Genomic DNA, 57,022 nt, shown 5'->3' with positions numbered 1-57,022 from the left:
CTGAACTTAAATAGTGCTTAAATGATGTGCAATTTCATTAAACTGACAACATGACAAACATCGAAGTGACGACAGATGAGCAACATGATGTCAGTTCATAACATCCCATAATATCAGTAGAAAACATCACGTGATGTCAGTACAAAACATCACGTGCTGTGAGTACAAACATCACCTTATGACTTAATTAGCCAGAAGCTACGACATCTGTGCTGAAAAATTGGTTCTCGTATTCAAACAAAACAGAAAAGCCTTAAGATTACTTCATATTGAGGCCAAAGTGTAGAGGTCACTTCATATTGAGGCCACAAGGTAGAAATTACGTAAAATATTTCAATTGAAAACAATTAACGTGTAGATTTCAGTTCGACTCGACTGAATTCTAAAAAAAAAAAAAATACCCAAGTCTACTAGTTTCACTCAAAACTTAGCCACAGAAATATTCTAGTAGCCATGACGACAAGCACTCCGATGCCTTTCACACACTTGTGGATGACTTCAAGACTTCCAGAACTTTCTCTTCCTCTGGCTGCTGTGCCATCTCCACCACCGGCTCCTCTGGTTTCTTTTCGTTTTTCTTGTTGTAAAACACGTTGACCACGACAATGAAGATGACAACGATGGAAATTCCCGTGATTGAGCCGATAGTTATGAATCCAAGGACCTCTAAAGATTTTAAAACATTAGCTGTTCAATCTAAAAATAACATTAACTGTTGAGTCAGTTGCTGGAGTATTAGGTGTCTTACTGGATATTAAGTGTCACTGGAGTATTAGGTGTCAGTTACTGGAGTATTAGGTGTCAGTTACTGGAGTATTAGGTGTCAGTTACTGGAGTATTAGGTGTCAGTTACTGGAGTATTAGGTGTCAGTTACTGGAGTATTAGGTGTCAGTTACTGGAGTATTAGGTGTCAGTTACTGGAGTATTAGGTGTCAGTTACTGGAGTATAAGGTACCAGTTACTGGAGTATAAGGTACCAGTTACTGGAGTATTAGGTGTCAGTTACTGGAGTATAAGGTACCAGTTACTGGAGTATTAGGTGTCAGTTACTGGAGTATTAGGTGTCAGTTACTGGAGTATAAGGTACCAGTTACTGGAGTATTAGGTGTCAGTTACTGGAGTATAAGGTACCAGTTACTGGAGTATTAGGTGTCAGTTACTGGAGTATAAGGTACCAGTTACTGGAGTATTAGGTGTCAGTTACTGGAGTATTAGGTGTCAGTTACTGGAGTATTAGGTGTCAGTTACTGGAGTATAAGGTGCTAGATACTGGAGTTAGACAACAAACAAGGCTATTGACCTAAATACCATTATGTATGTCACATAAATTATCATGTGTCAATCATTAAGACATCGACACTATTATAGCTTGACACAATTAGACTGGGCTTAAGACACACTACATGTGGTTGCTAGAGACACAACACATTTAAGACACCAAAATAGTAGCACCAAGACGATAGAGGTAACCACCTTACCTCTAGATTTTGTATCTCCGGGCTCGGATTTCGAATACAATGCTGAAAAATATAAACAATGTTTAATTGTAAAACTATATACACGTTAAGCTTCGTCAACAGATTTTAGACCTTGCTCTCAGCACATTTGTGAAAACATTCGATTTCAAAGTTCAAGTGTATAGCGCTACTAGTTGACAAGGATAACGTTCATTTGATTTTCAGAAAGCTAAAGTGATAATTTAAAATTGTCCAAAACTAAGCCTATTGTCAGCAAGCAGAACACAAAGCTTTAAGTTTTGATGTTTTGAGGTTTTGATGTTTTGAGGTTTTCATGTTTTGATGTTTTCATGTTTTCATGTTTTGATGATTTCATGTTTTGAGGTTTACATGTTTTGATGTTTTGAGGTTTTTATGTTTTCATGTTTTCATGTTTTGAGGTTTTTATGTTTTCATGATTTGATGTTTCCCTCAAAGTTAAACATATAAAATAAAAACGTGTGCGCACATAGTCAAAACATTTTTAACTTTTTTCAACGACTAGTGTAAAACTTTAAGTGCATGGTTCAGAAAACACACGTAGGACGTTCATGTTTGAGATTACAAATGTAAGACGTTCATCATTGAGACAACACATGTAGGACGTGCATGCTTGAGACAACAAATGTAAGACGCTCATGTTTGAGACAACATATGTAGGACTTTCATGTTTGGGATTACAAATGTAAGACGTTCATCATTGAGACAACAAATGTAGGACGTTCATGTTTGAGAGAACAAATGTAAGACGTTCATGTTTGAGAGAACAAATGTAAGACGCTCATGTTTGAGAGAACAAATGTAAGACGCTCATATTTGAGACAACAAATGTAAGACGCTCTTGTTTGAGACAACAAATGTAAGACGCTCTTGTTTGAGACAACCTATGTAGGACTTTCATGTTTGGGATTACAAATGTAAGACGTTCATCATTGAGACAACAAATGTAAGACGTTCATGTTTGAGACAACAAATGTAAGACGTTCATGTTTGAGACAACAAATGTAAGACGTTCATGTTTGAGAAAAAAATTTCGCGGTATGAGATAACTTACGTGTGGTTATTAGAAATTCCGGACGAGAAAAACTGAACACATCTTCACTCGATAGTTGCTCTGAAACAAACAATGTTTCAACTGACAAAAAGCAGCAAGCTCGAGAAAAACAAAATGCAAGGAAATTTTAGATGCTTTTAACTTAAGCCGCAAAAATATAGATTGAATTATACAGATAATAAAAATATAGATTGAATTATATAGACAATAAAAATATAGATTGAATTATACAGATAATAAAAATATAGATTGAATTATACAGATAATAAAAATATAGATTGAATTATATAGATAATAAAAATATAGATTGGATTATACAGATAATAAAAATATAGATTGAATTATATAGATAATAAAAATATAGATTGAATTATACAGATAATAAAAATATAGATTGAATTATATAGATAATAAAAATATAGATTGAATTATATAGATAATAAAAGAATGCATCCGAATTCTAAACTCCAACGAAACAATAAAACACAGGCAACATCAGAATGGACATCAAGTGGTTATCTGATCTACACATCAAACAGCTGGATATCCAAAAATATTATGAAGAAAACACACACATCAAACAGCTGGATATCAAAAAATATTATGAAGAAAACACACACATCAAACAGCTGGATATAAAAAAATATTATGAAGAAAACACACACATCAAACAGCTGGATATCAAAAAATATTATGAAGAAAACACACACATCAAACAGCTGGATATCAAAAAATATTATGAAGAAAACACACACATCAAGTGCCATAAAGTGTTAAAAAAAGACAGACATTGATTAAATAAATTATTTGTAATCAAATTACCGCTGATTGGTGTCTGACTCCCAGTGGTACCCGTTGTGCTCACTAGAAATGAAATGACGAAATCAGTACAACAAGCACGCATTTAAAAGCAAATATGTTATTCAAACAATAATCTCGAAAAAAAAATGAGACAATTTAGCTAATAGGAAAAAAAATTATCCTGTAGTTAATTGGAGAACATTGGTACTAAAATAAATTATCTTATGGTGAATTTAAGAATTATGCAATTAAACGAATGATGATGCTGTCGATATTTGTGTTATTAAAACAATAATTATGTAGTCAGTCATGCCACTGAAGCAGGAAGAAAACTTCGCTTCCGTAAACTCCACACTTGTGTGGCTCAAGAATGTCCCGTGTCCCATCAGAGATAGGTGTTTAGGGCCAATCGCCTCTAAGACTATCAGGAGCGTATACGGAAGTGTCACTTTCACGCGACTATTCAAAAAGAGGAAAGGGGGGGGGGGGGGTAGCAGTTCACTTCAAGGAAAGTCTACCGCCCTCACCCCCCTCCCCCCACTATACTTTAGATAGAAAATATATTCTTTAACCAGTGTGCCCCTACTCCTCCCGAAAGTTTCAAGTGCCCCCCCCCCCTTTCGGAGAACATTGTCTGAAAGAAACACTGATAGTATTGCAGAGAAAAAACAAATCAACAAGGGTGACAATTATGAAAAAGATGACGAAATTAAACTTTTAAATTAAAATTTTGACAATTTATATTGTCGGTTTTTAGGTCGCATCCCCCCCCCCACTCTCCTCCTTCCCCTCCCCCCCCCCCTCTTCCAAGATTTAATTTTACTGTCAGGAATAAAACGATGCATTTTGCCCTAGGTTTATATATTACGAATTGTATCGTCATACTACTTACAATCTTCTTTCACCATACCGACTGGAAAGAAAACAAGAAATATACACAAGTTCATAATTTGTAAAAAGTTTTCTTCTAAAGCTTTTGAATAGGAATAACTTAAGGAAAACATTCATTTAAGTCTGATCAGCAATAAAAGAATGTAAACCGATCAAAAATAAAGTATTTATATATGTGGAATATTCCGTACAACAAATTACTAACATGACTTTACTAAAGAATAAGAAATGACGAATAAATAATTACATGATTTTACTAAAGAATAAGACATGAATTACCTGTGGTTTTAAGTTCATATGCGTCGGCTTCCTCTGTAAAAGTAAAAAAAAAAAAACAATGACGTCATCAAAAGTATTATTAAAAAATGTGTTACAAATCGAATGCTGAAAATGATATACAATTCCTGACATTATTGATAATGGAGACACTTAAGTAAACTCAAAGTTTATTTGTCTAATATTAAAGTAGATGTATATTTTTAAAAAAACACGGAAAAAGTAAAGTATATAGAAATAATATTATGCATTAGGGTTATGGTTTTTGTTACATTACGATCGTTTTCCGCATAAATTCCGTTTAAATTCCGATTCCATTTTATGTTACCGCTTTGGTTAAATTTTTGTTTCCGAGTAAATTTAAGTTTCCATTTAAATTTCGCTTTCAGTAAAATCTAATTTTCGGAACAAATAAAAATGCCGGATCAGAATGAAGTTCCTTTTTTTTAGTTAAAGTTCGTGTCTGTCAAGGTTCAAATTTTGATTATATTTCTATTTCTTGATATAGTTTTCTTTCCAGTTTACTTTGCATTCAGTTTAAACTTTTAGGTTTCATTTTTAATTTAGCTTCAAATTCCCAGTTAAATGCCGTCTCCTTAAGAAGTTCAATTTTCAGTTAGGTAGCGTTTTCTGTTAAATATACGTTTCTTTTACCTTTCTGTTTCCGGTTACATTTCTAAATCCGGTAATGGCGATTTTCCAGATAAAGTACGTTTTTACTCTAATCACGTTTCTAGTTCAATTTCCAGGACCGTTTGAATTAAATTTTTGCTTCTGGTTGAATCTCCAGATTCGGTTAAATTTCCGGTTTCTAGTAGTTTTGTTACCAGTTAAATTTCGTCAATGCTAACTTTGCCGCCCCGTTTGGATTTCGTTTCGATTTTTATTTCCCGTTCAGGCTAAATTATCGTTTTTTGTTAAATTTCCAAATGCTGTTAAAATGCCGTTTAAGGTTGAAGTTCCGGTTTGGGTTAAGGACCATGTTCCGGAGAAAATAGCAATGCCAATTAAATTTCATGTTTCCGATTATTCTTACTAATAAAGTTCCGGTTACGATTAACGTTAAAGTTCACATAACTTTTAGGTTGCATGTGTAAGAACCGATTCCGATGAAAGTTAAGTTCCGGTCAAAGCTCAGATTCTGGTTAAGTGCCATTCCCGGTTAAATTTAAGTTTCACATTCCTGCAAAATTTCTGTTTGGCTCAAACTTTCGATTCCGTTTTCGGGTATTTTCCGGTGCCGGTTATAGTTCAGGATCCGGTTAACTGTTTACTATTAAATTTCAAGTATTTGTTAAAGTTAAATCAGCACTTCAGTTTAAAATTGTTAACTGTTTACTATTAAATTTCAAGTACTTGTTAAAGTTAAATCAGCACTTCAGTTTAAAATTGTTAACTGTTTACTATTAAATTTCAAGTACTTGTTAAAGTTAAATCAGCACTTCAGTTTAAAATTGTTAACTGTTTACTATTAAATTTCAAGTACTTGTTAAAGTTAAATCAGCACTTCAGTTTAAAATTGTTAACTGTTTACTATTAAATTTCAAGTACTTGTTAAAGTTAAATCAGCACTTCAGTTTAAAATTGTTAACTGTTTACTATTAAATTTCAAGTACTTGTTAAAGTTAAATCAGCACTTCAGTTTAAAATTATTGCCATTTTCGGTAAAAAAAAAACAAAAAAAAAACAATTTCTTGCTAAATTCTGATTTAATTTCAGATCCCGGATAAAGTATCTGTTCTTTTTTACTTAATTTACCGTTTTCGGTTTAATTTTGTTTCAAGATAAATATTCGGTACTGGTTCAAATGTTCATATTTAGAATTAGGTTGAGTTGGAGGTTGTATGGTTAGCTCATAATAAAGGCAGTTACAGAACCGTATAATTTATGTGTTTAATATTAGAAGTGAATGTACAAATACTAAAACGCCAGATAAAATAAAATCTAATATATAAAGCTCAATTCTGTATGTAAAAATACATTTGTTTGTCGTTGACATACTTCCATGGATTAAAGTGTTAGACTAATATCGTGCGCATTTGTCTAAATTTATGAGTTAAAAAATTACTATTGAAAGTGTTGGGAAATAATTTTTATTTTTCAAACTCATAGTAATAATTGTCGGCATGTTCTTTAAACACAAGTTTTAAAAAAATATCATCTTTTACAAAAATTCTAATTATGTCTTTATTTAGTCCTATAGCACTTACTTCCCTTTGATAAATTAGGAAAACACAATTACTTCCCTTTATAAAACCATTGCATTAGTGGAAAAGAATTTACTTTTTATTACTTTGTTTTGGTGTTGGGAAAAAAATAATTACATAATTAGCGGGGATTGATCAAGTGCAAATGTTGCAGGTATTTTACGGATAAGTTTGGAGTATTAAAATTGTTCATTAAATTGAAACAGGCGCGTTTGTTTAAGTGAGTGCAAAAGACTATGAATAAGTTGGGGTACTATAGTCGTTTATTAAGCTAAAACAGGCGATTCCGTTGGGTTTGCGTTAGTGGTTGCGGTTTGATTTGGTTCGTTTTTGTTCTTTGTTTTTTCGTTTTTGTTTTTGTTTTTTTCTTTGGGTTTGTATTTGTGTTTTTGGTTGGTTTTGCGTTTGGATTTGGTTTGTTTTCGTTTGCTTTTTCGTTTTTTTTTGTGTTGTTATTGGTTGGTATTGGTGTTTGTGGTTGTGGTTGGGTTTGTTGTTAGGTTTTTGTTTTCGTTTGCTTTTTTGTTTGTTTTTTCTTTGTGTTTGTATTGGTGTTTGTGGTTGGGTTTGTTGTTAGGTTTTTGTTTTTGTTTGCTTTTTTGTTTGTTTTTTCTTTGTGTTTGTATTGGTGTTTGTGGTTGTGGTTGGGTTTGTTGTTAGGTTTTTGTTTTCGTTTGTATTTGTAATTGTGTTAGCGTTATGTTTGCGTTTTGTTGTTTTGGTTTTGGTTGGTTGTGGTTTGGGTGGGCAATGCCGGGTTTACGATGATTACTAAACACACAGGTGATGGTCTTTAACAGAAAGGTTTTTCACATAAGCCAGAGCAGGGCCTGGCCGGGACGGCTAGTAACACAATATCGAAAAGCAAAATAAAATGTGTGCGAAAACAAAGTTGCTAAACCGATGACGGAAGGAAGGAATGACACACTACCAGGCGGCTTATATTATAGAATAAGTAGGTCTATATTATTATTCTAGGCAAATACCATTACATTGATGAAAAAAATAAAATATAAACGTTTATGAAAATTAACTATAAGGTTCCGATTTCGATTGAGTTAGTCTAATTCAATCTTCTAGATTCTTAAGAAATATCGAACAGTGAAGCAAATTAGAAAGGGGTTTAGCTGTCAGTCAATAATTCTAGATTTGCCAAAGTGGTAGAGATATTATAAATATGGGAGTAGGCTATATCTAGAGGTAAATTCATGAAAGGTCAAAAATGCCGCCGTTTGAGATCTTGAACATATATAACATCCTAATATATAATAGACCCTGTGCGCACTTCTCTCTCTCTCTCTCTCTCTCTCTCTCTCTCTCTCTCTCTCTCTCTCTGTCTGTCCGCAAAATATTTTCGCCGGATATCACGTCAGAACCGGCAGCGATATATGGATACCTTTATACGGACTTTTGTTGAAAATAATATGTTAGATGTTTTAAATGTATAACCACAATTTTATTTAAAGAAGAGAAATAAAAAGTAAAGGCGTATTCGAATGTAGAGAAACAGTTTTAATTATGCAACAGGAAAAGCGTTTATAGTTGTGAAAAAGAATGCATAAATCAGTGACGTCACTAATGTTTATGCATTAACTAATGACGTCATCTGCCGTGTTTAGAATAAAAAGAAATGAACTATTTCATTCAAATTTGATTTAGATCTACGTACGCTATAAAATTTATACAATACAATTTTGCTCGGGCTAAACTTAAAACAAATTCTATTAGGATTCTAGATCTAGAGATTCTAGATCTAGATCTAGATTATCTAGATCTACGGAAAAACTAGACTTACACAGATGTAGACCCTACTTAGATCTAGAATCTATTCAAATAATACATTTCTATACTAAAGTATTTCAGGCCTTAATTACTTTATTGAAATCTATGCAATTTGCTATTCTCTATAATATATAAAGCAAAGTTGTCGGGTGCCCGATAGGGCACTTCCCGGCGGCGCAGGCGCTTCAAATTTGGCAGGATCTTGCCTTGGGGTGACAGAACACGGGGGCCGGTTGGCCGAAAAGTCTACGATGAGGGGGTCAAAACTGACTTCGACTGACCGGCGCCTTATATGAGCTATAAATCGAACAAAAATGTCCACGTAGGAAACTCTTCATAACTCCTGAGGTCGTAGACCGACCCTCGGGCGAATTAATTAAGCATTAAAACTCTCAATGTTTTCGAAAGCCTAAGCGAAGCTGGGCAGCATGCCTAGTTTATAACATGAACTGGTTACATAGTTTGTCTATTTCTATTTTAAAGTCACTTTTCACTATTTACCTCTGATATTTTCCCTATCTTACTTTAGAAAATGTCGTAGTTGATCATTATGAATCAGTTCTACAGAAACGTGTCTTTAAAAATTACTTATTTTTACAGACGTAATTTAGCACATAATTAATGTTTAAGTAGCAGGCAGTGGTGCTTACATTTCTCTTACATTTCCTGTTAAAAGTTGAAAGAAAAGCACACATTTGATACCATCAGCAACTTCGTCAACCTTACTGAAACGGTTGTCAACAGAGAGCTAAAGACACCAATGCAAAACTATGTGTTCCTAACTCCGTGGAATGCGCCTCCACACGTAAGGCTGGTGGATGTATTTCATCATTCACAAGCACTTAGATTGGAAAGAGTCGAGTGATCTGCTTCTGGTGACAATCAAATACTTCCTCTCCACTTCGTGAGGTTAGAGTAACCTTTAACTAAGACGACAGAGGACAAAAGACAACTAGACATATTAAGTTACAAAAGAAAGTTCTTACCATTGTTACAGGTTAGGCCTGTGTACGGTGGCGTACAACCATATGAACAAGCTGCTGTGGTCTGGTCACAGCTTGTGTCTCCTCCACAACCAGAACTGCATGCTGAGGACATAATACACCTTCGTTCATCCTAATCGTATATATATATATATATATATATATATATATATATATATATATATATATATATATATATATATATATATATATATATATATATACTAGGCGCATCCCGTGCTCCGCCACGGTAAATCTATTTTAAATGTACCAACTTGGGAACAGAACAAAGCTAAACACAACACAAACGAACGCAAAAAAATCCGAAAAAAACAAACATAACACTCATAACATAAACACAATTTCAATACAATCATGAAGGCATATTGCTCACAGTCTAGCCCGTAGCGCCAAATCGCGCCCTTTCCGAGCACCGCCGGACGCGTCTGACACAGTGAATGACTATGAAACCCCCTCTCCTCAAAATTTCAATTTCCACCCTACCCCCTTAAACTTTCGATTTGAAATTCCCCCCGCTCAAACTGTTGATTTGCACCCCCCTCAAACTTTCGATTTGCACCCTCCCACCGCCCTCAAACTTTTGATTTCCACCAACCCCATCCCCCGCAATTTTTTTCCAACCCACTTTGGCGCCCCCTTAGGTCGGCAACCGGGGACATATGTCCCCCCCCTCTCTACGCCTCTCCTATAAAACCCCCAGCAGTATTTAAAATATCCGTGTTTTACCTACCATATTATATCACTTTATTAATTCACGCATTTTTTTCCCCAGTACTTTAAATTTTAAAAAATTACAATAGAGTTTTATAACTAAAACCATTGCGCACCCAATGAACGTGATGACGCGTCTATAATAGTGCTTAATAGTTGATTAAAAATTATAAACATTACATTCAGTGAATAAAATAAATAAAAGATAGCCTTTTATCAATCAATGCTAATTATAATATTCCAACATTAATGTACTCTTACACGTCTGCATAATTTTCATTCACATTTTGCTAATTATATTATTCCAACAATTATTCCGTCTTGCAGAATCTGCATTTTTAGCGTGAGTTCAATTTATTTTTAAAATACCCCCTTGGCAAAATTACTAAACAGTTTAATTAGAATTTTCTAACCTATAGTTATTATTTTATTAAAATGTATTCACTTTTTCTAGGAATATTAACGAAAACGATATTTGACATTGATCCTTTTAATATGTTTTAGCAATGTGCGTGTATTTAATATTCTCTTGACATTATGCAAAATTGTACAAACAGTGGAAATTATAAAATAGCTCTATGTCGTTATATAAACAAACCCTACTCTAATACTTATAATAAGACAATGCGATGCACTGCAAAGCACTACCTGGTGCGATGTTTGCTTTTATGGTTCCAAAATCTATAGCGATGACGGAAGGAAGGACTGACACACTACTTGCCCGCTTATATTATAGATATATATATATATATATATAGAGAGAGAGAGAGAGAGAGAGACCTTAGACAAAAAATATCTTACACTTTGAAGTTCTAAAAGATTATTTTTTTTTATAAGTCCGAAAACTTAGCTTAGACAATATCGTGGTTAGTATATGAAGAAAAAACTCTGTAAACTTTCCCTAGTTAAATGAAGAGCTAATATAATGTTTACCTTTAAATAAGAAATGAAGTGAATACCCACCGTTAAGGAGCGAATGGGATGAATCCCTACCTTTAAATAAGGAGCGAATAAAATGACTACCTTAAATAAAGGAGCTAATAGAATGCCTACCTTTAAATAAGGAGAGAATGGAATGAATCCTTGCCTTTAAATAATGAGCGAATAACAAGCCTACATTTAAATAAGGCACGAATAGAATGCCTACCTTTAAATAAGGAGCGAATAAAATGCCTACCTTAAATAAAGGAGCTAATAGAATGCCTACCTTTAAATAAGGAGAGAATGGAATGAATCCTTACCTTTAAATAATGAGCGAATAACAAAGCCTACATTTAAATAAGGCACGAATAGAATGCCTACCTTTAAATAAGGAGTGAATAGAATGCCTACCTTTAAACAAAGCAAATAGAATGCCTTTTTTTAAATAAGGAGCGAATAGAATGCCTACATTTAAATAAGGCACGAATAGAATGCCTAACTTTAAATAAGGAGGAAATAGAATGCCTACCTTTAAATAAGGAGCGAATAGAATGCCTAACTTTAAATAAGGAGTGAATAGAATGCCTACCTTTAAATAAGGAGGAAATAGAAAGCCTACCTCTAAATAAGGAGTGAATAGAATGCCTACCTTTAAACAAAGCAAATAGAATGCCTACCTTTAAATAAGGAGCGAATAGAATGCCTACCTCTAAATAAGGAATGAATAGAATGCCTACATTTAAATAAGGCACGAATAGAATGCCTAACTTTAAATAAGGAGCGAATAGAATGCCTACCTTTAAATAAGGAGTGAATAGAATGCCTACCTTTAAATATGGAGGAAATAGAATGCCTAACTTTAAACAAAGCAAACAAAATGCCTACCTTTAAATAAGGAGCGAATAGAATGCCTACCTCTAAATAAGGAATGAATAGAATGCCTACATTTAAATAAGGCACGAATAGAATGCCTAACTTTAAATAAGGAGCGAATAGAATGCCTAACTTTAAATAAGGAGCAAATAGAATGCCTAACTTTAAATAAGGAGTGAATAGAATGCCTACCTTTAAATAAGGAGGAAATAGAAAGCCTACCTCTAAATAAGGAGTGAATAGAATGCCTACCTTTAAACAAAGCAAACAGAATGCCTACCTTTAAATAAGGAGCGAATAGAATGCCTTACTCTAAATAAGGAGTGAATAGAATGCCTACATTTAAATAAGGCACGAATAGAATGCCTAACTTTAAATAAGGAGCGAATAGAATGCCTACATTTAAATAAGGCACGAATAGAATGCCTAACTTTAAATAAGGAGCGAATAGAATGCCTGCCTTTAAATAAGGAGTGAATAGAATGCCTACCTTTAAATAAGGAGGAAATAGAAAGCCTACCTCTAAATAAGGAGTGAATAGAATGCCTACATTTAAATAAGGCACGAATAGAATGCCTAACTTTAAATAAGGAGCGAATAGAATGCCTACCTTTAAATAAGGAGTGAATAGAATGCCTACATTTAAATAAGGCACGAATAGAATGCCTAACTTAAAATAAGGCACGAATAGAATGCCTAACTTTAAATAAGGAGTGAATAGAATAAATAAGGAGCGAATAGAATGCCTACCTTTAAATAAGGAGTGAATAGAATGCCTACCTTTAAATAAGGAGGAAATAGAAAGCCTACCTTTCTCACAGGCAACTCCGTAAAAGCCGGCATAACAACCTGCAGCGCATATGTTCATCACTGGACAAGTGTCGGACTGGTTTCTTGGGTTAGAACACCTACACGCTAAAAATGGAAATAAATAAGTTTTCATGCTGGAACGAATTATAAAATGTTCATGCATGATTCAAGTGCTAGCAGTAAGTAAAACAAAGGTATTTTTAATACTAACTATATTTATTTTATATTTAAAATGTAGTGTTTACTAATTGTTTTAATCCATACGAGCCTACCCGCGGCGTATAATATGCCGCTATTTAGTTGTTTCATTTTCTACTTTTCAGTAATTCATAATTTGTGAATTCGACAGTACCAGTGCTGCCACTGAAGATAGTTGCTTTAAAACACTATCAGTAGGTCGTTAAGGACGATACTACCCCCCCTCCCTCCCCCTCCCCTCCCCCTTCCGTTTCAAATTAAATTGTATTCCCCTAATAGCCGTTACTAAACCCGGCTCTACGATTGTAAACATTTAGCGTGAACCACAGCCCACCAGACCATGTAGGGTGGGAGTGGTAGGGATATGCCTAGAGAGGAAGAGAGGGGGCTGCTAGGCGCGCTTACAGCTTGGTGTTTTCTAGGGTATCCAAGAAGAGAATTATATATATAGATAGATAGTTTATTTGCCGTTTCTAAATGTCCTTATTAGTTTTTCGTTATTGTTTGCGTTAGCATTATTGTTTGCTTTTATATTTGCAATCATGTTTGCGTGCATGAAAATGTTGTGTTTGCGTTTGGGTTTATGTTTAAATTTCCATTAAAGTTTGCGATTAGATTTACGTTTACATTTTCTCAAACATCCATATTTACATAAAGCCCTTGTGGTCGATGTGTGTGTGTGTGGGGAGGGGGGGGGGTTTGTTCAGAGTAGACCAGTGTGTGAGAGGTGGGGTGATATAAAACTCTTTACCCATAATAAAATTGGTATTCTGAACACTTTATGAACCCCATGTACATGATATAACATTATAAAACTACCATTCGTTGTTTGTTTTATATATTATGTGCACAATCTTGGTTCTAAGATATAAATTACAGCAGGTCAACAGTTATTTATCGACCCAAATTTGAAGGTCTCACAAAATGTTAAACCCATCCATTCCCTGATCTTGTCTTCTCATCTTAAAAGTTCCACATCCAGTGCCACGTATAAGTTAAACAATTGACTGTGGATCAAGTCACTCAGTACATCCAGTGCCACGTATAAGCTAAACAAGCCTTAACTTGGGGCCCCCATTTAGTGGCGGTTTTAAAAATAAAATTGCCTTAATGAGCACTTTACTTATAAACATAAAGATTATGTAGCACCTAGTGTGCACTTGACTTATAAACATAAAGATTATGTAGCACCTAGTGTGCACTTGACTTATAAACATAAAGATTATGTAGCACCTAGTGTGCACTTGACTTATAAACAAAGATTATGTAGCACCTAGTGTGCACTTGACTTATAAACATAAAGATTATGTAGCACTTAGTGTGCACTTGACTTATAAACATACAGATTATGTAGCACCTAGTGTGCACTTGACTTAAAAACATAAAGATTATGTAGCACTTAGTGTGCACTTGACTTATAAACATACAGATTATGTAGCACCTAGTGTGCACTTGACTTATAAACATAAAGATTATGTAGCACCTAGTGTGCACTTGACTTATAAACATAAAGATTATGTAGCACCTAGTGTGCACTTGACTTATAAACATAAAGATTATGTAGCACCTAGTGTGCACTTGACTTATAAACATAAAGATTATGTAGCACCTAGTGTGCACTTGACTTATAAACATAAAGATTATGTAGCACCTAGTGTGCACTTGACTTATAAACATAAAGATTATGTAGCACCTAGTGTGCACTTGACTTATAAACATAAAGATTATGTAGCACATAGTGTGCACTTGACTTATAAACATAAAGATTATGTAGCACCTAGTGTGCACTTGACTTATAAACAAAGATTATGTAGCACCTAGTGTGCACTTGACTTATAAACATACAGATTATGTAGCACCTAGTGTGCACTTGACTTAAAAACATAAAGATTATGTAGCACTTAGTGTGCACTTGACTTATAAACATACAGATTATGTAGCACCTAGTGTGCACTTGACTTATAAACATAAAGATTATGTAGCACCTAGTGTGCACTTGACTTACAAACATAAAGATTATGTAGCACCTAGTGTGCACTTGACTTATAAACATAAAGATTATGTAGCACCTAGTGTGCACTTGACTTATAAACATAAAGATTATGTAGCACCTAGTGTGCACTTGACTTATAAACATAAAGATTATGTAGCACCTAGTGTGCACTTGACTTATAAACATAAAGATTATGTAGCACCTAGTGTGCACTTGACTTATAAACATAAAGATTATGTAGCACCTAGTGTGCACTTGACTTATAAACATACAGATTATGTAGCACATAGTGTGCACTTGACTTATAAACATAAAGATTATGTAGCACCTAGTGTGCACTTGACTTATAAACAAAGATTATGTAGCACCTAGTGTGCACTTGACTTATAAACATAAAGATTATGTAGCACTTAGTGTGCACTTGACTTATAAACATAAAGATTATGTAGCACCTAGTGTGCACTTGACTTATAAACATAAAGATTATGTAGCACCTAGTGCGCACTTGACTTATAAAGATTATGTAGCATTATTTGACTCAATGTCGAACGTCCAGAACGTCTCTCAATTATAATCATCTTAAGCTCGCATTCATAAATAACATCATGCTTTGAATTTGGCCTCTGCTACCTATTGCGACAAACTACAAGCGCCCACCCCTGAAAGAACGTCACACCCCCTAAAAATATAATATTGGTCACTATAGGTCAGCATTGAGAATGTTGATAAACTCTTACTAATATTACAAAATTGTCTTTTAAATTGTTATTACTGTTTACAAAAACGTCTTTTAAAAATGCAAACATACACCTAAAACTCACTTTCTAGTAATACCATGTAAGTTTGCATTACCGATTTTAAGAATTAGTTAATTAACTAAATTCTTCTTAGTTGTATTTTTGATTGAACACCTAGGTATCCAAAAATCATATTAGGCACAAATGTATAATTTGTGTACTTAAAATCCAGCGCACACCCAGAGGGTGAAAGTCGGAAGTATCAATCCAAAATTTACCTAATTCGCAATCGACTCCAGTATATCCCTTTCTACAACCACCGTCACAGGTTAGGCCGTCTGAACAGTTCTTGCAATTGGGTGAACACTTTGGTCTGGATATTACTGAAATGGTAAAGCGTTTGTCAATAAAGCTAGATCATACACGGCTTGATAAACTTGATTTTATAAGTTGAGTTACATTTTCCCTTGGTTCTAGCTTTAGGGTAAGATCCCTCCCAAGTTGAGTTACATTTTCCCTTGGTTCTTGCTTTAGGGTAAGATCCCTCCCAAGGTGAGTTACATTTTCCCTTGGTTCTTGCTTTAGGGTAAGATCCCTCCCAAGTTGAGTTACATTTTCCCTTGGTTCTAGCTTTAGGGTAAGATCCCTCCCAAGGTGAGTTACATTTTCCCTTGGTTCTTGCTTTAGGGTAAGATCCCTCCCAAGGTGAGTTACATTTTCCCTTGGTTCTTGCTTTAGGGTAAGATCCCTCCCAAGGTGAGTTACATTTTCCCTTGGTTCTTGCTTTAGGGTAAGATCCCTCCCAAGGTGAGTTACATTTTCCCTTGGTTCTTGCTTTAGGGTAAGATCCCTCCCAAGGTGAGTTACATTTTCCCTTGGTTCTAGCTTTAGGGTAAGATCCCTCCCAAGGTGAGTTACATTTTCCCTTCGTTCTAGCTTTAGGGTAAGATCCCTCCCAAGGTGAGTAACATTTTCCCTTGGTTCTTGATTTAGGGTAAGATCCCTCCCAAGGTGAGCTACATTTTCCCTTGGTTCTAGCTTTAGGGTAAGATCCCTCCCAAGTTGAGTTACATTTTCCCTTGGTTCTTGCTTTAGGGTAAGATCCCTCCCAAGTTGAGTTACATTTTTCCTTGGTTCTAGCTTTAGGGTAAGATCCCTCCCAAGGTGAGTTACATTTTCCCTTGGTTCTAGCTTTAGGGTAAGATCCCTCCCAAGGTGAGTTACATTTTCCCTTGGTTCTTGCTTTAGGGTAAGATCCCTCCCAAGGTGAGTTACATTTTCCCTTGGTTCTAGCTTTAGGGTAAGATCCCTCCCAAGGTGAGTTACATTTTCCCTTGGTTCTTGCTTTAGGGTAGGATCCCTCCCAAGGTGAGTTACATTTTCCCTTGGTTTATGCTTTAGGGTAAGATCCCTCCCAAGGTGAGTTACATTTTCCCTTGGTTCTAGCTTTAGGGTAAGATCCCTCCCAAGTTGAGTTACATTTTCCCTTGGTTCTTGCTTTAGGGTAAGATCCCTCCCAAGGTGAGTTACATTTTCCCCTTGGTTCTAGCTTTAGGGTAAAATCCCTCCCGAAGTTGAGTTACATTTTCCCTTGGTTCTAGCTTTAGGGTAAGATCCCTCCCAAGTTGAGTTACATTTTCCCTTGGTTCTTGATTTAGGGTAAGATCCCTCCCAAGGTGAGCTACATTTTCCCTTGGTTCTAGCTTTAAGGTAAGATCCCTCCCAAGTTGAGTTACATTTTTCCTTGGTTCTTGCTTTAGGGTAAGATCCCTCCCAAGGTGAGTTACATTTTCCCTTGGTTCTAGCTTTAGGGTAAGATCCCTCCCAAGGTGAGTTACATTTTCCCTTGGTTCTTGCTTTAGGGTAGGATCCCTCCCAAGGTGAGTTACATTTTCCCTTGGTTTATGCTTTAGGGTAAGATCCCTCCCAAGGTGAGTTACATTTTCCCTTGGTTCTAGCTTTAGGGTAAGATCCCTCCCAAGTTGAGTTACATTTTCCCTTGGTTCTTGCTTTAGGGTAAGATCCCTCCCAAGGTGAGTTACATTTTCCCCTTGGTTCTAGCTTTAGGGTAAAATCCCTCCCGAAGTTGAGTTACATTTTCCCTTGGTTCTAGCTTTAGGGTAAGATCCCTCCCAAGTTGAGCTAGGTTCTAATACTGTGCTGATGAGCCTGGAAAGTACTATGGCCTCAAAGTACTAAAGCTACAGAGCACTCCATCTAAACATTGCTAAAGCTTAAAGGTACTATAGATAAAAAATATTTACTTTAACAATACATTAGGGTAGCTACTGGTAACACATTCTTCCAAAATGACAGTAATACCCCAATTATTTGCGTTTTCATTTGACCTCTTAAATATAGGCTTTTGGGCCTCTTAATTATTCGCGATTTCAGTTTGAGCTTGTCAAGTATTCGCGTTTTGATTTGGGTGGTCTCAGTTAATCAATTTTTAATTTTAACTCTCTCAACCTTTCGCTTGATCAACTTAAACAAATCTAAGAATAAAGGTATTTCCGAATACACCTGACATAGACAATGCTAACAAAATTTCGGATACAACTGCAGGAATCCGAATTAAATTCCACAATGCTAATACCTACACTACCGAAAACTGGTGCTTGCAAGTTGACTGGGTAAGGGTTAGAATATTAGCTCGTACATACAAACCTAGTGTAAGGGTTAGAACATTAGCTCGTACATAGAAACCTAGGTTAAGGGTTAAAATATTATCTAGTACATACAAACATACTTCTCATCTTCCTGCCATTGTATAAGTCCTAGCTCGTACTTACAAAAACATTCGTCGCCCATGTACCCTTCTTGGCATCCATCAATGCACTTCATGGTTTGTCCTATTATATCACACGTAGGCGTCTCCACCAATTCTCCACCCCCAGTAGGAGCATTGGGTTTTGTTGCGTTTGCATCAGGTGGGTCTGCCCGTTTAGTTTTACTTCCGCCAGCATTTGTCGCATTTTGTTTTGGCTCTTTGCACCCTGGGCTGCAAACTAAACCCAACAGGTAGAACGTCACTGTTACTTGAGCAATAGTGACTCTATGTGTGGCTGTATGTGTATGTGTGGTTGTTGTGTATGTACATGTGGTTGTTGTGTGTGTTATTGTGGTTGTTGTGTGTGTACGTGTGGTTGTTGTGTACGTGTGGTTGTTGTGTGTATGTGTGTACGCGTGTTTGTTGGGTGTGTACGTGTGGTTGTTGTTGTGTACGTGTGGTTGTTGTGTGTATGTGTGTACGTGTGTTTGTTGGGTGTGTACGTGTGGTTGTTGGGTGTGAACGTGTGGTTGTTGTTGTGTACGTGTGGTTGTTGTGTGTATGTGTGTACGTGTGTTTGTTGGGTGTGTACGTGTGGTTGTTGGGTGTGTACGTGTGGTTGTTGTTGTGTACGTGTGGTTGTTGTGTACGTGTGGTTGTTGTGTACGTGTGGTTGTTGTGTGTACGTGTGTACGTGTGTTTGTTGGGTGTGTACGTGTGTTTGTTGTGTGTACGTGTGGTTGTTGTGTACGTGTGTACGTGTGGTTGTTGTGTGTACGTGTGGTTGTTGTGTACGTGTGTACGTGTGGTTGTTGTGTGTACGTGTGGTTGTTGTTGTGTACGTGTGGTTGTTGTTGTGTACGTGTGGGTTCTTTATGTGATGACTTATATATAAATAAAAAAGGTCAATAAAAAGGAAGACAATCTTTAAGTTAAGAAATATCAATTGGCCATACACAACTAATGGGGTAAGAACCAATTCAATATCCCGACCAGTTTAAAACAAAATGACCGGTTAGATGTGAAGGTCAACGGCTCAGAGCTTGCCTGGATTGGCATATCGTGAGCAGGATTGTTGTACAAAGATCGGAAATTAATTAGAATCTAATTTAGGGTGAGTCGTTGTGTTCACAGAAATTGAATAGGCAGAAAGTACGGCTAGTGTATGATAATAGATGACTGTAGGGTTTGGAGACATACAATTATACTAAATAAAATAAATCAAAGTTTAATATGAGTTGGATTTGAAACGTTCTCGGTAGATGAACAGTTTTCTGTGCATTTTTGGTTTACATTCAGGCTAAGCATATTTTCCTTAGATTGGGAAACATCGAGACACAATTTATGAAGTGTCTACTCACACCAACACTGAACCCTAATCTACTCACACCCACACTGAACCCCAATCTACTCACACCCACACTGAACCCCAATCTACTCACACCCACACTGAACCTCAATCTACTCACACCCACACTCAACCCTAATCTACTCACACCCACACTGAACCCTAATCTACTCACACCCACACTCAACCCTAATCTACTCACACCCACACTCAACCCTAATCTACTCACACCCACACTCAACCCTAATCTACTCACACCCACACTGAACCCTAATCTACTCACACCCACACTCAACCCTAATCTACTCACACCCACACTCAACCCTAATCTACTCACACCCACACTCAACCCTAATCTACTCACACCCACACTGAACCCTAATCTACTCACACCCACACCAAATGTACCGCAAGCACCCACCAATTACCAATAGAGATACCCCCCACACACACATACATACATAATTAAAGCAAAATAAACTATTTTCACATACTCAACGTCTCATATCGAAACAATTTTAGTCTATATATTATTAATATTAATTATAATGGACTTAGTTCCACATTAAGTAGAATTTTAAAGTTACATTATAAGAGTAAGGTAATTCATTCGCTTAAATGGTATTACATAAAGCAAACATATATTTCTATAAATGTCTAAATGAAAATACGTGAGAAATTTAGTGCTTTGTTAATGTGAGTTAGTCTGCTTTGTTAATGTAGGTTCGGTTTTACCTTATTAAAGTTTTATACTTTTAGGACTAAAAATAAAATCTTGGGCGCTCATGAAAAATATAAGACGTTCATTGATAGGTGTACTTTCTATAACTTTGGTCAATGTTTCATTAATGACTATGCATACTTACAACAGAATCAATAGGATATGTATGCCGATACAATAATGATTGAAATGGCTGTCAACTACTCACTAGGATATTCGCACAAGAAATGCTTTTTGTCTGTGCAGGTTGCGCTTGCAATTTCTGAATCGGCGTTGAGTACCAGACATAAACCATCCGCGATCCCAACCGGAGGGTTGGTGTTGTTGCCACTAGAAGGTGCAGCAGTGATAGGTAATCCAGATGTTGATACCAAACCATCAGCCACCGCAGCTTTTGCCATGTCTTCAATTTCCCACTCCCACTTTCCACCTTTAGAACGGCCTCCTATCCAAACTGGTGACAAAATATATTGGTGTATAGGTCCATTGGGGTGGGGTGGGGGTGTATAGGTCCATTGGGGTGGGGTGGGGGTGTATAGGTCCATTGGGGTGGGGTGGGGGTGTATAGGTCCATTGGGGTGGGGTGGGGGTGTATAGGTCCATTGGGGTGGGGTGGGGGTGTATAGGTCCATTGGGGTGGGGTGGGGGTGTATAGGTCCATTGGGGTGGGGTGGGGGTGTATAGGTCCATTGGGGTGGGGTGGGGGTGTATAGGTCCATTGGGGTGGGGTGGGGGTGTATAGGTCCATTGGGGTGGGGTGGGGGTGTATAGGTCCATTGGGGTGGGGTGGGGGTGTATAGGTCCATTGGGGTGGGGTGGGGGTGTATAGGTCCATTGGGGTGGGGTGGGGGTGTATAGGTCCATTGGGGTGGGGTGGGGGTGTATAGGTCCATTGGGGTGGGGTGGGGGTGTATAGGTCCATTGGGGTGGGGTGGGGGTGTATAGGTCCATTGGGGTGGGGTGGGGGTGTATAGGTCCATTGGGCTGAGTTGGCGGGTGGGAGGGGATGATTTAGATGCAATCAAATTTAAGCCATCTTACAGCAATTAAACAGGCAATCAAGCAAACAATAGGCAATCAAATCAAACAGGCCATCTTACATGTAAACAAACAGGCCATCTTACATGTAATCATACATGCCATCTTACATGCAATCAAACAGGCCATCTTACATGTAATCAAACAGGCAATTTTACATGTAATCAAACAGGTCATCTTACATGTAAATCATACAGGCCATCTTACATGCAATCTAACAGGCCATCTTACATGTAATCAAATAGGCAATTTTACATGTAATCAAACAGGCCATCTTACAAGCAATCAAACAGGTCATCTTACATGTAATCAAACAGACCATCTTACATGTAATCAAAGAGGCCATCTAACATGTAATCATACAGGCCATCTTACATGTAATCAAACAGGTCATCTTACATGTAATCACACAGGCCATCGTACATGTAAATCATACAGGCCATCTTACATGTAATCAAATAGGCCATCTTACGTGTAATCAAATAGGCAATTCTACATGTAATCAAACAGGCCATCTTACATGTAATCAAACAGGCCATCTTACATGAAATCAAACAGGCCATCTTACATGTAATCAAACAGTGCATCTTACATGTAATCAAACAAGCCATCTTACATGTAATCAAACCTGCCATGTTACAGGAAGAGAGGCCATCTTCAAGTCAATCAGAGAGGCCATCTTTAAGTCAATCAGAGAGGCCATATTAATTCAAACCGGATAGACTAATAGTCCTGCCAATCAAACAGGCCATGCGATGACTAAATTAATTACTTATGTTTAATAAGTTTCAAATATAAATCTCTTTAAAATTAACTGGCCTACACTGGTCAAGATGTGTCTTTGAATAAACTACCTTCCTGATAGTCTTTGTAGCTTGCCTTGACGCCGAGCATAATGTTCTTCTTCGTGCGCAAAATGGCTAGTGTGGCTTTTGAGTCCAAACAATATCTCTGGAAAAAATTAGTGGTTACATTTAGGGGTGCACTGGCCAGCCGGTCTACATGGAAATACTTCTGTAGGTCCACAGGACAAATTCTCGGTGGGCCACAGGACAAAATCTCGGTGGGCCACAGGACAAAATCTAGGTGGGCCACATGACAAAATCTCGGTGGGCCACAGGAACGGTGCTATTAGAGTCCTATTAGTGGTTTGATAGTTTATATGAAATGTTATGGCGTTGCCTCATTGTACCAGTTCTATTCCTTGATACCAAAGGGTAAAATTCAATCAATTTGATGGAGGAGAAAAAAAACACAATGAAAATTTGAAGTTGGGGCCGCTTTTGAAAATGTCTCGGGCCTCTTGGATATCGCCCAGCTCACCCCTTTTTTACGTCCCTGACGTCACTATACTTTTAACACTTCTAACAGACCATCAAGAATCTCCTCATCCCAGCCTTTTGTTGTGGAGAGGTTCCTCTCAAACAATTCACTCCTTTCTCGAGTGTTCTTCCCAGTATTCATCATTTAAAAAAAAATTTAATAAAGTAAACCCCCCTGCACATAACCCCCCCCCCCCCCCCCTTCCACGAACACTAGGAATGCAACTTTCACTTGTAATGAGGTCCGTAACTATCGTCAAAAAATTGCTCACTAGAAAAATAAGGATAAACGGAGCTGATGTACACAAAATATCATCAGGCAAACTTTACGCATGGCATGTCTAGCGCAACGCCAAGTACAAGCAGCTTAAAATAAAGCTATTAACTTCAATGCTAACACTTTCCTTACTTTGGCGTCTTCCCAGTTTTCGGGGGTCAGCGGAATAAAATAACAAGGGAAGCCTGGTTCAAGCGGACTGGGGGGACAAAGTGTCGAGCCTGTGATGGAAAAATAAAGATTAAAACAGCGTAGATACGATATGTGTATTTTTGAAGATTTAGGGCGGAGACAATGTGAAGGTTTAGCGAGGATACAATGTGAAGTTTTAGAGAGGATACAATGTGAAGGTTTAGCGAGGATACAATGTGAACGTTTAGCGAGGATACAATGTGAAGGTTTAGCGAGGATACAATGTGAAGGTTTAGCGAGAATACAATGTGAAGGTTTAGCGAGAATACAATGTGAAGGTTTAGCGAGGATACAATGTGAAGGTTTAGCGAGGATACAATGTGAAGGTTAGAGGGGATACAATGTGAAAGTTTAGCGAGGATATAATGTGAAGGTTTATAGAGGATACAATGTGACGTTTTAGATAGGATACAATGAACGAATGATTGGCTGAGTGAAGGATTGAGACTAAATCTGTAACCCTGACACTACTGTTCGGGTTAATGTAGGATTTAATTCACGTAGTGTTTGGGTAAGTTTAACTGAGAAGATTAGCTTTAAATTGCAAAGTTAGGGTTGGAGATTTGGGTTAAAGGTAATCTCACGGGAAAGGTAAAAGGTAATCGACAATCCATATTATTAATATTATTTCAAGAAAAAAAGTGTTCGTTCTTTCAAACTAGATGAAAAAGTCTTCGCATCAAATACGTCATGCAGCTTGTTATTTGTTTTGAGCCGTTAGACTTAATATATGTGCAATATTTTGTTATTGAAATAAATGCATGCGACAGGTGTTGAAGTTTAAAATGTCTAACCCTAACTCTAACCCTAACCCTAAGCTAGGATGACGATTACAGAAATATGTAAAATGATAATTGTAACAAATACTGTGATTGCTGGGATGGAATCAATAAATAGTTGAGGATTTTAAAATTTGAACAATATCTACACACAGCAACCAATCAATGAGTTTAAATGTTTCAAACAATATCTACACACAGAAACCAATCAATACGTTCAAATGTCTCAAACAATATCTACACACAGCAACCAATCAATAAGTTCAAATGTTTCAAACAATATCTACACACAGCAAACAATCAATAAGTTCAAATGTTTCAAACAATATCTACACACAGCAACCAATCAATAAGTTCAAATGTTTCAAACAATATCTACACACAGCAACCAATCAATGAGTTTAAATGTTTCAAAAGCATCTTGCTTTGTTTACTCAGTTTTCGCGTTACATACACTATTCAGTGTTTGGAAGAATAAGTTCAAGGTTAGGGTTCTTTCGAACTATTCTTGCAGCATCTGTCAAGGTTAGGGCTCGGTTGAACTATTCTAGCAGGATCTGAGGTCTAACTTATTCATCTTTAAATATTTACTTTTGCCTGCCGAGTAAAATTATGTACATCAACAAAACTAAGCTATTTATTTCAATCTATACCTTGATGAATGCAAACATAGAGCAAAACAGCCAGGAGGTAGAAGTGGCCGCGGACCCTCATTGCCGTTTGCGGTAATTTGTTAACAAAAAATTTGAACTTCTGCATCTTTCAATCGCGAATCAGTGTGAGCTTCATTCTAGAAACAAAACAAAACATTAGCGAAATTTAGACGAGAAAACTACGTTGGGCTTATCTGACGGACGATGCTAATTATCATTTAGTCTGTATGGAACTTCGCTGTACTTGGAGGCTTATACAACCTCAAGAGTTGCTTTGGAATTTTGGCTATGTCAAGCAAATGAGCACGGAGTTCAAAAAATTAAACATTATGTGGTAATAGCAAACAGACAGAAACAATTGAAGTATAGATATTACGTGATTATATTAACAGACAGAACCAATTAAACCATATATATTAAGATGTTATATCTAACAGACAAAACCAGTTAAAATATAGATAATAAGTGGTTATATCAAGCAGACACAACAAGTTAAATGATATTTGTTAAAGACTAGGATTTGTATCAAGCCTGGCGTGGGGCTAATTTAGTAAACTCAAGTAACTTGTTGCAGGGAATATTGTAGCTGGACCTAAGTCCCAAGTCAACTCATTCGATTCTCTTATAGTCTGTAGAAAACCGCTAAGTTGGTAGCTAAAATTAGTTTGGCCTAGATCTTGGTCCAGCTGGCATATTAAGCAAATAGGCCCATATTTTGCGAATATATTACCTTGACCTAAAGTGCCCTAAAGTTTAGCCTCTATCACACATAGATCTATCTAAAAGGCTAAAACAGTATACATTTTAGATCTATTGTAAAAATACATACATTAAAAAGTAGCCTACCTTAATGAAATCCTTCAAAGTTTTGAAAATAATGATTAAGTCACGTGAGTTGAATCATACCTTCACACACAACCATAAGAACATATTTCCTTTTCTGTTCTGTTACACTGTAAATACAATTGCCTAGACTGGGTCTAGATCTAGACACTAGAGTTTAGACTAATCTTAGCTCTAATGTTATTGTTCGTTAAACCTGAAACCTAATCAAGGACGAATAAAAGAACACCAAAACTTAAATAAAAGCCTTACCTAGATCTTTAAGTCAATATGCATATTTAGAAACGAACATTTTGCAAAAAAAAATAAAAACAGAACAGTTTATTTCTTCTAAAACTAGATTAAAACGGTTTTACCTTAATATTATGTGTTGTTTCTCAAAATTTAGTGTCTCGCTGTATTGAATCTGTATCGTCCTTGGTTGCTATTGGCGCGTGTCGTCATATTAGGACGATACACTTTGGTGCGTTCATGATGCACAAGAAAGTGCGCAACTCCTGCTTGTAGGACTCCTGTTTACAAACACGGTTTGGTCTGGAAAACAATATGGTCTGGTCTGGAAAGCATAATGGTTTGAAATAGAGAACGATATGATTTGATCTGGAAAACATAATGGTTTTGTCGGGAAAACATAATAGTTTGAAATGGAAAACGATATGGTTTGATCTGGAAAACAATATGGTTTGATCTAAAAAAAAAAATGGAATTCTAAAAATGCTGACATTTTCAACACAATACATTAAAGCCGATAAAGTTTGCTCCTTGTCTAAGACTAGGCAGAGAAAACGGTAGGAACATTTTGATTAAGTCTGTTTTAGAAACATATAATGCAAGTTTAAGACTAGATCTAGGTATGGGGCGAGGACTGTGATGCTAGCAAACAGATATAAAATGCAACATGTATGTACTGAATATGAGAAGTAATCACAAGAAAAATAGTTTTGTTCCAACAGAGAAAATGGTAGATTGTAATACCAGCAAATAGTCGCGAGAAAAAGCTATCAACAATTCTTCAACCTTGTATTTACATTGATTCTTGATTCAATCCTTTGTTGTCATGATTAGGAACTTGTGAGCGAAACCTCTTCTAGCAAACCAATCTTATTCAAACTTGACACGTAATGTCAATGCCCGACTGCAGAGATTGTGACATCAAATGCATTTAGTTAGATTTTTAATTAATTATGTGTCTCGTAAAGTATAAACTCAAAATAAAAAAGAAAGATTTTCTATAAATTTATAATAATGTATCACTATTAAAACTGCTATAAAAGAAAGCTCGGGTCGTCTACCCTTAAAATTATTTAAATATTTTTAAATTATTATATATTTTAATCAAATCTTTTTCATATATGTCGAGTGCGCATATATATTTATAATCTTGCTATTTTAAACCTTTTTAATACTTTTGGACATGTCATGCCCAGTGTTTCTTTCAGATTTGTTTCTCCTGGGGGACAGACTAAATTTTCCGGAGGGGTGGACACTGGTAAAGTATCTATTTTCTATATCAATTCTATTTCATTCGTGAAAGGCGGGAGAATTTTTTCGGGAAGGGGGGGGGGGGGGGGGGGTAAAAAAAGGTGCTTGGAAGAAACTCCTCTGGTTATGCCAACATCTCAGAATTGTGTACTTAATTTGCTCGCCCACTTTACTTATGGACAATTTTAAATATTTGACTTCAAATACAAAAAAACTCAATTTTTCATTTGACTTTTTTATCTAGAAAATGGTACAAAAAATGACATTAGAGAATTGTTATATATATATATATATATATATATATATATATATATATATATATATATATATATATATATATATATATATATGTATATATATGTATATATATATATATATATGTATATATATGTGTATATATATATATATATATATATATATATATATATATATATATATATATATATATATATATATATATATATATATATATATATATATATATATAGACAGTTACAGTTACTTTGAATGCAGGGAAATACAGCTAAAATAAGAGGAGACTCCTACAATGTTAAGTTAATTAATAGTTAATTAATGGTTCTCGTCTTTCAGGCACATTAGAGCAAAAGGACTACGACATTTGCCGAGTCGGTATGCTGATGCTTCGTAGTGCAGCTATTAACCTATATGGTGGTGCATTTATTTATTTGTTTACTTCTTAAAGACCAAGTTTGTACATCGAATTAAATGTTTAGCCCTTAACTTAAATACCTTGTTCGTACATTGAATGCTGTTTTCAGTCCTCTACTTAACTATCATGTTCGTACATTGAATGAAATGATCAGCCTTTGACGTTGCGGTTGTGAAGTTCTACCTATTGGGTGCTGTTAAGCTATTATCTAGTGTCTGTCTAGTAAAGGATTTTTGCCAAGCTTGGCCATGATTTCAACCCCGTTTTCTTCAAAACCTACTCGACAGAACCTACTCGACAGAACCTACTCCTGAAATCGTTCTTATTAATATATCTCTGTCAAACCTACAACTTGGTATCACTCTGCCTTTAAACCTAAAGGTTGGTATCAAACTTTGACTTTAAACCTATAAGTTCAGGTTCAATTTCTGCTTCTAGGTGAATTTCCGTGTCTAATGCCACTCAATCCTTCTCTACCCACCCCCCCCTCACCACAAATGATAAAAAACCACTCATTCGGGTTTATGTTTAGATACAGATTGAAATTTATGTTTATGTTTAGGTTTAGATAAAGATTGAGATTTAGGTTTAGATAAAGATTGAGATTTAGGTTTAGGTTTAGATAAAGATTGAGATCTAGGTTTAGGTTCAGATACTGATTGAGATTAAGGGATTGGTTCGGATACAGATATAGATTTAGGTTTAGGTTTAGATACAGATATTTTTTTCGGTTTCGGCTTTGAGAAAAAAAAGAAACACCACCCGCCACATATGTCTTGTAAATTAAAACTTAGACGAAGCACTATTTACACATTTTTCGCCTTCATGTCATCCTATGTCCCCCATCCCCGTTGAGAAAGGCAAACAGCTAAACGACCGAGTCAGCAGAAAGGATTCAAATAAAAAACCGCAAGACAATTGTTGTTCAAACGTCTTGCGACATTTTCATTTATTTATTTACACCAGTTCAATTCGCGAAAAATGTTTTTAGATACAGTAGTTCAATTCGTGAAAAATTATTGTTATATACAATAGTTTTATTAGTTAAAAAATATGATTTTATAAAATAGTTCAATTCGTGAAAAATGTTTTTATATACAATAGTTCAATTCGTGAATAATGATTGTTATATACAATAGTTCAATTCGTGAATAATTATTGTTATATAATATAGTTGAACGTTCAGAACAACAACAGGCCTAAGTCTTTTATATAGGATGTAGGACATAACTGGATGTACGACATAAATATATGTAGGACATAAACAGATGTAGGACATTACTGAATGCAGGACATAACTGGACGTAGGACATAAATAGATGTAGGACATTACTGAATGTAGGACATAAATAGATGTAGGACATAACTGAATGTAGGACATAAATAGATGTAGGACATTACTGAATGAAGGACATAACTGAATGTAGGACATAAACAGATGTAGGACATTACTGAATGAAGGACATAACTGAATGTAGGACATAAATAGATGTAGGACATAACTGAATGTAGGACATAAATAGATGTAGGACATAACTGAATGTAGGACATAAACAGATGTAGGACATTACTGAATGTAGGACATAACTGAATGTAGGACATAACTGGATGAAGGACATACCTGGGTGTAGAACATAATTGGATGTAGGACATAACTGGATGTAGGAAATAAATACATGTAGGATGTAAATTGATGTAGGACATGAATAGATGTAGGACATAACTGGAAGTAGGATATAAATAGATGTAGTACATCACAGGTATAGATCAAATGATAAACAGGACATATGGGACATTCAAAAGCAACTTTCTGCCACTGACAATTAAGTTTTCATGTCTTGCTAGGCCGGCGTTGACTTACGACTTAGGTGACTTTTATTGAGCAGTTGGTTGACTTACGACTTAGGTGACTTTTATTGAGCAGTTGGTTGACGTACGACTTAGGTGACTTTTATTGAGCCATTGACTTAAGACTCGGGTGACTTTTATTGAGCCGTTGACTTACGACTTAGGTGACTTTTATTGAGCAGTTGGTTGACTTACGACTTATGTGACTTTTATTGAGCCGTTGACTTACGACTTAGGTGACTTTTATTGAGCCGTTGACTTACGACTTAGGTGACTTTTATTGAGCCGTTGACTTACGACTTAGGTTGTTTTTTTTTTACCCGCGCCATACACAGGTTGAAGAAGGCAACAACTACACAAAAGATGACAAATCCGCTTGCTGCACCAATGACGCCGTAGATGTAGGACACTGAAACATTGAGTCCTAGATGTAGGACACTGAAACATTGAGTCCTAGATGTAGGACACTGAAACATTGAGTCCTAGATGTAGGACACTGAAACATTGAGTCCTAGATGTAGGACACTGAAACATTGAGTCCTAGATGTAGTTTGGAGACGCCTGTACTAGACGACCCGAATTCCCATTGGAAAACGGTCTGTCGGCTGCACTGTACAACACAAACCACTTCGATAACCCCACCACTAAAAAAATATTACTAGCCCAAAATAATCCCAGTTAGGGTTAGGGTTAACCCTAAGTTCTTAACACCCAGGGTTAGGGTTAAGGTTAACCCTAAGGGTTAAGGTTAGGGTTAACCCTAAGTTCTTAACACCCACACTCCAGCCACGTCCATGCACGACATCCTTGTATGACGCACAAGAGAGGGGTCATAAGGAAGGCAAATTTGCTTGGCGGTTGGATTTGTCTGTGTGTGTGTGTGCGTGCGTGCGTGCTTGCGTGCGTACGGGCGTGCGTGCGTGTGTGTGTGTGTGTATGTAAAAACAGAGTGGGCTTACTGGAAATGTCTGGTTTGCGTGGTGCAGTCATTTGGTGCAGTCATTTGGTGCAGTCATTTGGTGCAGTCATTTTGTGCAGTCATTTGGTGCAGTCATTTGGTGCAGTCATTTGGAGCAGTCATTTGGTGCAGTCATTTGGTGCAGTCATTTGGCTGTTCTCAAGCGGAAATATGTATCTTCAAAACCTGCTCTTTACTAAAAGTAAGCAGCAATCATCAATTCTAGTGGTCTAGAAAAGCGAGATTGACGCATACAAAAGTTGAGGGTTATACTAGCCACATCCATGCCATACCTCCTGCCTGAATGTCTAATATCCTGTACTCTGTTGAAAATAGAGCTGTTGGAAATAGCATTAAAGATTAGGGGTGTCATTATAAGTGTCATTGTATGTGATATAATGATTGTGGTTAATAATTATCATCATATTTTTTGGATGACATATTAATTAGTATTAGGATTGTTATTACAAGAAGTGGCTTCTAATAAACCTCCAACAAATAACAACAAATCAGCTTATGACAAGAAGTGGCTTCTAATAAACCTCCAACAAATAACAACAAGTCAGCTAATGACAAAACAGCCCAAGAAAAAAAAACCTGCCACAGTTAATTAAAAAAACCAGACAGAGCTAAAAGCCAACCTAGCACAGCCACATGTACCAACAAACATCTCCACACACCAACAAACATCTCCACACACCAACAAACATCTCCACACACCAACAAACATTTCAACACCTCCAAAATACATCTCCACACACCAACAAACATCTCCACACACCGACAAACATCTCCACACACCAACAAACATCTCCACACACCAACAAACATTTCCACACACCAACAAACATCTCCACACACCAACAAACATTTCCACACACCAACAAACATCTCCACACACCAACAAACATCTCCACACACCAACAAACATCTCCACACACCAACAAACATCTCCACACACCAACAAACATCTCCACACACCAACAAACATCTCCACACACCAACAAACATTTCCACACACCAACAAACATTTCCACACACCAACAAACATCTCCACACACCAACAAACATCTCCACACACCAACAAACATCTCCACACACCAACAAACATTTCCACACACCAACAAACATCTCCACACACCAACAAACATCTCCACACACCAACAAACATTTCCACACACCAACAAACATCTCCACACACCAACAAACATCTCCACACACCAAAAAACATCTCCACACACCAACAAACATTTCCACACACCAACAAACATCTCCACACACCAACAAACATCTCCACACACCAACAAACATTTCCACACACCAACAAACATCTCCACACACCAACAAACATTTCCACACACCAACAAACATCTCCACACACCAACAAACATCTCCACACACCAACAAACATTTCCACACACCAACAAACATCTCCACACACCAACAAACATCTCCACACACCAACAAACATCTTCACACACCAACAAACATTTCAACAGCTCCAAGAAACATTTCAACAGCTCCAAGAAACATTTTCACACCAACAAACATTTCAACACCTCCAAAATACATCTCCACACACCAACAAACATCTCCACACACCAACAAACATCTCCACACACCAACAAACATCTCCACACACCAACAAACATCTCCGCACACCAACAAACATTTCCACACACCAACAAACATTTCCACACACCAACAAACATCTCCACACACCAACAAACATCTCCACACACCAACAAACATCTCCACACACCAACAAACATTTCCACACACCAACAAACATCTCCACACACCAACAAACATCTCCACACACCAACAAACATTTCCACACACCAACAAACATCTCCACACACCAACAAACATCTCCACACACCAACAAACATCTCCACACACCAACAAACATTTCCACACACCAACAAACATCTCCACACACCAACAAACATCTCCACACACCAACAAACATTTCCACACACCAACAAACATCTCCACACACCAACAAACATTTCCACACACCAACAAACATCTCCACACACCAACAAACATCTCCACACACCAACAAACATTTCCACACACCAACAAACATCTCCACACACCAACAAACATCTCCACACACCAACAAACATCTTCAAACACCAACAAACATTTCAACAGCTCCAAGAAACATTTCAACAGCTCCAAGAAACATTTTAACACCAACAAACATTTCAACACCTCCAAAATACATCTCCACACACCAACAAACATCTCCACACACCAACAAACATCTCCACACACCAACAAACATCTCCACACACCAACAAACATTTCAACACCTCCAAAATACATCTCCACACACCAACAAACATCTCCACACACCAACAAACATCTATACACACCAACAAACATCTCCACACACCAACAAACATTTCCACACACCAACAAACATCTCCACACACCAACAAACATCTCCACACACCAACAAACATCTCCACACACCAACAAACATCTCCACACACCAACAAACATCTCCACACACCAACAAACATCTACACACACCAACAAACATTTCAACACCTCCAAAATACATCTCCACACACCAACAAACATTTCCACACACTAACAAACATCTCCACACACCAACAAACATCTCCACACACCAACAAACATCTCCACACACCAACAAACATTTCCACACACCAACAAACATCTCCACACACCAACAAACATTTCCACACACCAACAAACATCTCCACACACCAACAAACATCTCCACACACCAACAAACATCTCCACACACCAACAAACATCTCCACACACCAACAAACATCTCCACACACCAACAAACATCTCCACACACCAACAAACATTTCCACACACCAACAAACATTTCCACACACCAACAAACATCTCCACACACCAACAAACATCTCCACACACCAACAAACATCTCCACACACCAACAAACATTTCCACACACCAACAAACATCTCCACACACCAACAAACATCTCCACACACCAACAAACATTTCCACACACCAACAAACATCTCCACACACCAACAAACATCTCCACACACCAACAAACATCTCCACACACCAACAAACATTTCCACACACCAACAAACATCTCCACACACCAACAAACATCTCCACACACCAACAAACATTTCCACACACCAACAAACATCTCCACACACCAACAAACATCTCCACACACCAACAAACATCTCCACACACCAACAAACATTTCCACACACCAACAAACATCTCCACACACCAACAAACATCTCCACACACCAACAAACATCTCCACACACCAACAAACATCTTCACACACCAACAAACATTTCAACAGCTCCAAGAAACATTTCAACAGCTCCAAGAAACATTTTCACACCAACAAACATTTCAACACCTCCAAAATACATCTCCACACACCAACAAACATCTCCACACACCAACAAACATCTCCACACACCAACAAACATCTCCACACACCAACAAACATTTCAACACCTCCAAAATACATCTCCACACACCAACAAACATCTCCACACACCAACAAACATCTACACACACCAACAAACATCTCCACACACCAACAAACATTTCCACACACCAACAAACATCTCCACACACCAACAAACATCTCCACACACCAACAAACATCTCCACACACCAACAAACATCTCCACACACCAACAAACATCTCCACACACCAACAAACATCTCCACACACCAACAAACATTTCAACACCTCCAAAATACATCTCCACACACCAACAAACATTTCCACACACTAACAAACATCTCCACACACCAACAAACATCTCCACACACCAACAAACATCTCCACACACCAACAAACATCTCCACACACCAACAAACATCTCCACACACCAACAAACATCTCCACACACCAACAAACATCTCCATACACCAACAAACATCTCCACAGGGCAACAAACATCACACACCAACAAACATCTCCACACACCAACTAACATTTTCACACACCAACAAACATCTCCACACACCAACAAACATCTCCACACACCAACAAACATCTCCACACACCAACAAACATCTCCACACACAAACAAACATCTCCACACACCAACAAACATCTCCACACCTGCAACAAACATTTCCACACACCAACAAACATCTCCACATGGCAACAAACTTTGCTACATCTCAAACAAACCTGTGAAATGTGACGACAAATCTGCTTCTGTGGTTCCATTTTCTCCACAAAATATTGTTTTGACTTGAGGTTTGCAGCCATTAGAGCAAGTTCCGTTCACGATATGACATGATCCATCCCCTAGACAATCGGAGCTACAACCTAGACACATTTGTAAAGTCCGTGATGTTAGCTGTTGTAAGTGTGTCTGTGATGGTAGTTTTAGTAGGTTTCTCTATGATGTTGGATGTTCTAGGTTTGTATGTGATGTTAGTTGTCATAGGTTTTTCTGTGATGTTAGTTTGGTAGGTTTATCTTTGATATTAGTTTTAGTAGGTTTGCTCTATGATGTTGGATGTTCTAGGTTTGTATGTGATGTTAGTTGTCATAGGTTTTTCTGTGATGTTAGTTTGGTAGGTTTGTCTGAGATGTTAGATGTGATAGGTTTCTCTATGATGTTGGATTTAGTAGGTGTGTCTATGTTTGTTAGATTTGTAGGTTTGTTTGTGTTGTAAGTTGTGGTAGGTTTGTCTCTGATGTTCGATGTCCTAGGTTTGTCTGTGATTTTTTTTTTTGGTAGGTTTGTCTGTGATGGTAGTTTTGGTAGGTTTGTCTGTGCTTTGGTTTTGGTAGGTTTATCTGTAATGTTAGGTGTGGTAGGTTTGTCTGTGATGTTAGGTGTGGTAGGTTTGTCTGTGATGTTAGGTGTGGTAGGTTTGTCTGTAATGTTAGGTGTGGTAGGTTTGTCTGTGATGTTAGATGTGGTAGGTTTATCTGTGATGTTAGATGTGGTAGGTTTATCTGTGATGTTAGATGTGCTAGGTTTGTCTGTGATTTGTGTTTTGGTAGGTTTGTCTGTGATGGTAGTTTTGGTAGGTTTGTCTATGATGTTAGTTTTGCTAGGTTTATCTGTGATGTTAGATGTTGTAGGTTTGTCTATAATCTTAGATGTGCTAGGTTTGTCTGTGATGTTAGATGTGGTAGGTTTATCTGGGATGTTAGATGTGCTAGGTTTGTCTGTGATGTTAGATGTGGTAGGTTTGACCTGTCTGAAAATATTTAACATGTGAAAAGTGACCTACTTTGTAGCACAGTACAAAGTAAGGAGCACCTGAACCACAAATTTAGCAGTCATCGGTCTACTTACTAGGGGAACAATTTTACCAGCAGTTATCTCTACACACGTTAGGAACAATTGTACCAACAGTTATCAGTCTATTCTACAGAAGCAGTATTGGTCTACTTACGATTGGAGCAATTGAGCAAATAGTAAGTCTTACGGCAACCGTTTAAACAGGCGCCTGAATGCCGGTCGCAGGTCACAGGTTCTCCACAGGTTTTGCTGCAATCTGGAAAGGTCACATGATCAGAGAGAAGTTTGTTTATATGGACTAGATAGGGAGTTGGTTGAGTGTGTTTTGTTTATATGGACTGGATAGGGAGTTGGTTGAGTGTGTTTTGTTTATATGGACTGGATAGGGAGTTGGTTGAGTGTGTTTTGTTTATATGGACTGGATAGGGAGTTGGTTGAGTGTGTTTTGTTTATATGGACTGGATAGGGAGTTGGTTGAGTGTGTTTTGTTTATATGGACTGGATAGGGAGTTGGTTGAGTGTGTTTTGTTTAAATGGACTGGATAGGGAGTTGGTTGAGTGTGTTTTGTTTATATGGACTGGATAGGGAGTTGGTTGAGTGTGTTTTGTTTATATGGACTGGATAGGGAGTTGGTTGAGTGTGTTTTGTTTATATGGACTGGATAGGGAGTTTTGTTTATATGTTCGTCCGTCACTCCATCCGTCCGTCTCTCCATCCGTCCGTCTCTCCATCCGTCCGTCTCTCCATCCGTCCGTCTCTCCATCCGTCCGTCTCTCCATCCGTCCGTCTCTCCATCCGTCCGTCTCTCCATCCGTCCGTCTCTCCATCCGTCCGTCTCTCTGTCCGTCCGTCTCTCCATCCGTCCGTCTCTCTGTCCGTCCGTTTCTCAATCCGTCCGTCTCTCCATTCGTCCGTTTCTCCATCCGTCCGTCTCTCCATTCGTCCGTCTCTCCATCCGTCCGTCTCTCTGTCCGTCCGTCTCTCCATCCGTACGTCTCTCCATCCGTCCGTCTCTCCATCCGTCCGTCTCTCCATCCGTCCGTCTCTCTGTCCGTCCGTCTCTCCAGCCGTCCGTCTCTCTGTCCGTCCGTTTCTCCATCCGTCCGTCTCTCCATTCGTCCGTCTCTCCATCCGTCCGTCTCTCCGTCCGTCCGTCTCTCCATCCGTCCGAATTTGTGACTGTAAAACCTTTCTGGCCTAGCTCTGTTTTGTTCTTCCACCACCCTCTACCTGCTCTATTACTCCCCCCCCCCCCTCAACAGCTATATAGTCTGAAAATACACGTGAGCTCTAGGTGTTAAATTCTTTTTACCTGAGTTTCGGATAAAACAGTCACAACACTATTTTCACATTTTAGTTACTTGTGTATATGAGATAACGAGCGAAAATGGGCTTGTTACATATTTAAGCAAATAGGCCTACTTGCTATGGAGTGATACATTTTTACCTGGACATGTACAAGCATGTGTGTGTGTGTCATTGTGTGTTTGTCTTTCATGCTTTTACTCACTTTTGGTACACTGACCACCAAAGAAATTTTCTCTACAGCCGTTCAAACACGTCCCAGTCCTCCTGTGGCAGGAGCCAGGTGACTGACAGTTGAGGCTACATTCTGTATCAGGATAAGGGTTAGGGTTAGGGTGACTGATAGTTGAGGCTACATTCAGTATCAGGATAAGGGTTAGGGTTAGGGTGACTGACATTTGAGGCTACATTCTGTATCAGGATAAAAGTCTTTTAACTTGGTTATCTGTATAGATCTAGTTATATATTTAAAATTTAATATTTACTAGACCACCCGTTATCCTTGGATAGCTGTGAGTTTCGGGGGTCATCATAAAAGAAGTCAAGTTTATCTGACCATTTTTATATCTCCCTTCCCCTCTATAATGTCACACATCGACACAATAAGCTAGACCCCCCACATTTAAAAAGACATCGCACCTCAGACATGTTTTTTTGTCTTTTAAAAACACTGATTTCAGCTGAGCATGGGTCTGACCACACTATCCCTTCATATGCTGAGGTCACAGAAACAGGTGAACTCTACTTTGCCTGCCCCGCGTCCCGCAAAGTCTCAGACATGTTTTTGTCTTTTAAAACACGGATGAGCATGGGTTTAACCATAATATCCCTTCATATACTAAGGACAAAGGTGAACTCTACTTCACCTGCCGAACTCTACTTCACGTGTCCAGTGTCCCGCAAAGTCATGGCAGACTATTGCATCATTCACAACTAAAAAGACGTCACACTTCATACGTGTTTTTGTCTTTTACAAAATCGTTTTATTTCTATAATTTTTTTTCTGAACTCGAACCTCATTTAAATAGTAAATGAATAAGTTATTAAAGCTAGCGTCAAACTAATATTAATGAATTAGAACCGATCACGTCTATTGTGAATTCGCACTGTGCATTCAGCTTTATAAATTAAAAACTTTCATATACGCAACATGGCGTTCAACGGAACGCGCAATGTTTGTTTTGAAAGTAAGTAAATAATTTAAAGGAAGTCACTAAGCAGGTGAAATGTTTTTACATTTTTTGAAATAAGGTTCTAGTTCTGAACTTTTATAATTAGGATTGACCCCAAGGATAGAATTTTCTTTTAATTGAACATGTTTCGGTGTGTTTAATAGATTCATCTATAATAATAGTTTCGCTGTCTATCTATCTATCTATCTATCTATCTGTGTATCTATCTGACAAGAACGCTATAGAGAAAACACAAGCGAAATAAAAACTTTCACAGTAAAACGGAGACGAAACACGACGTCACATTGGAGCATATAGTAGAAATTAGTCTGCAACCGGAGAGTGCACACAGTAATATGACGTCATTGATTCTCGAGTAAACATTGAATTAAAAAGCCAATTTTGTCTAATCTAAAAAGTGGTTTGCGTGCAGAGTTTCTTTCATGCAATTCTTCGGGTTGTGGCTAAGCGCGACACCAGTGTTTCTTTCAGACTTTTTCCTCCCCGGAGGGAGGAACTTTTTCTAATCTAAAAAAAGTGTTTAGCGTGCACAGTTTTTTTCATGTATCTCTTCCGGTAGGGGCGAAGCCCCGCCCAGGTTCTTCCTTTTTTGTATGATCTACAAATGCGACCAGTGTTTCTTTCAGACTTTTTCCTCACTGGAGAGGGGTCGGGGTACTTGAAATTTTCGGGGGCAGGAGTAGAATTTTCGGGGAGGGGGCGGACACTGGAAAAAGTATATAATTATATTTCGTTGAATGGGACGGTAGACATGTTTTGGGGTGTGTGTGTGAGGGGGGGGGGGGGGTTGGTTTTAGTTTAGAGAAAATAGACATCACTATCAACCTAGCGCCCGTTGTATCCTTCCTCAACGGGCCATTTTTCTCGTATAGACAAAAATTATATATAGCCGCCAACAACAGTACTGGTTGGCATAGAAACCACGAAAAGGTGTGAAAACAAACACCTATTAAAACCTCTATAACTTTGTTTCCAAAAGAGATTTTAAATATCTGATGAGGCGTTTAGATTTCTTAAACCAAACTATATATTTTTACTTTTGATCATTGCGATAGCTTGTATACATTTTTTAATTCGAATTTTACGTACAACTATGTTAAAAAATTGGGTGTGGTGCTACATTAATATCAAATTTTCCTAAATTATTGCAGAAAAAATTAATTTTCCAAAGTAGTATTGTATATAGTATAATGCTTAAGGGGGTAGGCTCCAGAAAAAACCAACTTCTTAATTAAAACCTTTTATTGATTCATTTGTGTATATCTAAGTTAGGGTACTTGAAGGAAAATATTTCCATGCATCAGGGAATATTTTGAAAAAATGGTTGCCATGGCAACGGCGGCCATCTTGAAAAAAACATCCTTTTCTGGAGTTCTAAAATTTCATAAACTAACATAAATATCGGCTATATAACCATTGATCCTTCTTGTACTAATGCTAATAGAGTCAGCTGGCTAGTTTTTGTAACAGAAATCACTCTAGAAATATTTTTTTTTAATTTTCAAAATTTGGTGTGACGAAATTCCAATGAAAATAATGCTAAATTCAATGGAATTTCACCACATATTTTTTTGAAAATTTGAAAAAATAAACCGGGAGTCATCTCCCCTAAACTTTCTCGAATATTCTTATATAAAATAACAGGGGATGGGAACTCGGGCTATAGACATGATTTTTAATCCATTTTAAATACTTAAAGTTTTAAAAATAGAATAAAATCTCGTAGACAAATTAATTGCACACCAAGTGAACGCGAATAAAAAAGCGCATAATAGTGCGCAATATTATTAGTACTTTTAAAATTTACATTAGTTTTTTGAGAAATCGGAAGTAGCGTAAATAAGTACTTCCGGTCAACGAAAAATTCTCAAAATTTGACAGAAGGTAGAGAATTAGATCTTTTACTTACATATCAAATTTCATTTATCTATCTGAAATAGTACTCAAGTTATAGGCTTTTGAAAAATTCAAAGTAGAAAAAGTACCACTTCCGGTTATCCGAAATCGCTCAAAAGTTGATACGGATCTACGATTTTGATAAAATACTTATATATGAAATTTCATCAACCTAGCTGTAACGGTACTCAAGTTATCGTGTTTACACACGGACACACACACACACAGACACACAGACATACGGTCAGAATTGCAAAGCCCAGTTTTTCAGACTGGAATACGCATAAAACCTTTTAATTTTGATAAATCTGGATTGATAATTTTTGCCCGATTAAAATAAGTCCTCTATACTTCGGATGTGATGAAGGACTGAGGTGTAATACGGTGAAAATAGTTAAAATTTCAAGTGATTTTTGTGCACGATTACAATACTTTCTCTATACTTCGTATATACGAGAAAGTAAAAATAAGTCTAGCTGTGTTTCGGTTACAAAAATTAGCCAGCTCACTCTATTGATGTTAGTACAATAAAGATCAATGATTATATGGGCGGTTTATATGTTACTTTAGGAAATTTTAGAACTCCACAAAAGGTAGTTTTTTCCAAGATGGCCGCCGTTTCCATGGCAACCATATTTTCAGAAGAGTCCCTGGTACATCCAAATATTTTTCCTTAAGTACCCTAACTTATACATACACAAATAAATGAAAAAGGCTTTTTAACTAAAAAGTTTTTTTCCCTGTTTTTTTCGGGAGCCTATCCCCTTAATTTCTGTCTTACACGACAAAGTGTTCCAAACCCTTATCGATTTGAATGTTGAATTTTGAGTAAAAATGCAAAGTTGGGAAAACGTGTAAAGAAGGTTGGAAAAAAGCACTGTGTTTCCAATAATAGAAAAAAGAAAAAGACGTCTTGTTAAGTGTGGAAGAACCATTTGACTAATAAAATACGCGTTGACTTATGTTGTAAATTTTAGACAGAATTTTCAATGTAAGTCATACAATATGTATACAACAGGTAATGAATTAATGACTATTAAGTATTACACATCCATGTTAATCGAGCGTTATTCTCAGAACAGCTATCATCAAATCAGATTAAGTTCTGTTTTATTTACAGCTGGTCTTCTCACTTCAAATCAATGTCTTTCTCTACTTAAATTGTAGCTTACACAAGTTTATTGCTTTATGATAATAGCCTACTACACAACACTGGGTACAACTCTTGAGGCTAGACACGCCCCTCCACCCCACCCCACCGCTGGATAGTGCATGAAGATCCGATGAGCCATAGATTACCAATGTCCATTCAACCGTGAATAACGCATCAGTGTAGATAGGGTCAAGCACTATGTTTCCGTACAGTGAATGCTTATCAGCTATCCCCTCTAGTATTTCCATTGGCTGCTAGTAAACCCTACACGGAGCTATATGCATACATATTAACACATGTGTCGTTTACAGTCCGATGTAAATTCTGATGAACGCGTTCAAGCCTATCACATAATGATGTAACAATATTATAAACTGGTCGTTGGTTGAATGGCGAGAACGGGATGAAGGGTAAGGACATGGTACATTATTAAAACTAACATTGTTTCAGCTTAGTATAAAACGTACCAAACAGTGTTTAGTAGCAGAGGCGTAGCGAGGGAGGGGGTGGTGGGGGGGGGGGGGGGCGGGGGGTGCGGACCGCACCAAGGCAAACAATAGCAAAATATATAGAGAAAAACTTGAGTGGGGGTGCAAATCGAACGTTTGAGTGGGGGGGGGGTGCAAATCGAAAACTTGAGGGGGGGGGGGTGTGCAAATCGAAAATTTGTCCCCGCGAAGGGTCGCTACACCTCTGGGGGGTGACACCATTAAGTGCCGCACCGGGTGACACCCAACCTCGCTACGCCACTGTTTAGTAGTCTTCCAATCACAATCAACAGTACACTTCTCGGCAAAGTTTCAATTATTAACCTAAATGTTGTTGCATAATTTTAAAACAACAAATAGAATAGAATAAAGTAAACAAACGAGACAGGCGATTGTTTTGTTGATGTCGAAAAAAGATGGCTACTTAGCCCACGAGGTTAGTTGAAACGGTAAACGGAAAAAAAGTCACAGGAAAAAAAAACACAGAAAAAAAGTCACAGTTTTTGCTACGAAAAAAAGTCACAGAAAAAAAGTCACAGTGGAAAAATGTTATCGGAAAAAAAGTCACAGAAATAAAGTCACAGAAAAAAAGTCACAAAAATTGTTTTAGAAATATTTTGATTTATTTGTTAAGAATTGTAAAATTGTGTATGTTTATTGTTGTGGGTTGTATATTTTTAGGGCATAAATTATTTATAGACGTTAAAAGCATTATGGTTTATAACAATTGTAAGTAAAAATACTCTTAGATAATTTACACAACAATCTCAACTTTTGTTACGTATTTAGCAGTGGCGGAACTAGAAAAAAAAGGCCCCCCCGCAGAATTTTTTTTGGGCCCCTATATATATATATATATATATATATATATATATATATATATATATATATATATATATATATATATATATATATATATATATATATATATATATATATATATATATATATATATATATATATATATATATATATATATATATATATATATATATGTATATGTTTTCGAAGTGAGAAACACCGACTCTCTAAATCTAGCCCAACACACTAAACTGACGATGATTTTTAAGAGGCTTTTATCAAAACGTTACCAACCGTGTATTTTTATACATGTGCCCTGTTTTCCAGAAGTTGAATTAAATATTAACAATTTCGGCAGTTCATTTCTACCAACTAGACACGCCAAGCATGCTGTAAGTCCCTCGGCGACGGCCCAGGTGTCAGGGGAGTCACGGGGCTTTTGGGAGCTACCGGTTACATTCAGAGTTTCTTCCAGGCATCTCTTCGGGGAGGGGTACTTGCGAGGCTAAAAAAGAGGGATGGGATGGGGGTCGGCTCGGGAAAAATCTTGAAAGAGACAACAAAGCGCCTATGTACCATCGCCCATTGTAAAACTTACTCAGGGGAGATAATTCCAAGTATAGGCCTTAAAAGTTTACTATGATATTTCTTGTAAAAGTAAAAAACAAGTAAACGTATATAAAAACGAAGTTTCTAGTATTATATTCTTTTTTATTATATGTAGGATACAAGATAGTACAGAATACAAATTCAACCACTATCACTAACACATTAACATTGCAAAATGTTCAATGGATTTCGGCGGGTCCCTAACTAATGCCACAAAGAAGAACCGCGCATCATGAAAGCCACTTCATATGTAGCGGCTTCTCGTGCTATGGTCTTTGTTATTTTTTTAAAAAGAATTTTGCCGGCGACAGCGTGGGGAAATAGAACTCGGCCTTGACGATGGTTAAAAAATACAACTATAAATAAAAAGAAATGTTATCCCCATCCCCTGCCCCACCCATCCGCCACAGTACACTTTGGAGGATCGGTCAAACAGTTACGTGTCCTCTATTAAGCTATCAAAGGGGGGCAACGAGTCAAATGTGTCATTCAAATTTGAAGCGTTGCCTATATTTTACACTATTTTGTGTAATGGATTTTATTTTTTTGCTGAAGAGCGTGGTATATTGACTGTAAAATAAAGATAATCGTACCGCCGCTACAGTGTTTTTCTTTTACGAACTAAATATCAAGGCAAAAATGCACGAAAATTAAATTCAAAATTTAAAAAAATACTAATTATGGTCAGCAGTGGCCCCTAAACGGCCTCCCCCACCCCCACCCGCATTGCGGGGTCTGGGGGCACTGTAGTTCCGCCCCTGTATAGATCTTTTGGTTGTTTTTAGGCTTAAAAACTAGATCATTGTATCCTAAAAATTTGTAACTTTAATGTATTTATTGTTAATAACTAATGTTCCATTAATACGTGTACTAATTATAAAACGATTAATAATATAAAGACGAGTCTTACCTTCCTTGTTGTGTGAATTAGATTCGTCAACGAAATACTTCATCAGGTAAATGAACAACTACTGACTAGTGTCTTTAACAAAATGTGCAGAACTGGTCAGTTTACAGTTCATAGACGGTTCGTTAATCTATGCATTACATCTTATTGTAAGAGTAAGGGTGTGGTGAAGGGTAGAGGTTAAGGGGATGGGGGGAGGGTAGAGAGTTGGGAAGGTTCAAGGGAAGGGGACAAGAAAGCGCCGATGAACATCTACATCAATAGTGCCGACTTTTTCCGGTCGTCTAGACTCTAGACGACCAGAATAGTCGCCGCAACATTTCCCCAGCCCGATTTTCAAAGCTTTTTTGTTCTCCTAATCGACGCCACTACAAAAGAACGGTAGGCTGCGTCTTTGAAGTTGTCTATATGTCTAGCGGTCTCTCGAGCTATAGTCTGTGCATTTTTCTCAGAGACGTTTGCCGACTATCGTGTTTGTTTGTAACTGTAGAAGAAACATAACTCGACATCCACCTAATTTGTTTTTATTTAAATTTAAAAAAAAAATTTTTTAATAATTTAGCCCGGATTTTTGGGCCCCCAATCGGCCTGGGCCCCCCCGCATTGCGGGGTCTGGCGGCACTGTAGTTCCGCCCCTGGTATTTAGTTAAATATACTGTAGAAAAGTTAATTACAAAAGAAATTTAGGCTAATTTGGCCGTAGGCTATTCTCTGGTCGGCCTCTCCTCAGTAGGCTTTGTCCGAACATATTTTGTGTTTTTGACGTTATGCGTCAATGACCGCCTTTGAACCTCGTCGGCTTTCTGTTTTGATCCGAAGTTTTGTTATGTAATGAGCGTGATAAATGTGGGCAGTAAAGGTGGTTGAACTAAAAATAACTATTGTTGCCATGAGTTGAGGGCAGCAAGTCAGAAGAACTTACCATTTCACGGTAATTTAATGTTAGTATTAAAAAAAACCACGATCAAAACCGTGGACTTTGGAGCATTCTATTAAATGCTACTAATCTTAAGTTTAACATAATTAAAATCTACATACTTCATACTAAGTATTTTTAGATTAATTATAAAAATTAAAATGCGTATATAGCCTACACACATTACATTACACTTTATTAATCCTAAGTTAATTTGCACTCTCTAAATATTTAATACATAAAAGTATTAACAAATATCATGCAAATATATATTTGTGACTTTTTTTCCTGTGACTTTTTTTCCTGTGACTTTTTTTCCTGTGACCTTTTTTCCTACAATCGTTGAAACAGGGTACACGAGTGCTTGGCTGATTGATGTATAGTTTATTATGCCTCGCGGGAAATAAAAGATAAAATACCCGCTTGAAGATAGCCACAGTCGGCGCTGTGGTGTGAACATTTGTTGTGGGGGGGGGGGGGGGGTGGTACTATGTTTCACATAAAAATAAAAGGATGACCGTATGCTGCAGAAATCCGAAATGTTCGGGTTAGATAAAAAGCTAAAAAGTGTTAGTACTGAATAAAGAAATAAAAATTTTGATGAGCGAAATTTCAATTTTATCGAAAACATTTGTACCTTGTATCCGTTAGTGGTGTTTCTACCAACGAATATAGCAAAAAAATAATTCGCGTCTTTTACTAAATGTGTGTTTAACAGTTTAGTGTAAAAGCAGATTATTCTCTACTTAAAACATATTTTACGGTTATACACATGGTGCAGATGCTCTCAAACAGACAAATAAATATACAAACTTTCTTGGTTTTAGTACTGTATAGAAGATAGATGAGATGAAAATAAAACAGCAAAAACATGTGGTCTATTTTCTGAATCTTACTTTTAAATTTCCGGAACTCACTTTTGTATATATATATATATATATATATATATATATATATATATATATATATATATATATATATAATAACCATGGGGTAGACTGCACTCACTTTTAGTACACTGATCACCAAAGAAATTTTCTCTACAGCCGTTCAAACACGTCCCAGTCCTCCTGTGGCAGGAGCCAGGTGACTGACAGTTGAGGCTACATTCTGTATCAGGATAAGGGTTAGGGTTAGGGTGACTGACAGTTGAGGCTACATTCTGTATCAGGATAAGGGTTAGGGTTAGGGTGACTGACAGTTGAGGCTACATTCTGTATCAGGATAAGGGTTAGGGTTAGGGTGACTGACAGTTGAGGCTACATTCAGTATCAGGATAAGGGTTAGGGTTAGGGTGACTGACAGTTGAGGCTACATTCTGTATCAGGATAAGGGTTAGGGTTAGGGTGACTGACAGTTGAGGCTACATTCTGTATCAGGATAAGGGTTAGGGTTAGGGTGACTGACAGTTGAGGCTACATTCAGTATCAGGATAAGGGTTAGGGTTAGGGTGACTGACAGTTGAGGCTACATTCTGTATCAGGATAAGGGTTAGGGTTAGGGTGACTGACAGTTTAGGCTACATTCTGTATCAGGATAAGGGTTAGGGTTAGGGTGACTGACAGTTGAGGCTACATTCAGTATCAGGATAAGGGTTAGGGTTAGGGTGACTGACAGTTGAGGCTACATTCAGTATCAGGATAAGGGTTAGGGTTAGGGTGACTGACAGTTGAGGCTACATTCTGTATCAGGATAAGGGTTAGGGTTAGGGTGACTGACAGTTGAGGCTACATTCTGTATCAGGATAAGGGTTAGGGTTAGGGTGACTGACAGTTGAGGCTACATTCTGTATCAGGGTTAGGGTTAGGGTGACTGACAGTTGAGGCTACATTCTGTATCAGGATAAGGGTTAGGGTGACTGACAGTTGAGGCTACATTCTGTATCAGGATAAGGGTTAGGGTTAAGGTGACTGACAGTTGAGGCTACATTCTGTATCAGGATAAGGGTTAAGGTGACTGACAGTTGAGGCTACATTCTGTATCAGGATAAGGGTTAGGGTTAGGGTGACTGACAGTTGAGGCTACATTCTGTATCAGGATAAGGGTTAGGGTTAGGGTGACTGATAGTTGAGGCTACATTCTGTATCAGGATAAGGGTTAGGGTGACTGACAGTTGAGGCTACATTCTGTATCAGGATAAGGGTTAGGGTGACTGACAGTTGAGGCTACATTCTGTATCAGGATAAGGGTTAGGGTTAGGGTGACTGACAGTTGAGGCTACATTCTGTATCAGGATAAGGGTTAGGGTGACTGACAGTTGAGGCTACATTCTGTATCAGGATAAGGGTTAGGGTTAGGGTGACTGACAGTTGAGGCTACATTCTGTATCAGGATAAGGGTTAGGGTTAGGGTGACTGACAGTTGAGGCTACATTCTGTATCAGGATAAGGGTTAGGGTTAGGGTGACTGACAGTTGAGGCTACATTCTGTATCAGGATAAGGGTTAGGGTTAGGGTGACTGACAGTTGAGGCTACATTCTGTATCAGGATAAGGGTTAGGGTTAGGGTGACTGACAGTTGAGGCTACATTCTGTATCAGGATAAGGGTTAGGGTTAGGGTGACTGACAGTTGAGGCTACATTCTGTATCAGGATAAGGGTTAGGGTTAGGGTGACTGACAGTTGAGGCTACATTCTGTATCAGGATAAGGGTTAGGGTTAGGGTGACTGACAGTTGAGGCTACATTCTGTATCAGGATAAGGGTTAGGGTTAGGGTGACTGACAGTTGAGGCTACATTCTGTATCAGGATAAGGGTTAAGGTGACTGACAGTTGAGGCTACATTCTGTATCAGGATAAGGGTTAGGGTTAGGGTGACTGACAGTTGAGGCTACATTCTGTATCAGGATAAGGGTTAGGGTTAAGGTGACTGACAGTTGAGGCTACATTCTGTATCAGGATAAGGGTTAAGGTGACTGACAGTTGAGGCTACATTCTGTATCAGGATAAGGGTTAGGGTTAGGGTGACTGACAGTTGAGGCTACATTCTGTATCAGGATAAGGGTTAGGGTTAGGGTGATTGATAGTTGAGGCTACATTCTGTATCAGGATAAGGGTTAAGGTGACTGACAGTTGAGGCTACATTCTGTATCAGGATAAGGGTTAGGGTTAGGGTGACTGACAGTTGAGGCTACATTCTGTATCAGGAAAAGGGTTAGGGTGACTGACAGTTGAGGCTACATTCTGTATCAGGATAAGGGTTAGGGTTAGGGTGACAGTTGAGGCTACATTCTGTATCAGGATAAGGGTTAGGGTGACTGACAGTTGAGGCTACATTCTGTATCAGGATAAAGGTTAGGGTTAGGGTTACGGTGACAGGTGAGACTACATTATGTATTAGGTTAAGGGTTAGGGTTAGGGTGACTGACAGTTGAGGCTACATTCTGTATCAGGATAAGGGATAGGTTGAGGATGACTGACATTTGAGGCTACATTCTGTATCAGGATAAGGGTTAGGGTGACTGACAGTTGAGGCTACATTCTGTATCAGGATAAACATAAAAGTCTTACACCTAGGGATAGGGTTAAGGTTAGTCTTTCACCCAGTTGACCTATAGAGTTCTATATGTTTAATGTAATAATTACAAATTGAAAATAAAACATTAGAAAAATGTGGTTTGCATAACGAAGGGAAACACATGGGTCTATTTTTAGAAACACACTTTTGCCGATATATAAACTCCGTAACTTACTTTTGTATAGTTCTATTTATGGTATTAACTTTTGTAAGGTTCTAATTTCCCGAACTCACTTTTTAGAGGTTAGATTTTTTGGAAATCACATTTTAGAGGTCAGATTTTTTGGAAATCACATTTAAGAGGTCAGAGTTTTTAAAACTCACTTTTGTCGCAGTCGTTGCCAAAGAATCTAGGACGGCAGCCCTGGGAGCAGTGGCCTGTCTGCCTGTCGCAGGGGGGCTGACACTTGACATCACACACTGGGGTTAAAGGTTAAATCAGGTGAAACTTAGGAACTGTATGACCATATAACCATGTTCATGTATAACATCTTGTTCGCTATAATCGATTTAATATGACCTCTACTACGCTATAATCTATTTGATGTAGGGCATCCACAACGCTATAATCTATTTGATGTTTGGCCTTCACAACGCTATAATCTATTTGATGTAGGGCCTTCACAACGCTATAATCTTTTTGATGTAGGGCCTTCACAACGCTATAATCTATTTGATGTTTGGCCTTCACAACGCTATAATCTATTTGATGTAGGGCCTTCACAACGCTATAATCTATTTGATGTAGGGCCTTCACAACGCTATAATCTATTTGATGTAGGGCCTTCACAACGCTATAATCTATTTGATGTAGGGCCTTCACAACGCTATAATCTATTTGATGTAGGGCCTTCACAACGCTATAATCTATTTAATGTAGGGCCTTCACAACGCTATAATCTATTTGATGTAGGGCCTTCACAACGCTATAATCTTTTTGATGTAGGGCCTTCACAACGCTATAATCTATTTGATGTTTGGCCTTCACAACGCTATAATCTATTTAATGTAGGGCCTTCACAACGCTATAATCTAATTGATGTAGGGCCTTCACAACGCTATAATCTTTTTGATGTAGGGCCTTCACAACGCTATAATCTATTTGATGTTTGGCCTTCACAACGCTATAATCTATTTGATGTAGGGCCTTCACAACGCTATAATCTATTTGATGTAGGGCCTTCACAACGCTATAATCTATTTAATGTAGGGCCTTCACAACGCTATAATCTATTTGATGTAGGGCCTTCACAACGCTATAATCTATTTGATGTAGGGCCTTCACAACGCTATAATCTATTTGATGTAGGGCCTCCACGACGCTTTAATCTTGTAATCAGTAAGACCCCGGTACTCTAAAGACCAGGTGAAAAAAATAAAACTATATTACTTGAATTTGTTCTTTACAATTAGGTTGCTTATGAAATAGTTCAAAAGAGATTTTAATTTTTCAGAATCTAGAAGGCTGGTGGTCAGTCAGCTATTCAGTGGCGGAGCATGTTATGCAGCATATATATATATATATATATATATATATATATATATATATATATATATATATATATATATATATATATATATATATATCCTAATTTATAAAAGCCCATGTGCGCACTTCTCTCTCTCTCTCTCTCTCTCTCTCTCTCTCTTTCTGTGTCCGCAAAATATTTTCGCCGGATATCACATCAGAACCTGCAGCGATATATGGAGAACTTGATACGGACTTTGGTTGAAAATAATATGGTAGATGTTTTAAATGTATAACCAACATTTTATTTAAAGAAGAAAAATAAAAAATAAAGGCGTATTCGAATTTAGAAAAACAATGTTAATTATGCAACCGGAAAAATGTTTATAGTTGGGACAAGAACGCATTTAACAATGACGTAGCTTAATGTTTATACTAAGAAAAAGCACGAAACTAATGACGTCATCTTCCGTGTTTAGAATAAAATAAAGAAATGAACTATTTCATTCAAATAGGATTTAGAGCTACGTACGCTATGAAATGTATGCAATAAAATTTTTTCCCGGTCTAAACTTAAAAAAATTACTTTATCTATTTGGATTCTAGATCTAGATATAGATATTGTAGATCTAGACTAGATCTACGCAAAAACTAGACGTAGACGCTAAGATGCTAAGATTTAGATTTGGACTATCTACTCTAGAATCTATTCCAATAATTAATTTATACATTAAACTATTTCAGGCCGTAATGATTTTATTAAAATCTGTATTTAGCTATGGAACTGGCTAATTTGGGATCAAAATTTAATTTGAAAGAATAGGCCTATTCGCGTAAGTTACATTTCTTATTACTACATCTTTTATTTTTCGCATCTCATAAGGTGCCTAAAAAGCTAAGATGATAGTGAACTTGATACCATGAGGGTGGAACGGGTTCGAGACACACCAAGCCAAACTTAATTTTTTTTATATGTGAATCATCCGTTTTTGAATATAAAGAAAGGAACTACTTCATTTAAATTTGATTTAGATATAGATCTACTCATCAAGACGTACGCTATGAAATATATACAATTTTATCGGTCAAACTAATCTATATATATAATTATATAATTCTCTTCTGGGAGACGCCAGAAAACAAGCTGTAAGCGCGCTCCCTATCACTCCAGCCCTACATGGTCTGGTGAGCTGTGGCTCACGCTAAATGTTTACAATCAAAGAACGGGTTTAGTGGCGGCTATCAGGGGCAGATGATTTAGTTTGAAACTATTTTAAACTTAATGGAGGTAACTAAGAGGAGGCTGCTTTAACGGGGGGGGGGGGGGGTAGAGTAGGGGTTGGGGGAAATGAGGGTGGGGGTAGTATCGTTCTTAACGACCTACTGATAGTGTTTTAAAGCAAATATTTTCATTGGCAGCATTGGTACTGTCGAATTCACAAATTATGAATTACTGAAAAGTAGAAAATAAAAAAAAATCATAAAAAACGTTTTAATAACAAGTTTTTATGTAATAATGCACTAAAAAGTAGAAAATAAATTATAGACTACTATTTAAATAACTATAAAGAAAAGCGTGGGTCACTTTAGAATCTATTGGATACCTTTACTAATGTTAAGGAAGACACCCACGCTTTTCTTTATAGTTATTTAAATAGTAGTCTATAATTTATTGTCTACTTTTTAGTGCATTATTACATAAAAGTTTGTTATTAAAACGTTTTTTATGAATATTTTTTCATTACTTTACGTGTTTTATTTACAATAGAGTTACATGACTAAAAACCATTGCGCGCCGACTGAACGTGATGGCGCAGCTATTGAACGTGATGACGCGTGTGGTGTAGTTGGATAGACATGCCTACTAATTCGGTCCAAATTTTAATTAATTAATAAAAAATTAATTAGGCATCCAATTAAGTCAAATTTAGTTTCAGATTGCATTGTCTTCATGTCTTGACCCACGTGCCAACTGTGAATCGTATCGGTCAAGTAGAACTTTCCGAATTTTCACTCCGGCGTTTCGATCTAGACAGACAGACTGACGACTGACGACTGACGACAGAGGAAGTGAGTTAAATAAAAGCTTGTAAAAACGTTTTAAAAACAAGCTTTTATGTAATGATGCACTAAAAAGTAGAAAATAAATTATACACTACTATTTAAATTACTATAAAGAAAAGCGTTGGTCACTTTAGTACTTTAGTACCTATTGGATACCTTTACTAATATTTGAGAAGAGACCCACGTTAAACTATCCAGAGTACATACAGACCGACAGGATATATGTTACACACCTTGAGTGCAATTGTGTCCATAAAAACCAAGTTGACAACCATACAGACATGAGCCGTTATGTTGATGGCACTGGCCCGGCGACTGGCAGTTATGGCTACACTCTGCAAGATAAAAGTCTATTGATTATAACTAGGGCGGGGTAAAATGGAGTACATTGTTATGTGTTGAAGATAACAAGATAAAAGTCTATAGAGCGTGGCGAGGGGTGGGGTATAAGAAAGTTAAAGTAGCGTACGCAGGGATGGATTTTAAGGATAGTTACGCCTTTTTAAAAGATTAATAACATAAAACTGAAAACATGTTTGGCAACACAACATAAAATTGAAAACATGTTTGGCAACACAACATAAAATTGAAAACATGTTTGGCAACACAACATAAAATTGAAAACATGTTTGGCAACACAACATAAAATTGAAAACATGTTTGGCAACACAACATGTTTGTGTTTCTGTTCCCGTTTAATTTTGCATTATTTTTTTCTGTTTGCATTTAGGTTTACGTTACATTTTTGTTTTCGTTTGTTCATGTTCATATGTTCATGTTCATGTTCATGTTCATGTTCATGTTCATGTTCATGTTCATGTTCATGTTCATGTTCATGTTCATGTTCATGTTCATGTTCATGTTCATGTTCATGTTCATGTTCATGTTCATGTTCATGTTCATGTTCATGTTCATGTTCATGTTCATGTTCATGTTCATGTTCATGTTCATGTTCATGTTCATGTTCATGTTCATGTTCATGTTCATGTTCATGTTCATGTTCATGTTCATGTTCATGTTCATTTTCTTGATAATTTACATGTTCATATTCAAGTTTATATTTGTATTTATGCGTGCATGTATATATATATATATATATATATATATATATATATATATATATATATATATATATATATATATATATATATACTATTCATTCGGATATTTATTCAGCGCACCGCGATGGGCGAAGTTGCCAGTAGCACATTGGCGTGTATATAGATATTCACGAAAATTAAGCTACGGAAAAAATAAAATCACGAGAGACTTCACATCGATGACCACGTTCTCCAGTACTCCAATATACTCTTTTCAGGATTGACTTAATTTAACACCTGTAATGCTTCCTATAAGCAAGCCGGTGAAAAGTATATGATAGATAAAAACTTAATGGTTTCTCGTCTCATGTTCATTTCCAAGTTGTTGTTTTTTTTATTTATTAATTTGAAATAAATTCCTTTTTATGGCTTTGTCTTTCTTTAGTCTGTATTTTTAAATACTTATTAAGAAACTTTATTGCTTTTTAATTTACTTAGTAAAAAACTATTAAAAGGAGGTTTTGGGCATCCTTATTTAACTATTTAGAAAAGGAAAAAACGTCATAGAATTTGTTGAAAGTGTGCCTTTCTTTCACACTACAGCTCATGTATATTTTCTTTTCGCAATAGTGTGTGTTAGCTGCTGTAGAAAATCACTACTGTAATAGATATTTTAAAAAAAACAACACTATCCAGCTGCACGAAAACGTAAATTTCGTACACAAAACTTATTTTTGACGGATTTCGTAATTAGCCCCCCCCCCCCCAAACACACACTTCTACTATCCACTCATTGAGTGTCTGCCGGCATAATAGTTCCACCACCTGGTGTCAATTATTAAACTTGAAGTGTCTATTTTACCTATTTCAACTTTTCAAAATCTGTTGTGTTTTGATGTTTGGTACATTGTAACAAAGATTGTTTGTATACTTATTGTAGCAAAAATTGTTTGTATACTTATTGTAGCAAAAATTGTTTGTATACTTATGGTAACAAAAAGTGTTTGTATACTTATTGTAACGAAAATTGTATACTTATTGTACACAAACATTGTTTGTATACTTCGAGCAGGATGAAAAACGTGGACTTTGGAGCATTCTATTAAATGCTAAAATTCTTAAGTTTAAAATAATTACAATCTACATACTTCATAATAAATATTTTAGATGAATTATAAAAATGCCTATGCGTATACAGCCTACAGACATTAAATTACATTTAATTAATCCTAAGTTAATTTGCACTCTCTAAATATTTAATACATAAAAGTATTAACAAATATCATGCACTCTTGTGACTCTTTTTCCTGTGACTTTTTTTCCTGTGATTTTTTTTCCTTTGACTTTTTTTTCTATGTTTTTTTCCTGACTTTTTTTCCTACAATCATATGGACACACCTTGAGTGCAATTCTGTCCATAAAAACCAAGTTGACAACCATACAGACATGAGCCGTTATGTTGATGGCACTGGCCCGGCGACTGGCAGTTATGGCTACACTCTGCAAGATAAAAGTCTATTGATTATAACTAGGGCGGGGTTAAATGGAGTACATGGTTATGTGTTGAAGATAACAAGATAAAAGTCTATAGATTATAACTAGTACAATGGCTAGGGTAGGGTAGAATGCAATAGATGTAGCTGTGTTGAAGCCATGCATGTTTTGGTAACTATTGAGGCGTAGTATGGAACAAATGCAATAACAACATAGATACCCGAGAAGACGTTACAGATAGACTAGATTGACCTTGAGTGCAGATATATCCGTAAAATGTGACCTTACTGCCGTGCGTGCATGTTCCGTTAGAATAAAAACATCTCGGTGGGTTTTGGCAGTGCTCTCTGCAATCTATAGAAATAAATAATCTCGTTCTCATTGATCGTGAGATTAATAGAGAGGGAAACATTATAGAATTTGCAATATAAGGCTATGTTATAGTATTATACTAGACAAGAAAGCGTGGTTTTTTGTGTGTTTGTGTTTATTTTTGTTCTGTTCCATAGTTGATACATTTTAAAACATTCCCCTTGACGGAGCACGGGTATGCAACTAGAATATATATATATATATATATATATATATATATATATATATATATATATATATATATATATATATATATATATATATATATATATATATATATATATATATATATATATATATGTATATATATATATATATATGTGTGTGTTGGCTGGTACTCTGTTGTTGGCTGGTTATTTTATTTTTTGTATTTAAGTAAAATGGTTACACGTTTGCTCATCACTCAGGTTAGGGCAAACTCGAATAGTCGATTAGTGCAGGCTATTTTTAGGTATTGAATATTAGGTCATCCTATGTGGATGAGCTTGTTTGTTGTCCTGATTTTACTTATTTTTAAAGTTATGTTTTTGTTAACGTTCCCCACCCCTTCTCACGAGATGGCGTTCGAGTCTCAATGCACGCTGATCTGCTAGGGTGTCAGAGGTAAATTATGGGCTTTAGGTCACGTGATTAACCTAGTCCCCAGACTCAAGTTCTGGTCCACGAATGTGGGGACGTAGGTTGCAGGTATAGGGGACGACGTACGTGTTAGATTGCAATTACGGATGACAGCCATATTGACCTGTGACCGTTGGGGAGACAGTATGGCGGATAGACTGGGCGTAACACCTAGGAAGTTATCAGTAGGGTATGACCTTTTAATTAAGTACGACAGAACTTTGGCGCCATCCAAATTAGGCTGGGCTGGGTGGGAAAAAGGTTTGGTTGGATGTAGGCTATTTAAGAGGACTGCGTAAAGCTCTCTCTCTATTACACACACATAGCTGTGGCTAGAGGTTAGTCGAGGCCTATTTGTAGCAGCCTTAGGGCTGGCTGCAGTGGCCCAGCAATGTATGGATGATATGGCCTGGTGTTTACACCAGCGGCCGAACGTCTTGTTCTTGTAAATATTATGTGCTACGTTCCTGTTATTTGCTGTGGCATAGATGGATGTGGTACGTGTGGCCAGATATTGTACCAGAGGCCGATGTCTTTTTCTCCAGTGGTTGGAAACCCTCCTGCTACTTGAGTACGATGTTTGTACTAGATGTCCGATGTCTGGTTGCCTGGGTAGGAAATATTCCTGCTGTTCTAGTGTCGAACTAGATTGTTTTGAGTACCACTGTGTACTCACTTTTAGAAGGATTTAAACCAAGAATTAGTGGAATCAGAAGCAGGGATATTAGCATTTTCAAATGTGATTCTGGGATTACGTAGCAATGCAAGAAATAAAATTAGGACTAGTAATAATAACTTTGACAAGTGTGATTCTGAGATTATGTAACAGTGCGAGAAATGAAATTAAGATTAGAAGTAACATTTACTAGCGTAATTCTGAGATTACCTAAGCAGAGTAGTAGTGTACGACTTGAGGAAATGACATTTATCTGTGTGTATTCTGATTTGTATGTTTTATTATGAGTTAATGTAAGCAAGGTGAATAATTCTGTATGGAGATGAAGTTTAAGGATTTGCTTGTCGTTTTTTATTTGTATTAAGAATTCTAGTGATGTTCTTGAATATGAAAGACTGGCCAGGTCTTATTAGTGTGGGGTCTTTAGCTTTTGCTTTTACATATATATTTGTTACGTCAAAATGAAGATAAATAAATGCATTAACTGTGTGTTTACTAAGTTTTATTTTTAGTGTAAAATTAATGTTGTGTTATGTGAAGTAATTAGTTTGCTCAGGTCTTTTAGACCTTCCTGTCCCAACG

General features: G+C 37.0%; 2 protein-coding genes and 1 long non-coding RNA gene across 4 annotated transcripts in view; 1 reads left to right on the top strand and 2 right to left on the bottom strand.

Moving 5' to 3' along the window:
* Positions 1-309: 309 nt before the first annotated feature.
* LOC131947848 (multiple epidermal growth factor-like domains protein 11) lies at positions 310-26,207 on the bottom strand. 2 transcript variants are annotated; one of them, XM_059309218.1, is made up of 16 exons: positions 26,055-26,207; positions 25,702-25,808; positions 24,856-24,992; positions 23,364-23,452; positions 22,487-22,583; positions 20,803-21,048; positions 18,548-18,763; positions 16,034-16,138; positions 12,828-12,932; positions 9,495-9,596; positions 4,523-4,555; positions 4,245-4,265; positions 3,374-3,415; positions 2,552-2,611; positions 1,480-1,521; positions 310-666 (listed from the first exon to the last, which is right to left on the bottom strand). In XM_059309218.1, exons 3-16 carry the CDS (start codon positions 24,959-24,961, stop codon positions 479-481), a joined length of 1,452 nt encoding a protein of 483 aa, XP_059165201.1. In that variant the 5' UTR covers positions 24,962-24,992; positions 25,702-25,808; positions 26,055-26,207; the 3' UTR covers positions 310-478. The 2 variants fall into 2 exon arrangements, with proteins under 2 accessions (XP_059165201.1, XP_059165202.1); XM_059309219.1 differs by having other exon boundaries at positions 25,702-25,901; positions 26,055-26,151.
* A 117-nt stretch (positions 26,208-26,324) lies between these two features.
* LOC131947849 (uncharacterized) lies at positions 26,325-27,895 on the top strand. Its single transcript, XR_009387933.1, has 3 exons — positions 26,325-26,486; positions 27,126-27,187; positions 27,772-27,895. It is a non-coding gene; the product is annotated as an uncharacterized LOC131947849 (long non-coding RNA).
* Positions 27,896-54,664: 26,769 nt separating this feature from the next.
* The window catches only part of LOC131947815 (uncharacterized), a 31,730-nt gene continuing 29,372 nt past the window's right edge, over positions 54,665-57,022 (bottom strand). Inside the window, exons 4-5 of the mRNA XM_059309152.1 lie at positions 55,063-55,128; positions 54,665-54,780 (exon numbers count right to left, since the gene is read on the bottom strand). Coding sequence (XP_059165135.1) covers positions 54,665-54,780; positions 55,063-55,128 — 182 coding nt within the window. The remainder of the gene's footprint in view (positions 54,781-55,062; positions 55,129-57,022) is intronic.

Source organism: Physella acuta, unplaced genomic scaffold (assembly GCF_028476545.2).
Source record: "Physella acuta isolate Inbredline_101_S28 unplaced genomic scaffold, ASM2847654v3 ptg000608l, whole genome shotgun sequence".
NCBI classification, from domain to species: Eukaryota; Metazoa; Mollusca; class Gastropoda; family Physidae; genus Physella; species Physella acuta.
Note: the sequence above shows the minus strand (reverse complement) of the source record. Positions and strands in the feature narration are given on the sequence as shown.

Excerpts from the sequence above, each read along its gene's own strand:
- LOC131947848 (XM_059309218.1), bottom strand. The coding sequence starts at position 24,961 with ATGCAGAAGTTCAAATTTTTTGTTAACAAATTACCGCAAACGGCAATG. Across the intron at positions 16,139-18,547 it reads CATGGGCGACGAATGTTTTT|TAATATCCAGACCAAAGTGT; the intron begins GTAAGTACGAGC and ends TTACCATTTCAG. Across the intron at positions 1,522-2,551 it reads GGAATTTCTAATAACCACAC|CATTGTATTCGAAATCCGAG; the intron begins GTAAGTTATCTC and ends TATATTTTTCAG.